Source organism: Furipterus horrens, unplaced genomic scaffold (assembly GCF_987537825.1).
Source record: "Furipterus horrens unplaced genomic scaffold, mFurHor1.1.pri manual_scaffold_9, whole genome shotgun sequence".
Taxonomy (NCBI): Eukaryota; Metazoa; Chordata; class Mammalia; order Chiroptera; family Furipteridae; genus Furipterus; species Furipterus horrens.
The window spans coordinates 84,920,598-84,981,545 of record NW_028327179.1 but is presented as its reverse complement, the minus strand read 5'-3'; the positions used below and the strand labels follow the sequence as shown (position 1 = coordinate 84,981,545).

The window sequence follows — 60,948 nt, the reverse complement described above, 5'->3', positions numbered from 1 at the left end:
CCCAAGCAAGGCTAGGGGAGGTTGGGGGGAGGTGCTCAAGGAGGTGCTGGTCCATGGGGCACCCTGGGAATAGTGTGGATTGAGAGGGTGCACCACCATCCCCTTCTCCCTCCATTCATGCAATGAGTCAATAGTTTTGAGCTCTCACGATATGTCACCCCTGCCTGCCCCAGACAAGGCTGTGAGGGCTTGGGCGGGAACAGCCCACCCATTTGCCTTCAGTTGGCAGAGTCTGGCCCCTCAGGGAAGGACACACCCTTGCCCAGGGTGCCCGGACGAAGCAGCCTCTCCTCACCTCTGCTTCTCAATGCCAGCCTTTCTGTTCTCTTAGCGCCTCCCAAGCTCCTGCCTGCCCCAAATCTCCCTCCGGTGGTCCCCACCCTCCAATCTCTTCCTGTCCTTGAACTTGCAGACATGACTTCACCCTCCTATCAGCAGTGGCCCAGCCCTGAGAGAAGGGTTGGGACCTTCTTCACAGCTCTTCCTGAGACAGGACCGCAACACAGGCCTCCCGAGTAAGGCTGATTCAGACTCATTATTATCAGAATTAGAGTTAGAGTTCAATGAATGACTTATTTCACCTTGTAAAATAAGGAGTGTGTGTGTGTGTGTGTGTGTTTAACATATTTTTTTATTGTTAGCCTTTATTATTATTATTTTTAGACCTTATTTATTAATTTTCAGAGCAAGGGGAAGGGAGGGAGAAAGAGAGGGAAACATCAATGTGTGGTTGCCTCTCACACGCCCCCCAACTGGGGACCTGGCCTGCAACTCAGGCATGTGCCCTGACTGGGAATTGAACCAGTGACCAGAGTCTCAGGCCGACGCTCAATTCACTGAGACACAGCAGCCAGGGCCAAGAAGTGTGTTTTAAGCAATCTGCTCCAATAGCCAGAGGCAATGGCATGTCCTTCTTCCTGGAAAGGTTTTACAAAGGGGCTCCTCTAGCCCCCCTCCTACAGGCACCCTGATCTGGGGCTACACCCGTAGTGAGAGTAGGAAACACGTAGAACACAAGCTTCTTGTAGCCACAACCTGCTCTCCAGATATCAAACTTCCCACTCACTGCCCAGGAGAGAGGGCAGGAGAGGGGGTGGGATGAGGGAGAGAGAAAGGGCACCCAGAAGGGCACCTCTCTTCTCACCAGCAGCCCCAGGCACAGAACATGTCCCCTCCCTCACTTGCTGCCCAGCCCAGGCCCTGTGGTAGGCAAGGTCCTTCAGTATCCTCAGCATCAACTTTGCCATTTAGTAATTCTGCCATTTACCTAACGGAGGCCTCAGGTGTCAGGAAGGAGGGAGGGCTGAGATGAGGACCAGAGATTGCTGCGAGATTTCTCCCAGCCCGAGGCTGCGGCCACAGGGGGGAGGGAGGCCTGCACAGGTGAGCTGGGGGAGCCCCACCTGTGTTGGAGCTGCTGGCTTCTCCCCTGGCAGTAAGGGGAGAGGGGGTACCTGCTACCACCTACTGCCTGAACGGGTCACATGCCTGATGCCTGATGCCTGAGGCAGTGGTAGCTCCGTTGTCATCCTTCCCCAGCCTCACAGGCCCTTCAGCTGCTCTTTTCTGTCCTCTGAGCACCTAAAGGATGAGGACATTACCAGGGAGGGGGAGGGCCACAGACCAAAGCATCTCAGGGCAGTAGGTCTCCATTCCCCTGCTGTGGAAACAGCTGAGCTCCTTAGGCACTTGTGGGAAGGCTTCAGGCTGTCAAAAAGCAAAACCCAGCTGGGGTTTGCTTCTACTGAGTTTATGTGGGAGGAGGGGCTTGGAGCAGAGCCCCCCCCCCCCAACCTCTGCCCCCAGCACAGCCACTGACCTATCACTCACCCAACCCCCAATCCATTGCCTGGGTGGTCCAAAGGTCTGCAGCAGGGTAGGAGGAGCAGATTAGGGGACCTCTGCTCTAAGCAGGGACTGTGCTTTTTCACAGTGATGTGAGAACCAGGACACTTTTCCCTGGGGCCTACCGTGCCCTATAAAACTTCAACAGATCAACTTTGCAGATGGCATCACAGCTCCTAGCAGCCATAACCTCGTTCCCTTTACCCGCTGGCTAGAGTGCACCTCGTAGGCCATTCCTGGTAGGAATCCTTCTCTCCTAGCCACTTTCATGTCTTCCTTTTCCCCATCAGCCTCCTGCCGCCCCCCCCCCCCCGCCCCGTCCCCCACCAATCTCTTCTGTTACTGTCTCCAAACTTCTCCACCTCCTCTGTTACCCTCAGTGGCTTTATTTGTCACTCCTGGAACCATGACACCAGAGTAATGTAATAGCAAATACATCCATAGTATTTTTATGTGCCATTTATATGTGTTCAAAGCACTTCATATACACTAGTTCATTTAGTGTTCCTGATAACTGCGAAGGAAGGACTGTTATCCCCCTTTTGCAAATGAGGAATCTGACAAACTGGAAAATGATAAGGTTGAGTTAAGTCTAAGGGTTACAGAAACAAGGAGACAGAGACCCACAAAATAGACATTTGGAACAGCTGTCCTTGTCAAAAGAGTAAAGCTGTGTTTTGTATTGTTTTTTTAAATTACAAAGTGTGCAGCAGACCTCCATGACCCTTGCCCTATCCACCCCTAATCCCCCAGAGCTAAAGACATGAAGAGATGAACCGCAGGGACTCACTGGAGGGACCCTCTGCCAGCCCGCCCCATCCCCCACTCCCCATCTACCACCAAGGAGCCAGTCACAAGGAGCAGCCAGGGTGGGGACCAGAGCAGAGTATGGCCCTGGGTTCCCAACTCTTTTCCTCAAGCCTCCTCCCTCTCACCACTCTGATTCTCATTCACCCTCATTTTTCTTCTTCTCTCTTGGAGAGAGTAGGCAGTCACTGGCAGGCACTGGCCTTCTGGGTACTGGGAAGGTGTCCTGACCTCCTGGGAGGGGGTAGCCCCACAGAGCTGGGCTGAGGAGCCCACACCTCAGACCTAGCTCTTTTCTGCTAAGTCCTTCACCCTGTCATCCCCCTCCCACTGCCTCTCAGGACCAAATCAGACTCCACATTCAAGTGGCTAATGCCTGAGTCCCATGCTGTTCCTAGTCCACTGTCCGCTCCCAGGAGAATCCCTGGAATGTGCACCCTCGGTCCTGGGAGAAGGGACAGAAAGTTTCTTAGCATGGGTGAGAGGGAGTGAGAGAGAGGGCATCTGAGCTCAGGAAGGCGAGACAGGGGAGTGGCTGCAGAGAAGATGTTAACCAGGCCACTGGGAGGAGGTGGGGGGGATCCTAGCATGGATCCAGGAAGAGCACAGGGCTCTTGGTTGGTGGAGGTGTTCAAGGGGTTGAGACATCCACCTGGATGATGTATGTTGTATTGGTTAAAAGGCAATCTATGGACAAATCACAGACTGGGAGAAAATAGTTGTAATAGACGTATCTAATAAAGAACTGTTATTCAAAATACACGAGGAGGACCTCCCCCAAAAGAAATTTACTTATAAAAAATTGTGTGTTTGTTCTTACATGTTTAAACTTCAGTCACCTTCAAAGTACTCTTCATTTGGTGCAATACACCTATCAGACTTTTTTTTCCACTGCTCAAAACAGTTTTTGATCTCATTGATTTTGATGCCTTTTAGTGCTTCTGCTGTTTTTTGTTTCACCTCTTCCACATTGACAAAACGTTTCACTTTGAGGACTTTTGTCATCCAGGGAAACAAAATAAAGTTGCTTAGAGGGAGATCAGGTGTATAGGGAGGGTAGGGCATGGGGGTCATACTGTTTTTGGATCAAAAACTGCTGATCACTCAATGCAGTGTGGGCAGGTGGGCTCATAAATCACCTGTCATGAAATGGGCAAATGCGTTGGAAGAGTCTTCAAAAAAATTCACTGAAGCCTAACACAGCCTCTCACAACAACACCTGTTGGTACACTGATACAGATGGGTTTCTAGAACACTCACCTAACAGGGGAAGCTTGTCTTACAAAGGGCCCACCCTTCAGAAGATCCATTTTTGAGGGTACCCCCTTGTACAAAAAACTCCTACAACTCGACAATAAGAAAATGAATAACTCAGTTTAAAAATGGACAAAAGATTTTAATGACAGCTCACCAAAGAAGATATACAAATAGTAAATTAGCAGATGAAATGGCTCTCAACATCATATGCGACTAGGGAATTGAAAATTAAAACAATGAGACCTAACTGTGCATTTATTAATACAGCTAAGATCCAAAACCCTGACACCACCAAATGCTAGTGAGGAGATGGAGCAAGAGGAACTCTCTGTGGCATTGCAAAATTGTGCAGTCACTTTTGCAGACATTTGGGCAGTTTCTTACAAAGCTAAACATACTCTTACCATACAATACAGCAGTCATGCTCCTTGGTATTTACCCAAAGCAGTTGAAAACTTATGTCCACACAAAAACCTCCACGTGGGTGTTTATAGCAGCTTTATCTATCATTGCCCAAACTTAAGAGGCAACCAAGACATTCTTTAGTAGGCGAATGGATGAACTGTGGTTCATCCAGACAATGGAATATTATTTAGCACTAAAAAGAAATTAGCTGCCATACTCTGAAAAGACACGAAGGAACTTTAGACCTTAAGTGAAAGAAACCAATTTGAAAAGGCTACAGACTGTATAATTTCAACCAAGTGACATTCTAGAAAAGGTAAAAATGATGGAGACAGTAAAAGGATTAGCAGTTGCCAGGGGTTGGGGAGAGGAAGCTGTAACCTAGATGAGATGGTGATGGTGATGGAGAGAGGTGAGGGGCATTGAGGTGAAAAAGTTTTGGGGGAGAAAGCTGCTGGATTTGCTGATGAGTTAGATGTAAGGGTGAGAGCAAGCGAGGAAATGAGACACAACACCTATATTTTTGCTTAGTTAACTGAGTACAGAAAGGTAGTACATACTATCAAATAAAATATGAAAGAATAGGGAGACTGAAGGAAAATTTCTTTGGGTGACTTTTTGTGGAGGAGGGGAATGGTTGGGAAAAGAACTCTATCTCGGACAAAAAGTTTGGAGCATCTCTTAGTAGAGGCGTCCGGTAGGTGGTTGAACAATACGAGTCTGGAGCTTAGATGTCAGAGTTGGTATTTAAAGCCATATTACCAGAGGAGATTATCCAGGCAAGACTGTGTACATGGAGGAGGCAGAGGGGCAAAGGAGGAGAACCAGGCAGGTGCAATGTGAACCAGTAGGAGTGAGTGTGCGAGGAAGAGAAGTGACCGATGGGTCTACTGTTTCAGGAAGGTCAAGGAAGAAGGTTCTGGTCCTTTGGCCTTGGCAATCTAAAGGCCATGGTGACTTGATAAGAGTTGTTTCCATAGAGCAGTGGATGGAGGCCGGACAGGTGTAGGAGGCGAGAAAGTAGAGATGATGGTGCTGACAGTTCCGGAGAATTTCTGCTGTGAAGAGCTAAGAGATGGGCAGCAGTTTGGTGAGTGCTTCTTTCCAATGCTTTGACCTTCCCGTCGATTCCTGTGCCAGAATCACGGTTTTGGAAAAAGCCAGTATAGGTATGTCACATAGTTTAATATTTACGTAGATGAATACATGCTACCCAAACGGAGCAAGTTTTTGCCATACGTGCTGTTTGCCACTCTTTTTCCAAAGGTTCTTAAGAATTTTTGCCTATTAGTCTTACAGATGAACTTTAGAATATTTATTTCAACTTTTACAAATCTCATTGATATTTTACTTCACTTGGAATAGTGCCCAACATATACATCAAGAACTTAGTGACCTTATAAAATATCAAGGGGCTGATCCAGAAACAAGACTTGTTTCTCCATTTATCAAGGCCTTTTTATTTTTTTCAGCGTTATTGAGGTATACTTGACAAAGTTGTAATATATTTAAACTGTATAATGTGAAGATTTGATATACATACACATTGTGAAAAGATTTATTGAGGCATCTTTTATATCCCTCTGTAAAGTTTTGTAGTTTTCTTCACATGGAGTCTTTTCATTTTGTAGAAAGCTTTTTCTTTCTTTGATGTATTTTGCCTGTGTAAAATGTGACTTTTCTTCCAATCCTTATATAGAAAAGCTGTTAGCCTTAATCTAATTACATTTTTTTCTAATGTTTTCTGAATGTTTCACAATATAATGATATTTTGGCTTCTCCTTTTTATTCTTTTCCAATATTTTACATTTATTATTACTTCTTCTCCTCATTTCTCTATTCTTCTTCATTTTCCTCCTCTTTCTTCTCATCTTTTTGCTTTGGCAACAGTTCACATATCGAAGCTAAATGTCAGCATTAATAGCAGAACCTCCATTTTTAATTTTAAGGGATTTAAAAAAAATTTCACTGCTAAGTATAGGATTAGATATTCTTTTGAAAAAGAATTTTTGTCAATTTAGTAAGTATGCTTTCACTATTAATTTTTGAATATACCTTTTAAACTTATTAAGATGATTATAGTTTTCTTAGTTGGCCTATTGATATAATATATGATTTAATGCATTTAAATTGATATTGAAAAAATATCATCATTCAGAAGAGTACATGCAAGCCTATGTAAAAAAGTATATATTCTTTTCTTTTTTTATTTATTGATTTGAGAGGAAGACAGACTGACAGACATGCATTCATTGGTTGATTCTTGTAGGTGCCCTGACCAGGGACTGAACCCACAACCTTGATGTATCAGGACAACCCTCTAACCAGCTGAGTTACCCAGCCAGGGAAAACATACATATATTCTTTTAAAAAATAATAAAATGAACACCCCTGTATCCATCACATAGGGTGAGAAATACAACCGAATATAACCACTATCTTAGAAACCACTCTCCTGCTATAACCATTTCTTTGTTGCCTCCCCCACCTCAGGGAAGGAATCTCTTCACTTCTAGGTTAATCCTCCCTTGCTTTTGTTTATGGTTTCAGCACTTATGTGTATATTTCCAAACAATGCTGAGAAGCAAGCATAATCCTAAATTTGAAAGGAAAGGACAATCTTGTTCTAGATGAAGACTTAGGGGAGAAGAGATGCCACAGAGCCTCTTCTTGGTGTGGCTTTGGCTTTTCGGAGAGTTTACAAGGACCTTTCCTGGGACTGTCAGTGGGCATGGTCCTGAGGGAATCCTGGGAGACAGAGAGCTCACTGAAGTGAGGGCTGCGGTGTCAACCAGTTGTTGGATGTCTGGATGGAATATTGTCGGGGCAGTGGACTGCTCTGTGCTCTCTGCTTCTGCGTTCACTCGCTCCCATGTCCTTCCCTAAAGAGCAGATCAAACTGGAGCCTTTCCTGAGCAGGCAGTGGGGCACTCTGCACTTGGTCAAGACAAGGCAAGTACAAATAAGGATTGGAGCAGGCTGACCTGAGGTTCCAAAGACAGTACACTGCCATCAAGGATCTTAGTAATGGCAGTCATTAGTGTCTCCTGAGTTAGTCACACTGCACCAATCTGAACCAGTGTACTTGTGTGTATAGCTGACATCCAGGTGCCCCACTCCACTAGCTTCAGAGGAGCTCCTGCCTCTGCCTGCAGCAATCTCCCAGGACCTGCACCCCATGTTTTCTGCTTTCTTGGTTTGCTTTCTGGTTTCAATGGAGTGCTTTCTCTGGTAGTTTTTCCAGAAACTGTGCATGGGAAGAAAACTTTTTGAAATCTTATGTGAGTGAAAAATGTACATATTCTATCATTTTAATTGATTGATGGCTTGGATGGATATACACTCTAGGTTGAAAGTAAGTTTCCTTCAGTATTTTGGAAGCATTGCTTTTAACTTCTAATGTTGTTGAGCAATCTAAAGACTTTCTGATATCTAATCCTTTGTACATTACTTCTTTTTTCTTTTTTTTTCTGGGAGTTTCTAGTCTCTTTAATTCTCATTGGTGTGAATTTATTTTCACCTACAGTTCTGGGTCTTAATGGATCCACCCTTATGATCTGGCCACTCATGTCCTTATGTTCTGGAAGATTCCCTCAAATTATTTCATTGGTTATTTCCTCCCTCCCATTTTTTTTTTCTTTCTTTTTTTCTTTTTGGAACTTTTATTTGTTTTGATGTTGAACTCCTAGAATTGTCCTCTAATGTTTGTATCTTTTCCCTCCTATGTGTTCTACCTCTTTGCATGCTTGCTTTACTTTCTAAGGAGATTTAATCAATTTTATCTTTCTATCTTTCTATTGATGTTTTTTATTTCTGTTGTTTTGATTTTATGTTCAAGACATAATTATTCTGTTGATGTTACTGTATCTGAATATTCCTTTGTACAGCATCTTGTTCTTGTTTCATGGATGCTGTATCTTGTCTCACTTGTCTAATGCTATTAACAATGGTCTTTTTGACAATTTCTTTTCTCTGTATAACTTGTTTATTCCAAGTTACTTTTTCTGGTTGTTTGTTTTGTCTCCCTCTTCTGCATTAGAAAAGTTCCTGAACATCTGGTCATCTTTGGCCATGATTAAGGTTGCAGGGGTGGGAAGAAGGCTAGTCAAAGACTGAGCTCACAGGTTGGGTTTGCCATTAGGGAGAAAGGTCTATGTCATCATCTTTAGGGCTTTCCTCCTGGGCTAGTGACATATCCCAGAGTAGAGTTTTCGAGTTTTGCAAAGGTCCTGCCCCCAGTGCTTTGGGAATCTTGTGGTGGGAGAAGGCTCAGGATCTCTGCACTCAGCATTTTATCTGACGTGGTCATGTAATCTTGCTTTCACAATTTTCATAACTGTACTTGAAGCTTCTCCAACCCAGACACCCTCCCTCTTACCTTCTTCAGAGGTAAATCCTCCAGACTCTGGCTGGGATAAGGGAAGGGCTGTTCCCCAGTGACTTGGAGTTGAGGAAGAGATCTAGAAATCTTAACTCCTTCTCTTCCTGGTTCCTTTTGTTGTTTTCTTTGTTGTTGACACTATCACAGATGTCCTCCATTCCACACCCACCCCTGCCTTTGCCCCTCATCTGGCCTTCAGCACATTGTTGTCCATGTCTATGGGCTTTGCATATATGCATATATGTTCTTTGGCTAATCTCTTCCAGTCCCCCTTACCTGTGTTCCCCCTCCTCCTAGTTCTTATAGTAGCAACCTTTCCCACAGTTCCAGAGGTACCTTGGATTGCCAGTTTCTGTGCCTTCTGAGAACCTCGCAATGTAAATCCGGCTGGCTCTCAATTTCTCCCCCTGCTAGCTGACATGACTTTTTCTTCAGGGCTGATGAGTCAGTAATTACATGGGTGTTTGCCATCCTGCTTCAAAAATGTTGTGGCTGTTGTCTCTTTCTCTGTTCTCTCTATCCTTGTTAGTTTATCTCTTGATTTAAAAACCTTTTTATTAACATTTTAATGGAGTTTTGGGAGGGAGTGAAATCAGAAGTATGCATTCAATCACCATCTTAACCCAGAGCCCTAACTTCCCTTTTCAATATATTTAAAAAATATATAATTCTTGGGAATAACCCTACTTGGTTATGGAGGGTTGCTATTTTAAGGTACTGGGGTTTGTTTATTTCTGTCGTCCCACTTAGAAGTCTTTAAAAGAACATAACTAGCAGGAAATGAGCCTTTCTATAAAGAGTATTTAAGGAAAATGTCTCTAGTGGGATAAATTTTATTCAGTATATGAGAGAAAACCAGAGGCTGGATCCCAGTATGCAGCCTCCAGGCAACCCCTAAGGGACCAGACCCTACAGTGAACCCTGAGGGGATGTCCTTTGCATATTTTGTCAAGGGACCCAGAGTAAAACTAAGGCTTCACCATTGAAATTCCCTGGAGAGGGGTTCAGTTGGTGGTCCGATTTTATCTTTTATCAGTTGGGGAATTCTGTGGAAAAAAAACTGAGTTCTGGATTTTTTTTTTTGTAAATTAAAAAATTCTATTAAATTTATTGGGTGACATTGGTTAATAAAATTATATAGTTTTCAGGTGTACAACTATATAATACATCATCTGTATTTTTCACCTAAAGTCAATCTGAAAGCCTTTCTGAAATGTGCAACTCATTGCCCATTTGGGCACCAGAATCATTCATTCATTTGTTATTCACTTATTTAATATTCACTGAAGAGGTACTATGGGCAAAGTGCTATACTAGCTCTCTATAATTGAGAAGGAACCTACCCATTAAGTCTTTCAAGTGCCCAGTTACTCTTCAAGCACCCAGTAACTCTTTAAGCACTGGGTGACTCTTCAAGCGTCCAAAAACTCCTTAAGCACCTGGTAATTCTTTAAGCACCTGCTTGAAGAACCTTGAAGAACAGCTAAGGAGGGGGTAGATGGAAAGGGGAGGGGGTGTCAGTGTTACATCCAAAGCTGTAACATGGTGATAATAATTTTTTTCTTTCTGTGGTGAGGAATAAGTGAGGAGACTCCTAAAGCATCCAGCATGATGCTTGGCACACCATAGAACGTCTGGATTTGGGGGGACAGCTTTACATGGTGCAGGGAGTCTCCTCTGTTTTATGCCCCCACATTAGCATTTCTGGAGGAAAGCTTTAAGGGCTTTAGAGACTCAGGACAACATAAACGAGTCAGTCCTACTTAAATCAGTCACGGTGACAGCCTAACAATGGCCACGAAGTATTCACAGTGACCACCCGGCTCTTTGCTCGTCTTCAGCGCGGTGGCAGCTTTGGCCTGGGCTCCCGTGTTCCTGAGGCTGCACACTCTTTCTTTGACTTCACTGTTCTCCTGCCCCTGATTGGAAACAAGTTGTAAGCCTCCTCTCACAAGGCAGCTTAGCTCACCATTCTCTCTGGCAGACATTTCTGAAATTCTGAGTATTTCCGAGAAATCAATTTTAGCAAAAAAGAAATGTACACACATGAATTGACCATTGCCAGTCCACTTGTGCCTGTGGGAAGCATTCCCTGTATCAGGGCAACTGTTGAAAGCCTCCAGCTGGTGGAGAGGGCAGCAGAGAGACTAGGTTCAAGACTCCGTAAGCTGCGTAATCCTGGGCAAATTTGTTATTTTTCTGAGCCTTAATTCTGTGAAATGGGGACACTCACAGTGTTGTGGTGAGGACTTACGAGATAAAAGGTGTAGAGTTGCCTATTACACTTCTACTCACGGCTTTATAAAGGTAGTGGGCCTTTTTGCTTGGGGTGTCATTCTGGGGCCAGCTGCTGTGTGTGTGTGTGTGTGTACACGAGTGTGCGCGCGCGCGATGCTCTGGCTCGCGGGTGTGTTTCCTGGGGAAGGCGTGCGTGTGGATAGATGTGTGCGATGGGCCGCCCTGGGAGTGTGTGGCTGCCAACACCAGGCTGAGAACGAGGCGCCCGGGCTCGCCGCGGCTCATCGGCAGCTGCGGGTGAATGAGCGCGCGTGGGGGAGACAGGCACAGACGTGCGCGCCCGCCTGCAGGCCGGGGTGGGGGGCGGACGGCGGACTGCGGACCGCAGACCTTGGTGGGGTGGGAGGGGGAGGGAAGAGGGAGGGAAGGGCGGGAGCAAGGGAAAGAGAGCGGGAGGGCGGTCCGAGCGCGGCTGCTGCGGAACCCTGGCGCGGACTGCTCAGCCAGGGAGCAAGGCTCACAGCCAGGAGGCGGCGCCGCGGGGAGGGAGCGCGGAGCAGAGCCGGGCCGGAGCGCCCGCCTGGGGACAGCGCTGCGGACCGTGGGTCGGGCCTGGCCAGACCCCGGGCAGCGCGTTGGGGAAGCAGAGGTTGCCTGGACTAGTAGAGGGGCGTCGGGCGCGACGGAGAGAACGGGCAAGACTCTGCGGAGCGTTGCCCAGCTGGGTGCCAGGGCCCCGCGACCGTCCCTTCTCTGGGGACTTGGCAGAGGCCCGCCTCCGGGAGGGAGCGAGAGGAGCAGGTTGGCCAGTCGGTGCATGGGGAGTGTGTGTGTGTGTGTGTGTGTGTGAGCGCGCGCGCTCGCGCCCGTGCCTGCAGGGTGTGTGTAGGGGTGTGTGATGTGTCTCTGTAAGGGGTGTGTGAATGTGTGTAGGGGGTGTGTGCTTCTCACTGTGACCGTACGTATTGTGTGTGTCTGTGAGATAGGTGTGTGTGTAGATGTATGTGAGACGGGCGGCTGGGAAGCTCACAGAGCTTGGTCTGCACATATATAGGAGGGAGGGGTGCTCAGCAGGACTGAATGGGTGCGCGCACTTGTGTGCAGGGCTGTATGAAGGGTGAGTGGATGAGTGTGTCATGGGTGCTAGGTGTGGCTGTGTGTATGATGTAACGATGCCAGGTGCACATATGTCCTTGGCTCACCCTCTCCTACCCCCGACCAGATGTGTGTGCAGGGAGGGGTTCTGGAGAGGGGGCAGGAATCTCCTGCAGCAGCCCCTTGCCCAGCTTTCCTGCCTTGCCATCTTTCCCAGGAAGCCAGAGATGGCCAAGCTGCCTCTCCCCCAAATACTCCTAAGGGTTAAGGGGAAGGGAGCAGGCCAAGCCCCAGGAAAGAGGGGAAAGGCTGAAGGGACAGAGCTTCTGCCAGACCAGAAAGCTGGACTGCCTTCTCCAACTCTGCCAGATCACTCAGCCCCTCCCAGGGCCCTGTGCTCCAAGGTCTGAGTGAACAAAGGGCCAACATCGTAAGCTGGGGCCCAGGGTGGGGGTGGGAATAGGTTGAGACTCATCCCTGAGGGTTAGCTTGTCCACAGTTGTATTACCAGAAGGGTGCTGGGCCCATAGCAGCCTCAATACATATTTGAGGGTGGAAAGAGAGGATAGGAGAGAGGGAGGGAAGGGATCTGAGCCTGGGAGTCAAGTCCATCCCATCTACTATCAGTCAAGGATGAGAGCAGCTGGTTGCTGTCATATCCCAGTCCCCACTGAGCAGGTGGGGGAGGGAGCGGTTTAGGGAGAGGGAACCTTAGGGAAACTGTAGCAAAGAGATTTGTGCTGGGGCCTGAATGGAGGAAGGAGCTAGCAACTCTTCCTGGGCAGAACCCTTTGCATCCTGCCCCCACCACCTGCTTCTCTAGAATCAGAAGCCTCCCTCTGGGGCACCCCATCCCAGGCAGCCAGGGCTCATGGTGCCTCTCCTCTCTCCAGGACCTTCGTGCTCAAAAGGTGCTGAAGAGTCCCCTGCCCACCAAGGCCACCCGAGACCAAGTAGGGCCATGGCAGGGCATGGCTGTCTGGGGCTGGGACTATTCTTCGGGTTCCTGCTTGCTGCTCCTGTAGGCCCCCAGCCTGCTTCCTCCATCCCAGGTGCCTCTTTCACCACTTTGACCCCACCACCTCAGAGTGAGGCCTCTATGCTGTCTCTCAACCTGGGACTTAACTTCAAATTTCACCTTCGGGGACCTGCTGCTGCCTGGGGGAGTCCGGTCATGGAGACCCAGCCACTCTCTCCTGGGCTGAGCCAAGAGCTGGAGGAAGAGATGGCCAGAGGACTGAGGACTGACCCCCTTTGGGAATTGCTGGTGGGCTCCCTTGGGAACTCTCCCCCAGAGTGGGGCTCTGCTGAAGGCAGCCCTGCTCCCTGGGCCTCCTCCCTGCCTTTAGAATCCATATCCCCCCTCTCTGGGCCCGCTGACCCGCCTACTGCTCCCTATCAGCCCAGGATGGGCACTGCGACCTGGGATACTGCTCTGACAGCTACAGCACCATCATCCAGTGCCCCCAGGCCCCACCAGACTGAACTGGAACTGAAGTTTGACATGGCACTGAGAGCAGGCGCTGCCCCCACGCTCGGGCATCGAACGTTGCCCCTGCTGCCCAGCCTGCGGGCCAGTCTGGCAGAGATTGCTGGGCGCCTGGGACCCTTCGGTGAGTACCCACTCCATCCTGAGGCGGACCCTGGCTGGGCTGCCTGGCAGGTAAGAGGAAGCTTCAGCCAGGGCTCCTTTTGCAGGGTTCTTTGGCACTACTCTATCCCCACTCCGGAACTTCTCAGGTGTGAGCACCCCCGGCCCAACTACATCCTCAAGCTCTGCCTCCGGAGTCTCAGATTCTCCAGGTGAGTATTCATTTCAATCCAACAAGCATTTACAGAATATCTCTACATGTTGGGCACTGTACTAGGGGCCTAACCAGCACTTCCTTTTGTCCCTGACTCAAGGGGAGATCTGCATTGCTTCCTTCAGGCCCTGGGACATGGGCCACTGATTCCAGGAGGAAATTCCCCCTTCTCCATGCTGAGTCTGGTTTGGTCCTTGGAGCTTAGCTCCTGGTGGACATGTGGCTGTAATTTCTGGGACAGTGGCTCTCTTATGGCAAGTTCTGGGGAAGGACAGGCTTTTCACCAAAATCCCAGAGACCAAGGCTGGCTGATAAGATGGCGCTCAAACCCCATGTGCTCCCTTTGCAGGGTTCTTTGGTACCACTCTGTCCCTGCCCTCATCCTTCCTGGAGAGAAAGCTCTTGAGCCCAGGCCCACTAGACCCAACTGCTTCTCTAAGCTCTGCCTCTATTGCAACAGCATCACTAGGTAAGTGTCCCATTCATTTGAACTTGACAGTTATTTATTTAGCACTTACTACATCCTGGCCACTAATTGACCCTTTTGTTTCATTGTCATCATAATTATAATCACCATTCTCTTCATCATCACCATGGAGATACATACATGTTAATGGTATGAGAACAAGCGTTGCTGGGGATAGTCCCACACAGAATTAAGTAATGGTCCTCTGGGAGTTTTGCAATTACAGGCAGAGCAGGATGTAGACAGATGTATCAGGGGCAAACAGACACAGAACCTACTTCATAATTTCCACAGCCTCAACCCCAGCCCCACCCTCCACGACAGTCTGCTTGGCCTGACTCCCCACCCCCACCCCAACCTTAGGGCTCTCTCTGTTGCTGTCTGATCTGACATGACGTGCTGTAGATATGGGCAGGGCTGGGCTCCTCTTTGGGAAGACATTGAAGATCTTGTGCAGACAGATGCCATCCTTGTTCAAGAAAGCACATAGATGAGCTAGCGGTACAGAGGGAAGACCATGGGCTCCAGAATCTTGAGACTTGGCTTTAAATCCCAATTCACTTACTAACCAGCTTGGTGACCTTGGAGCAGGTTATTTAGTGTCTGAGTCTTAATTTTCTCCTATATCTAGGGCTTAATAATAGTACCTGTTTTGTTATTGTGAAGCTTCCAGATAATGTAAGCTCCTGGCATGAGGATGGGCACAAAGTAGAAGCTCACTAGTTAGTAGCTGTTAACGTTGCTTCTTCTCCCAATGCATCTCAAATACACTTCCAGACTCTGCCTCTCAGACACCACACCCCAAGATGGGATGGGATAGCACATAACCCACAGGACAGAAGGTACATTGCTTGGGGAGAGATTCTGGTAGGTGAGGCCAAGGGAGACACGTAGAGGGACCTCCAGGCCCAGCTTTGCCCTGCAAGGGGTTTACTGTGCCTATGAATCCTCTCAGCCAGCCCACACTAGGAACCAGCTCAGCAGTGGAGACCACTGGTCTCCCAGCTTCTTGCAGCTCCAGACTTGACACAACACTGGCCTCTGGCTCGCTCCTACATGGTCACTGCACTCCTGGGCATGTGGTTCAGGAGGCTGCCACCTCCTCTCCGTGCAGCCTGGTGTGTAGCAGTGGCAGGACCTGCTGTCGGGTGGCGGGCAGGCTCAGTGGCCTCAGGAGAAGGATGCTGGCTGGCAGTCTGTCAGCCTTGGTGACAGTGCTGGCCAGGCAGGTTTAATGAGCCTGGACAGTATCAGAGGCAGCCCAGCTCACCAGCCCCACCTCCTTTCCGCTCCTCACTGATGGCTGCAGGAAAACAGCTTCTCCCTGATTGTTCCTCTTGGATAAACCAAAGAGAGCTTTGGTTCTCTTGGAGAGAAGGCCAAGGGGCCTTGCTCAAGCCAGCAGCATGTGTGGGGAGAAGTGTCAATCAGTTAGGGGGAAAAAGGAGTCTCTCTGTATCTCCTCTAGGATCTTTCTAACCTAGCAGTGGGTAACCTTTGACCCCAGGGCTTCTGTTCTCTTTCATTAGGCCCACTTCACCCAGTTCACACAGAAACAGTTGTATAGATTGTTAACACATTGAAAGACTTTTATACCATTTAATAAGTACCCATTGCCTTTAGGCCCCCCAGCACTCCCCTCCACGCCCTGACCACCCTGGCTGGCACCTGTGCCATTTCCAGTTGTTAAATATTTCAAATATCATCCTCACAAAAAGTATCAGTCCTCCATAATCCTGGAGGTGGGGGTGGGGTGAGGGACGGGGCCAGGACACTGAACAGGCTGCCGCTTCCAGCATCCAGAGTGGATCCTGTGATTCCCCCAGCCCTTTGATCTGGGCAGCTGGTGGGTAATCAGGCCTGACTTTTTCATAAATCCAGCCCCTCTCTCCAGCTCCTCCTCTGCCAGCTCCGACCTCTCCAATTACTCACATTGATATACCATCTCCCCCCTTGTCCCTGAGGTCAAGAGGGGCCACAGTCCAGAGTGCGACCACCTTGTAAGTGAGGCCTGCTCAGGAGAGGGATCCTAGAAAGTCATTATCCTCTGGGCTTTTCAGGGGGGAACTGAGGATTCCTTCTGGGGAAGCCTTGAAAGAAGAGTCTGGGGCTGAGGTCAAGTGGACCCCTTTAAAGGCAGAAGTTGGGTCTTCTTCACCTGTCCCCACCCATATATGGCCCAGTTCCGGGCACACTGGGCATGCCTTGCCACTTGGAAGCAGTGTGCCTAGTTAGAAGTCCCTCCTCTGACACCTGAGCTGTGCCTCTACTTTGCTCATTTTCTGGTTTTTATTCCTTTTCTGGCTTCTTAGGAATATTGAAACTTGCTCTAGTTGCCATAGTGCTTTGGGATAGAGGTGAGAGATGGGGCTTCCTGTGGCCTTTGGGTGAGAAGTAGAGAAGATATCTGAGAGATGAACCTGTCCATACAGTGAGCAAGAAGGCGTAACGGGTGGCAGGCTGGCTCCGACTGTGGGGCTCCTGGGTACGGTCTTCCTCCCTCTCTGCAGAGCCCGCCAAGGCCAAGGGAAGACCAGGCAAATTCACCTACTTTGCAGAAGTGGGTTGGGCAAGGGCATCTGAGGGGACCAAAGAATGAGGATGAGGGAGGGAGCACGTATATTAGATCCTGCTAATGTCAGACTGACGCCTGCCCCACATCTGCAAGCTGTTCCTTTCCAGCTGTGTCTTTAACTCATTGGTGTGTCTTCATTAGGTGTTCAGAGATGGTCAGTCCTCAGAGATGGTCAGTCCATCTCAATAGTGTCCTTCAAATAGGGTTTACAAAGTGAGACTGTGTTGCTGTTCACTCATTTGACTTAATTGTTGATTTTCTAAGTAAGTTTAGGATGTGCTAAGGGACAACAGTCTTTTGTTAGTTAAACCAAGAACTAGTTTGAGGCCAGAAATGGTCACATCTCACAAACACAAGCTGATGACTGGTGATAGACATTAGCCCATAATGATGACACCAATGACAGTCATATTTTGAATGCTTAGTATGCACCAGGCACAAACAGCTTTGCACACATCGTCCATTTACCCTCATAAGAGCCTGTGCAGTAGGCTCTCTTCCCCGTTTCAGACTTGAATGAGATGGAATGGGGTCCAGGGCACAGGCTGCCATCAGCAGTAGGCAGTGAGCTGTGGATATTTACATTTTTGGCTGCTCCCTCTCCACGTTCTGCAGTTATTTAATTCTGTCTTCTCCTCCTCTCTCTCCAGAGCTGTTTCTGCCCTCCTCATGCCTTTTCCTTGTTCTCAGGACTGCTCTGTTTGGTGTGTCCCAGCATGAGCAGGCACTGCCTGGGGTGAGGGTGCTCCTGGGGTCTTCCTGCATCGTCTAGCTGAGGCATGGACAGGCAGGAGACCTGCCCCCTGCCGCCCCCCATTCTATGTCTGCCTCCTGTGCACTTCCCTGTTCCCACCAGGCTGTCCCCATCCTTCACCACTATCTTTCTACCTTCATCCTTGCCTGCAGCTACAGTTCTGCTGAGACTGCTAGGTGGAGTAGGGAGAAGTTCAGTCCCCAGTATCCTCCCTTGCTTCCTGGCCATGGGGAGAATCCTTGGATCTAACTCCTTCGAAATCTTCTCCTGCTCCAGGAGAGTAGAATTAGGGATCTACTCCTCACCCTCTCTTACTTGACTTATCTTTCCTTCGGGGTGTGGGGAAGGTGTTGGAGCACAGGATGAGTTAGCAAACCCCAAAACAACCCCTGCTGCGCTCACTAAGTCAGCCTTATCCCACTATGATCTCTCCAGTTGATCCTTCCTAAGAGTCCAAGGGTAGCCTCGAGACCCTGGGGAGTTCATCTCAATGCCACCTTATGTAAAATGGGGCTAGAACCAAAGGGACATTCATATTAAGAGCCTTAGACCAATGGCTTTGTGATTGAGTCAGAATGGGGATCACAGCCAAGGGCAGGATGAGGGTGGGGGGTGAGGTAAGCAGGAAGGTCAGTGAATAGGAATGGTGTTTTCCTCAGGGTGCTGGGTGGGGACATGAGAGTCTCACTTCTCCTGTTGCATGTGTATGTTCACATGCACAAGACTGTGCCCATGCCCATAAGTGTGTGTGTGTGTGGGGGGGGCTTTTCTTGAAGAGACAGGGAGAAAGTGGAAGCAGTTGAAAAGGGCAGGGGGAGCTTCTCTTAGCTTCTCCAAGGTGGGAGCTGGGAGTTAGAACTGCAGAACAAGAGGGAAGCAAACTAGTATTAGTAAGATGCTCTGGGAATCATGGAAAGGGGCTCAGACTGGGGCTCAGACATGGATTCTAGTGCCAGCTCTGCCATTTGTGACCTTGGATAAGTCATTTTGCCTCTCAGCAGACCCTTAATATCTTCATCTGGCAAATAAGAGGATTCATTTACTCACCTGCTCAGTGCCAGCTTTGTGCCAGGCACCATTTTAGGCACAGGGATTCGGATACGAGCAAAGCAAACAAAAATTCTTGTTCTTATGACACTTCCTTTCTGGTGAAAGATCTGAATTAGAAGGGGCTTCCACAGTCCCTACCATTTGTCAAATTCTGGTACTTCTGCAGGAAAACCCTTTGCAGTAGAATCACAGAGTGAGGAAGGGAAATGAACAAAGTAGGGAGCTGGGGGTGGGGTGGGGTGGGGGAACGCCATGAGAGCTGAAACTACGGCGTGAGGAGTTCACTGGGGGAGAGGAAGATGGGTGGCCAAGAGGTGGGAGGTCGGGAGAGTCTCATATTTAAGACAAGTGTGTCCTGGATGCTATGAGAACTCTGACTGGCATACAGGATACTGGCCGTGGGGAGAATAGAAGTGGCAGGGGGAGGGCTGTACAATATCTCAGACAAATGTTCTTTGACCACAGATGCCACCATCCCCACTTCTGCTCCAGATGACCCCTCTCCTACCAGCTTTGGGAGCCCTTCTGTGCAGCCAGAATGTGGGCCAGGGTCCTGCAGCGCCGGAGAATTGCCTGAACACGAGGGGCAGCCTCCTGCGGCCCCCCTACCCCTCTTTTTCCTCACCCTGGAGGCCGACTGGGCAGAGGCCAGGGCTCGCTGGGGGTTGGCCTGGGAAGCCCATGTGTACGGGGTAGGCGCCCTCTTCGGCCTGGTGGCCCTGCTGGCGCTGCTGGCTCTGGCCCTCTTGCCCTGGCGCTGCCCGCCTGGCGCCCCCTGCCTGGCGCTGCTGGACGTGCTCCTGGTCTCAGCCGGGACCACGCGGGCTTTCCCGCTTTTCTACGACGCCTATGGGCACCGCGACCGGCTGCCCGCGCTCGCCTGGCTGCTACTGCAGGACCTTCCGCTGCCCTGCCTGGCCGCCGGCCTGGGCCTGGCCTGCCTGCTGCTGGCCCGGCCGCGCCCACCGCGCTGTCCCGCAGGCCTGGCGGCACTGCTGCTCCTGGGTCTGGCGCTGGCGGCCGCCGCAGCCCTCGGGAGCGCCGCACACCGCCGGCTGAGGCCCCTGCGGCTCGCGTCCCGCGGGCTGCACGCCTTCCTCGCCGCGCTCCTGTCCGGGCTCCTGCTGGCGCTCTCCTGCTGGAGGGGTCGGCGGCGACGAGCCGGAGCGCCCCTGGGAGGGTCCGGCTTCAAGGGCGCCACCCCTGTCCCGCAGGCGCGCAGCCCCTTCGCCCCGCGGGATTCCTGGCGGCGTGCCGCGCGCACGGCCCCGGTGGCGGGAACCTTTGGGCTCCTCAGCGGAGCCCTGCAGGGCTACGAGGTGCTGCACGCCCTGGGTTACGGCGGCCAGCCTGGCCTGGAAGGGCCCTGGCCCTGGTGGGCCTTCCAGCTAGGCCTGCGACTGGGCGAGGTGGGCGTCGCACTGCCGTTGGCGCTGCTGGGCCTCTACCCCGCGCTCTGCAGCCCCCGCGTGCCGCCGCGCTGCTGGGCCAAACTCTTCCGCTTGTCTCCGGGCCACGCGGCTCCGCTGCTGCCTGGACGCTGGGCCCCCGGGCCCCCGGAGAAGGAGCCTCTGCGTAGCGCCATCGCGCGTGGCGACGCGGAGCTGCTGCAGCTGTGCGCCTTGGCAGGGCCGGGCCCTGACCTCCTACTCCAGGGAGGCGCCTGCCGAGGCTTCGAGGGGGCAGCGGGCAACCCAGCCCCTTCCCCGGCCTCCTCCCCCTGCAGTGATTACACGGTGGACTTCCGCCCGCCCTCCCCTATCAACCTGCGGCGCAGCATCGAGGAGGCGCTGTGCAGCGAGGCCCTGCTCACGCCCGGCCTGTTTCAGGGCCCTGCCTTCGAGGAAGCGCTGCCTGGCCTCGGCCTCTACAGCACCGCCTCGCTGGGGGAAAAGACCAAGGCTGGGGTCAGTGGGAGGTCTGAGGAGGCCCCAGGCACCCCTGCGCCCCTGGAGCTTCCGTCTCCCGGGGCCTGGCCCGCGGGCAGCAGCGCATCATCAGGCTCCCTCTGCGGACTCTCCCGGGACAGCTCGTCCATGCTGCTATGCTCCAGCCCAGACAGGCCCCCGCGCTGTCCGCTGGTCTGCGTCCTCAGCCCCCCGCGGCCCTCAGGAATTAGCCCTAGCCTCCCAGCCTCAGGATCCTACCAGGCCCTGTCCCCACCCTCCCGCGACTCCCCAGAGCCTGCTTCTGAGCTGCAGGGTGAAGAGGCCTTGCTGCAGGAGCAATTCCTGGATGCCTGCCGACAGATCGACGAGCTGAGCATGGGCAGCGACACAATAGACCTGTGAAGAGGAAGCCCCCTGGGCGCGTGGCCGTAGGTCCCCTTCAGGCACCTGCTCTGACAAGACCTGCACACTGTAACCCTTCCCCAGTCTTGCCTGGCTCAGATACCTCTCCCTGTCTCCTTCCTCATCCAGGGGCTCCTGGGTAGGTGTTTTAGCAGCCAGGCTCTGTTGATTGGGAATTAGTGCCACCTTCTCTGGAGCCCTGTGTGCTGATGCCCTCAGCTACAATTCTAGGCTGGCAGGGGTCCCTCTTTCCTTGGCATTCACCAGCAATAAAGCTCCAAGGTGCTCCACTCCCCACTCTGGTGCTGAGTGAGAGGAGTTATCCTCAGAACACCTCCAGGTGGCCCTCAGTCCTCATACCCACCACTGCCATGCCCAGGAAACCCATCCCTGCGTGAGTGGGGCTTCCTGTTCTCCGCATGACCCTTCCCTATAGAAGGGTCCATGGCCTATCCAGGAGACTCTACAGCTGTTGGGTGGGAGGTGAGTGCTATTAGAGTTAATTTATCAATAAAATATTTTCAGAGGAGAAAGTCTGACCTTCTTGGAAAAGCCTAGGTGAGGCAACGGCAGCATGAGTTCTGCCAGACTGGAAGAGAAGTGGCATTTGTGTGGGGTGGGTCCATTTCAGACCTCAGGGACCTTCTCTCTCAACTGCAAGGAGTCTTTTCTGTGGCTGGAATGAGTGAGGGTCCTGGGAGCCACCCCTTGATGACCCTTGACTCCCTAGGAAGTGGCTTTTTCAGAGCTGGAAGGAGGTCCTGGGAGGTAAGGCAGAAACTCTCCAGTCATTGGTGGAAATGTCTGCAGTCCTAAGAGCCGGGCTTCAGGTTCTGGTGGGCAGGGGGCTAGGGATTAGTGAGTGCTAAAGTTCTTCATGGAAGTGTTGATACACATATCAAGGGCTTGATCACCGTCAGCCTGGAGCCCCAGCAATCTCTCCATGACACTCCCAGAGGAATTCACACCTGCTCCACCTACCAAATGGGCCCCTTCAAGGTTAGACTTGCAACCCTTCTCCCCCTGCAAAACGCTTATCTTCCAGAGGTACAGATCCTTGCTGAAGAAAGCCTGTCTTCCCCAAACCCCAGCTGCATTCTACCTACCAAAGTATAACACACAGGGCAGAGACCCGTGAATACATCCAAACCACTAGCACTCTGTAATCCCTCCCTTGTCCAGAGCATTTGGCTCCGAGCTCTGTGGTGTGCATTTATCACTTGGCTAAAATGCAGAAAGTTCAGGGTGGCATGAAAAGAGGGTCATAGATTAGGTTTGAAAACAAAAATCTGACATTGGTTTGGCAGATGTCCTGCACATTACAGAGACCTACAGGGGAACACATACTGTGCTTGAAGAGGAAAAACAGAAACAGGAGTGGTTTTTCTTCCAACTCTGTCCATGAGCTGGTGGGGATTTGAGAAGGGAAGGGAGGGAGCCAAGAGGGAATCAGCAGAGAGATCCGGTCCAGTGCACGAGTGGGAGAATTAAAACACTCCTTGCACATGAAGATCTGTTCCGGTTGAGAGGAGGGTTCAGGGCCTGGAACCTCAGAAGGCAGAGAGGAGCCACTGATGTTTGGGAGGGAGTGAGGGGTCCTATTAGGGGAGAAAATGAGAGGAGGGCGCGGCAGGCATGGCTGAGGGATGGGACTGGAGTGGTTCTGACTGCGTCTTCCCCAGTCACCCAGCTCAGCTTGGCTCAGAAATTCTTGCTGCATTGTTACTCTGGGCTGAGGCCCAGAGAACTGCCAGCCTCCTAATTACAGGCATTTCTCACTGGTGTCCTAGTGGCTGCAGCGCCCCAGCATCAGAGCTGCTTTGTGTCATGGAAGCAGTGCTTGCTGTTTGCCTTTGCCCACACAACTTCTCTCTGCCGTCTCCTCCTAATCCTTGCGGGCTGCTTGCTCACCCTTCCCATCAAGGGTTCTTGGGTTCATGCACACACCTCCCAACAAAGCAGTCCAAGCCTCATACACCCCAATCAGTCTCTCTGTCTGCTTCTCTCTCTCTCTCTCTCTCTCTCTCTCTCCACACACACACACACACACACACACAGCTTTCCTCTCTGGAAGCTCTGAGTGGGGCTGATGAGATGGAGGGTAGGTAGGGGAATACAGCTGGTTGTTCACCAGCTCCAACACTTCTATGAAGAATTATCTTTGACTTCATAAAGAGGCTGAGCCTTTGGTGACATAGCCCTTCCCTTGTCTCATAACTCAGCCCTTCCCTAAAACAGGTTTTCTGGAGGAGTCCAGGTAATCCCAACGCATACATACACCCTCAGTTCCAATTCTTAGTACTGTTGAGAGGTGAGAGACAAACAGCTTCATGCATTCAATTTCTGTAAAACATTTTATTGAATGCATGCAATGTACCAGGTGCTGGGGCCAGAGAGAAGAACAAGGTAATACTAGCCCTGAACTTAAAAAGTGGAGGGTCTTTTGAGGAAAAGGCAGACATTAAAGAGTTACTCCTGTAAATAATTACAATAGAACAAATAACTAATAACAGTTGTGAGAAGTGCTAAGAACAAGAAGTGTGCAATGATATAAGAAGGCTTGGTTTGCAAGGGGGAGTGGATCCAGAGGGATGGGACTTTTGCAGAGGCTGGCTGAGAACAGCCCAGGCCTCTGGCAGCTCCTTTCCTGGCTCCTGCACAGTGATGGATGGGAGAGAGGCCAGTAGTTTATTTCCCCTGGCAGCCGCATTGCTGGTGTGGTGCAGGGTACCACGACTCCTGCTATTTAATAAAGAACCCTGCGTGCGTCCTGGGTAGATGGATGAGCAAATATTCCTGATCGAAGAACCATGTGGTTTTCCTGATATGAATGGACAGGAGGGGGTGGGGCTGAGTCTGAGTCTGGGAGACTGGAACAGGCAGCCAGGTCTGAAATTTGGGAAGTGTAAAAAAGCATCAACTGCATTGTTAACCTCCCCAGGGCACAAAATTCCTCCACACTGTGGGTGGCTGCTGCCCCCTGATGGGCACAGGGACACAATATCATTTTGTCCTTTAAGGAAGGTTTGGGCCCTAGGTACTTAAAACTGAGCATTGTAGGGGGTGCCCCAAAGGAATGTTGGAACAGCCTTCTTTGAGTTCTTTTCCTGGTGCACACTGCAGCCACGACTGGGAAGGCCTCCCCATAGCTGAGGCCCTGAAGCTTGCAATTTAATCTATCAGGATGGAATTTGGGGTGAGGGCAGGAGAGGAAGAAAAAAAAGGAAGGAATGTTGAATCTCAACCCAACCTTATTTGAGTGACCCATCCCATTTCCTTTGTCTATTTCTCTCTCTTTATCCTGAATAGGATTAACCCTATAGCCTTAAAAATCTGTTTGGTGTTTCAGTACTTTCTCTCCTGAGTTATGTGTTTCAAAATATTTGTGGCATTTTCTTTTAAGTAACTATTTACAACTTACTTGGAGCTAGGGCTTCATAAATCTGATGTTGTGTTCTCCCTTTCTCCCCGTTACTGTCAACCAGTCATCCATCCGTTCAGAATTTATTGAAAGTAAATGGGGAAATGGAAACTTACTTTACACTGTACCATTTGTACTTTTTGAATTTTCACTACCATGTGTTCAGGTTATACCATTTAAAAGTAATTATTTAAAAAATATTCTGGGTGCTTTTAAAGCTGGAAGTTCTGCAGGGTTCTGCAATCTTGCACACAGGTCAGTTTCTGAGCCCAATGGGACAGCAAACCTTCTCCGTGTTTCAGGATCCAGGAGCACCCATATCTGACCAGTGGGATCCCCTTAGCCTTGTGTCTATTTGGTAAGCTGACTTGAGAGATCTTCCCCTGTCTCTGGGAGGACCTAGGTTATACGTGTCTGTCTATTCCCTCTGACTGTATTCTCCGTGAGGGCAGAGACCCTGTCTTTTTAATTTTTTTTCTCACCAATTTTATCCCTAGTGTGTGGCACATAGTAGAAACTCAGTAAATAATTATTGAAAGAATGATTGTGTACGATCTGTTTCTATGTGTACTTTAGCTACTGTAATTTGTCTGCGACCTGTTATAGGCACAGTTTATAGTTATCTGTTACAATGTGACAGATATCTCACATTATTTGATGGTTGTGATGTACTTGTGTTTATATGCATTCTGGCTACATTTTGTATATGTAATCTGAGAATCTGTGGTGGCGCTTCAGAACCTAATATTTATTTAAACATCCATTATATATCAGATCCTGGGTTAGGCCGCGAACAAAAACGACTTCTGCCTGCCCTGGTAAATTTGGGGTCAAAGTCCTGGAAGTGAGATTTTAAAGCAGGGTAACAAGTAGCGAAGCCTTGGTGGGAGGCGGAGGCTGGGGGTGTGGGGGGAGCGGTACTTGGACTAGGGCGGAGCCCGCTTCGAAAAGCTCCGCCCCTGAAGTCTTATTTTTTTCTTTCTTCATTCCGGAACGTTTCTCTCCCCCTCCCACTACGTTTGCCTTCGGACTCTTTTGATTCAAGAGCACTTCCGGAACCTCCGGGCTACTTAGCGTGGTCTGCGGGCTGAACCCCGGTGCCTGATTTGCGTGCGTGGGCCTGGTTCATTCACGGCCCTGCGAGCTTGTTTCCCGGCCTCATGGCTGGGCTGACGCTGTTTGTGGCGCGGCTCCCTCCTTCGGCCCGCAGTGAGCAGCTGGAGGAGCTGTTCAGCCAGGTGGGGCCGGTGAAGCAGTGCTTCGTGGTGACTGAGAAAGGTAGGGGGCGGGGCGGTCGCGGATAGGGCTGGGGTTCCTGGGAGCGGGATGGGGGGCGGGGGGACACCCTCCCAAACTTCAGCGTGCCAGAGTTCTTTAACTGCTCCTAAGAGAAGGGTCTGGAAGTTGAGTTTCTTTTACACGTAGACTCCGCCCTAAATGAGTCCATAGGGGTCTTCTGTTTCGGAAAGCCAGAGCGCTTTCCGTTTGTTATGCATGCTCACATGCAACACCTTACTGGTAACTAAAAACAGCAACCTTTCAGTAACACATTGGTAAGGCCTCCTGAGAGTCAGCTGACTGCCAGATATGGTGCCGAGTCCCACACGCGTTATCTCATTTAATTTTCTCAGCATTCTTGTTAGGCGGGGAGTCTTAACCCCATGTTACAGACGAGGAACCTAGGGTTTAGGGAAATTCGGTAACTTTAGTTTTAAAGTTTGTATAGCTAGTAAGTAGGCAGACCCAGAATTTGATCACCAGACCCAGGGCTCTTAATCATTATGTTACTCATTTATTCAGTTATTTGTAAATATTTATTGAATGCCTACTATGTGTCAGGCACTGTAGTAAGGTCCTGGGGATACAGCAGTGCACAAAACCAAACACTTTGCTTTTATTTTTGTTTTAGAGACGGGGAAGACAAGCAGTAAACAAATAAGCAAAATATGTAGTGATAATGGTGGTAAATACTAAGAAAAATAAGTCAGGGAAGAAGGATAGGGAGTGTGTGTGTGTGTGTGTGTGCGCGCTGGGGGTATGTATAAGGTGTGGAGAGGAGTGTCGGTTATAGATAGAGTGGCCAGGGAAGGCCTGGAGGTGAGAGAGTGAACATGTGTCTTTCAGTGCAGAGGAGCAGTCTACGCAGAGGAAACTTCAAGCTCAAGGATACCGAAGAGGACTGTGCCTGGTATTTTGAAGGAATAGCATGGAGACCAGGGTGACCAGAGTTAAGTGAGTGAAAGCAAGAGAATTAGATAAAACCTGGATATCAGATCATTTAGGACCTTATAGACCATTGCAAGGACTTTGGTTTTTACTCTTGAGATGGGAAACTACTGGTTTTGTGCAGGAAGTGGTAAGTGCGACCTGGCTTACATTTTGAAAGATGCTGTCAGGCTGTTGTGTTGAGAATAGGCTGTTGGAAAATAGGACAGAAGCAGGGAGACCTCTTGCAGTAATCCAGGTGAGAGATCATGGTGTTGGACCAGGATAGTAGCAGTGGGCAGTAAAGTGATTGGAATTTGGATATTTTTGATGTTAACGCTGAGAGGATTTGCTGATGGGTCAGATGGGGGGTATGAGAAAAAAGGAGTCAGAGTCAAGTCTGTGTCTAAGGTTTTTGGCTTGTGCCACTGGAGATAGTCACTTAACTTGTGGACTACTGCTGTATGCTTCACATTCTGTTTGATGCTCATCATGTCACTATGAGAGAGGGTTGGCATGTATTAGAATGATGATGAATTGTAAGGGCTTTAATTGTGGGAGCATTTCTTCCTCTTACCTAGACTTCAAGGGATGCCTGAGATAGGGACCTGATGTTATGGAGAACATTCATTTAGTTCCCTGCTATGACGTCAGGCTGTCTCTGTAGGTGGCCTTTGCCTTTCAGCAGAACAGCTGGTGGGCACTGGCATCTTGTGCCCCCCTGCCCCCACCCGTGGTACCTGAGTATGTGAGTAGGCAGGCTAGCAATGTACTAACAGTCCCTCCATCCTTAACGTTTATTTTGTTAGTAACAGAAGTGAAAGTGGGATTGTCCGTATGACTCTGATTGCTATATGAGCTATAGCACCTCCCTGGTTCTTTGTCATTTGAAGTATAGCTACGGCTGAACGAGAGGGTGGGAGTGCTATATAGCACTTTTTCTTAAATTGCAGATCATTACCCATCAGTGAGTCTTGAGTAGAATTATTAAATGAAGTAGGAGGAGTATATCCATATATGGTAAAACATTAGTATTCATACTTTTTTTGTTGTTTTGTTTTATATAAAGAATATATACGCAGACTGGGTTCCACCATGAGTTACGTTCATTACAGTGGGTTATCAAAACAATTTAAGAAACACTGCAGTGCGGGACAGTTGTGTTTCAGGGAAGAACATTCTATTGAGTGGGAATTCTCCTTTGGGTCCTCAGAATATAGGCTACTTATAATCTTTTCTACCTTGTGTATATGGTCTAAATCTTTAAAGAAACTCTTATCCTGGCAACTGTCCTTAGTTTGGCTCAAATATGCTCATAAAAATTAAAAAAAAAAGAAAAGAAAAAGAAACTACTTTTCTGTCCAAGCAGCCTATGCACCTAGTGGGATGGAAGGGAGGGTCTGTATTAGTGCCTTGAGCATGTCACTTAACCTCTTTAAGATGGGAATAATTTCACAGAATTCTTGTGAGGATTCAAGTAAACGTGTGGGTGCTTCGTGCAGACATAAACAATGCGTGGTATGTATTGTGAGTACATGTTTTTGCTTTGGCACTAGACTCCTTTGTGTTTCAGCTGCTTTGTTTCGGTTGTACTGGTCAGAAGTGGCTGTGATTTTTCTTGGTCTTATTTTCTGAAAGGCGAGTGGGCAGGCTTTTGTGAGAAATTGTTTCCAGAGAAAAGAAACTGATTTCCAGATCACAGTATGCTTTCCTACTTCCAAGTGACAACTTGAACCAGTTTAGGTGGATCAGTGTCCTGTGTTTGAGGGCTTGTACCTGAAGCAGGTTCAAATGTAGTTGAAAAAGAAACAGAGCATGTGAGCCGTGTTTCTCCTTTGAGTAGCAGGCAGACTACTTGGTCTGTCTTTTTCCTTTTTGATGCAGTAAATTACTTAAAATTTTACTACCCAAAAATGTTAAATTAAAAACATATAAAAAAAGGCGAAGGTGGGTTACAGTTTTCGTTTCGCAACTATTCATTTGCTTGATCCTAATAGTCTTCTCTGTGGCCGTTATATTGGTGGAATCCCATGGAAAGAGCACGAGGCTGGTAATTAAGAATTCAGGTACTAATACCTTGGGGGACATTAACCAGTTCACTTACTTTCCTCTATCTCAAATTATTCATGTGGAAAGAAGGGATGATACTATTTGCTTTACTTGCTTTAGTGTGTTCTGAAGATAAGGTGAGAGAAGAGATTTACAGCTGCTTTGGAAAGGTTGAGTTTGGTGTTGATCACTAAGTGTTGGTAGTAATGGTATCTACAGTCTCCTGAAGCACTTTATTGTTTAAGGTTCTTTTGTTAGGGCCTCCCTCCAGCATCATTGCTGATCTGTTGTGAGGAAGAACTGCATGATTACCTGTAATTTTCAAAGCTACCAGACTTACCGTTCCTACCCCTTCTGGTGATGTTCCCTAGTATTTGATGTTGCGTTCTTCTTTAGGGGTGTAATTTTCATCATGGCTTTCCATAATCTTGAGATTGTCAGGAAAGGAGGAAGAAGAGGAGCCAACAGTGAAGACACCAAATTAGAAGAGGGAGCCTACCAAGTTCTGAGCAAAGTGGCAGAGGGGCCGCTGATGTCAACCTTGTTTCTGTCTCTCCTGAGGATTTTGGCAAACTGGTGATGGGATGGCCTGGCAGTGTATCTGCTAGTTTAGGGCTTTGAGAATTGACTTGTTTGGGGCTCTGGGCTGATGATTCTCTCCCCCACCCCCTTACTGTTCAGGGAGTAAGGTGTGTCGAGGCTTTGGCTATGTGACTTTTTCTATGCTGGAAGATGTTCCGAGAGCCATCAAGGAGATTACCACCTTTGAAGGCCACAAGATCAACGTGAGTGTTGCCAAGAAAAAACTGAGGAACAAGTCCAAGGAAAAGGGAGGAAATGGTGAGTTTGCAGTAAACGAAGGGAGTTTTCCCCCTGGGTGAGGAGGGGGTGGAAAGGTGTGGGTGGGGGTGGAGGGAGCTTCTAAATTTAAAGCTTCCTGAATTTGCTTTCCATATCCCGAATCATCCAATATATTTTGTTACTCATTTTAGTCTTTTATTTACTTCTAAGTCTGGAAAATCTGGTGATCCTGGGTCTCGCCATACTGAACCCAGTGGTAAATGCCATCTATTGCTAGTAACTTTTTTCCTGTGATGTTCTGGGCTTAGAGGTGTGTGGTTTTCGAGCACAGATTTAGTCCATTCCCTCTTCTTTTTTTAGAAAATTCGGAGTCCCCAAAAAAGGATCAGAAGCCTAAAAAAGCCAAAGTGGCAGATAAGAAAGCCAGATTAATTATTCGGAATCTGAGCTTTAAGGTGAGTGATGGAGAACACTAATGCTGTGTGTTCTCAAAGCTGTTGGTGCTCATGGGTGGAACTCCTCACCAGATTGTTAATTGAATGTAATGTGTTTTGGGAATGAACGTTAGTCTTGTTGAATTCAGAAAATGAGCCTGTCTAAACAAGAACTTATTAAGGCAATAAGAGAGGATGCCTTCTTGAAAAAGGATAGGGAGGAAAAGCTCTCTGATTTGTCCTTTTTGCTTTGTAGATCAAAGCAAGATGTTTGTCATAGTTTCAAAAGTAAAAAAGGAATAAAGATATTCAAGTTCTTATTAACAAACTTAATAATTAGTGTTTCATATTTACTTGCTGGTGTAATTCCTTTTTCTTTCTTTACTTTTGTCTTTAGTGTTCAGAAGATGACTTGAAGACAGTATTTGCTCAATATGGAGCTGTCCTGGAAGTTAACATCCCTAGGAAGCCAGGTACTAGCAGACCTTCATTTGTTGTGGATTAGATTAATATTATTTAACGTAATTTTTTTTCCATATCACCCTTGAACTAAGCACCATTAAGACTAGAAATACAGCTGGGTGGAGGTGGGCAAAGGGAGGGGCTAATGGGGGACATCTGTAATAGTGTCAACAATAAAAAATTTAAAAAAAGAAGAACTAGAAATACAAGGTTCATGTCATACTCTTTATGAGCTCCAGATGATGTGATATATATAAAGTATTAGACACAGTGTTTGACAAGTAATAAAAACTCATGTAATAGTGCTGGTGGTATTTAGTTAGGTATTTTTAGTTAGATCAGAACTAGTTTTACAAGACAGGTTACAGTTTGAGAAAGTGCATTGCTCTCTCTGAGCTCAAGACAAGATATATTCAGCAGGAGGACATAAGCTTTGGCTAAGAGGCTGGCTGGTTGGCAGGATTTGGGCCATCTTGCTGGCCTGGGTGGCTGTAATTTCCTTCTTAGGTCTGTTGGCTCCCCACCTGCTGCTTCTAACATCTTTGTATATTTGCATACAGATGGGAAGATGCGTGGTTTTGCTTTTGTTCAGTTCAAAAACCTCCTAGGAGCAGGAAAGGCTCTCAAAAGTATGAACATGAAAGAGATAAAGGGTAAGTTTCCTATACCCATTCCATTGACCCAGATATTTCTGGTGTTTGGGTAAATTAGCACAGTAACCCACTTTCTACATTTTCAAAAGGTATTTGCATTATTGAGAGTCTCACTGCTAATACAGAAGATATTTTGGTGAAATATTCCTAACACTTGATGTTAGGGTTAAACGCAAAGTAACTCATGTCATTATTCTCTTTTCTTTATTTGGTGATGAGTGTTCTTTTAAATCCTTAATGAAAAAATATTCCAGAAATAATCACTGATAGATGTGGGTTGCTATCTAGGGGATGCGGGATTTGCAGGTTTTCCCCTCTTGGTTATAAGCCTTATTCAACATTCGTGAGCAGTTAAACTGACAGTGGGTACTCTGTGTATAGATTTACCAGGTACTAAGAAAGGGATTGGCTTAGGCTGTTCTAACATCTGAGCATGGTGCAAATTGTTCTAGTATGCCTGTTTTGCCTTTTGCTAGGCTAACTGGAAACTTGTTGGTCTAACTGGAAGCACTATTCTAATTTTTTTAAAAATTCCATTTTATCCCAGGTGTGGTGGCTGTGTGGAAAGGCAAAATTTCTGTTCATTGATAAAAAGGTTAAGGTTTAAAAAGAATAGATTGGACCACCATTCTCTGAATTGGCAGGATATATTTTTTTCCTTTTGTTCTTGACTGTCTCTTTGATGAATAAGAAGTCATTTACAGGAGATAGAAATATTAAAAAGATGTTACTTCTCTGTCTAACAGGACGGACAGTAGCTGTGGATTGGGCTGTGGCAAAGGATAAATATAAAAACACACAGTCTGCCTCGGCCCCAGGTAAGATGTGCTGCTGGGTAGGAGGGTTGTATATTTTGGGGTGAGAGTGGAAACAATCACAATAAAAGTATGAGGGAAACTGCTTGCCTGTGAAAATATTGGGCTGGAGATACCAAAAGCATAAGATTACCCCCCAAAAATGAGACTGAGGATTAAGAAAACTTCGAATTCCTACTGGCTCAGAAACCCTGAGCTCTTTGTCAATTCATATTGTCCTGTCTGGTGTTCTGGTCCCAAAACATAGTCTAAGCCCACTCTTGAGTGTAGATGTGATTGAGGAGTAGGTCTGAGTTCATTGTTCCCTCTACTTGCTGTCCTTTCCTGGCTTTTCATAATAAGGAATGGTGGAACATTAAGAATAGGGAAACTTCACACTTGCATTTTATTTAGAAAACAATGGGCTTTTAGGCTACCAGGAGCTCAGAGAACAGCATTCATCGAGATTAAAGTTCATGGCTGGGCTCCAGAGCGTGCGTTGTACTGACTGTACTGCATGAGGAGAGGCTGTTTGTGGAGGCTCGGTTGCTACTTCTCTCATTCTGTGCCAGGTCACCTTCAGACTTTTGATAAATGAATGGGACAGACTCTAAGGGAATCTCAGTGATGAGGGGCTTTTGTTATTGTTTATTTTTTGTTTTCCTTCTTCATACATTTTTTTACTCTACGCGGTAAGAAAAATACATGAAATTCTATAAAACTAAAGAAACTAGGAACTTGAGGTTATTAGTTACTGTTGTCAGAATAACCTTATTTTAGATACTGAATTAATCCCTAACTTTCTTTACTTCCATGTGTAGGTGAGGAGAAGAGACCTGAACCTAAACATCAGAAGATAGGTAAAGAGAATGGCAGGAAAGAAGAGGGTAGGGAAGAGGAAGAGGTTGATGACCATGATGGTGATATGGAAGAAGAAGAGGATGATGATGAGGATGATGATGATGATAGTGACAGTGATGATGAAGAGGAGGAGAAGAATAAAGAATCAAAGGTGACCAAGCCTCACAAAAGGTAAGCAACTCAGCTTGTTCTGAGACAACAGAGGCAGATTCAGGATTGCCTCGGAGGGGAAAAATGCGTTTTCCTGCCCCCATCACTGCAGAACTGCCATGTGCAATGAAGTGGGATAGCCCCCTTTGTCTGCCCAGGTCCTGAGTTCTGAACTGTGCCATTGCAGAGCAGTCAAGAGAACAGTGCCCACAGAAAGAAATGAAGAGGATCATTCCGATGAGGACGGTGACCGGGAGGGAAGTGATGGAGTTGATAGTGGACAGGAAGTGGCTCAGAGTGATACCGACACTGAAGAGCAAGAGGATGAAGGTTTGCCTGGGATCTTTAAATTACTACTGAGAAATGTGCATTGCTGCAGCGCAGGCCTCTTTAAATAGAACCCTAATGTGTTCTGTCAAATTTATGGTGAAATGCTGAATGAAGATGGAAACTTTGTATCCCAAAGAGTTTTTGTTTTGTTTTTTAAATGAGTTTGGAGTAGTGTTTGAGGGTCAATATTCCTAGGGAATTTCAGACGTAGCTTAATGCTGAGGATTCCCTCTCTCTTGATTATCCAAGTTGGATGACTTACTGGATAAATAGGATATTGCATCTAAGATGAAGGTAGATTTTAAACAATTCTTTTGAGTTGAGATGGGGATAAAGGATCTCTTGGGGCAAACCCTATTTCTGTGTTTATCAAGAATGTTGAGAAAACTCAGTGCATTCATTGAGGGAGAAAGGTCATTGCAGAATGAGGAGTGGCCAGTAACTGGTCCTTTAATTTATCTAGATGGAGGTTTTTATTTACTTACCAGGTGACTCCCTTCTGCTTCCTTTTCTGTAAATCTTCCTTTTCTTCTCAAATGTTGGTTGGCCCATATAAAAAATCTGAAGAAATAAGTTTTTCCACAAGGAGAGAATGGTCGATACCTTAGATTCAAAGAAACTTTTATGTTGAAGGGACTATGACACCTTGCATTCTACAACCAGATTCAGCTGTCTGTTACCATTCTCTCACTTGAAAATTGTAGGACTAGTACATAAGAATGAGAGAACATTAATATAAAGTACATTGCAGAAGAGTATAATATAGAAAGTAAAAGTTCCTCACCAGTCCTCCAAGATCCCCCGAAGTAACCACTGTTGTTTCTTTTGTATCTTTTCAGAAACTTTTCTGTGTATATATAAGCATGTATGTCTATTCTTAAAAACAAATAGTGAGTCTCCCTTATGGCTAGATCTTCAGCCACTTAGGGCCCCTCCCCAGAGATGACCAATGTTATATGTTTCTGGTATATCTAAAGGTAATTAATACCTTTAAGGGTAAACACACACACATATGCAATATAGTATATATTATGTGTGTGAATTATGTTGTTTTTGTTTTTCTTCTCAAATGTTCTACATGTTTTTTTTCAATCCTCACTGAGGACATTTTTCATTGCTTTAGAGAGCGGGGAAGAGGGAGGAAAGGTGGGGGAGAAGGAGGGAGGGAGGGACATTGATGTGAGATAAACAGCTATTGGTTGCCTTTCGTACCTGCCCTGACTGGGGGTCAAACCTGTAACCTCTCAGTCTATGGGATGATGCTCCTACCAACTAAGCCACACTGGCCAGGGCTGTCCTTCATGTTTATATATATATTTGAAAGGTTTATCAGTGTGCAAGAGAAGCATGGATTGGTTGCCTCTTGCGCACCCCCAAACTGGGACCTGACCCACAACTCAGGCATGTGCCTTGACCAGGAATTGAACCCACAGTCTTTTAGCTTGCAGGACAACACCCAGTCACTGAGCCTCACCAATCAGGGCTACATGTTTTATATTCCTAAAAAGTTTACGTTCTCACAACAGTATATGCGATCTCTTTTTTTTCCCGCACCTTTACTACATTGGACTTTATTTATCTTTTCGGTTTTTGCCAATCTGTGGTGAAAGGTAGCATCTCATTACTGGTGTCTTTCTTTAATTATGAGTGAGTTAGAGTATCTTTTCATGTATTTATTTGCATATCCTTTGTTCATTTTTAATTGGATTTTTTAATGATTATGCAAGTTATGCAAAATCTGTATATATTTAAGAAGTTAGCCCTTTGTTACAGCTTACACTAGTATTTTTTTAGTTTGTTGTTTTTCTTTTTACTTTAGATGTACAAGTCTCAAAGAAAAAGAAGAGGAAATTACCCTCTGATGTGAATGAAGGGAAAACTGTTTTTATAAGGTATGCCTTTTTACTCCAGGAACTGGTCTATATGTGTTGCCATCATAGGTTTCTCTTTCTTTCCCACCCTCCCTTCATTTGTCCTTCTTGGTTTTTTGTTGTTGTTGTTATTTTAGTTTTAAAAGCTAGGCCAGAAAGTTAGATGCCTCTGAGACCATTAGCACATCTGGGGCTCTAGGAACATACCAAACAATGAGAAATGTAGGAGTATCAGAACTATAGGCAGAAGATCAATAGCAGGGGTCATCACATCTTGTCCTCATTTAGAGTTCATGCTTTGTATTTGGGGTGGCATCATTTGCAACAAATCAGTTCTTCAGCTCTGAGAAACGTTTTGCTTGCTGGCCTTTGTTTTAAGGGGCGTGCTCTGAGGGTGACACCACTTGTCCCAAACGATTTCTTTCTTCACGCCTAACTTACCTTCTAAAGTAGTGCCCAGAATAAAGGAAGGTATCCCATCTGTTTCTGGGGAAACCGAGGGAGAGAGTTGGGTGGAGCTGGGTTTTATTCCGTGGTGCCATTGCTGTTTTAGTCCTACTGACTGCAGCAGATTGGCATTCAGAAGGTTGGGATGTCTTCCGCATGCCTCAGATGTGCCTTTTTGTTCTTTGCTAAGTACTGGGTGTGCAGGGCCATTTGAATCTTATTTTAGTGATGTGTATTTTATCCTCTTGTACAATCTTTTAAGATTGTTTTTATTATACAAGTAATTTATGTTTAGTGTAGGATATTTAGGAGATAAATGTGCAAAAAACACACAAAAAATTAATTTTAGTCACTACTCAGAGAACACCCCCACACATGCCCACGTCATCATAAATATTTACAAAGATGAGTTTAGCCTATGCATGCTGTGCTGTAACCCATTTTCTTCCTTTACAGCATGTCTCTCCATAATTTCTTTTTACTGTGTTATATGGAATTGCCATATAAATAATTTTGTACTCATAGAGGATTCTAACAGGAAGGAAGAAACATCACACTTAGAAGCCTGTGACCTCAATACCAAGAATACGGTTCTGTATACATCTTTTAAATGAACAAAGAACTTAGGAAGGTAAAGGGATGGAAGAAAGAAAACTATGTACATGATGAGGCAAATTAGAGAAAGTAATGTAGCTAGGATGTGTCTTATTGCAGAACATTAAAAATATATATACTTATTTATTTTTAGAGAGAGGGGAAGGGAGGGACAAAGAGACGCAGAGGAACATCAGTGTGTGATTGCCTCTCACACGCCCCCAACTGGGGACCTGGCCTGCGACCCAGGCATGTGCCCTGACTGGGAATTGAAACGCTAACCCTTTGGTTCACAGGCCATCACTTAATCCACTGAGCCACACCAGCCAGGGCAGAATGTTTTTTGTTTTTTTTTAAATCTCAGTTACTCCATTAGATAGAACCGTTTATGGGAATGTTAACTGGGTTTAAGAGAAGTAAAATTGTAGATATTTATTTGGGATTTTTTCTTACCCCTGGATGGCTGTGCATAGCTGGGGAAATGAGGACTCTACACTGTGTTGAAATTTAGTGGAACAGAATCTTCTTCCAACATTTTTTAAATCCCATGGAGAGAAATATGTAGTTTTCTTTTTTCGCACTTAGCCATTAAACTTCACCATGTTTGTTTTTTGAGTTATTTTGAAGAATTTTCTTTATTAAAAACAATTTTTATTTCTTTAACAAATTTTTATTCAATTATCGTTGACATTCAGTATTATATTATTTTCAGGTGTACAGCATAATGGTTAGACAGTTATAATTTATGAAGTGATCTGCCTGATAAGTCTAGTATCCCTGGCACACACATAGTTATTACAATATTATTGACTCTATTCCCTGTGCTGTATTTTACATCCCCATGACTGTTTCGTAACTGCCAGTTAGTACTTTCTAATCTCTTCACTTGAGGGATTTTCTAACTTGTGTAAAATTTTAACTGAAACCTGGATTTAATGGCAACACAGAGGAGAAAATGGCTAATCAAATGCAAGAGAGACACATTTGAGTTTTCTCAGTACTCCACTGTGAGTTTTTTGTTTGTAATAAGGGAAACTAATTTTGGCCAATTTAAGTGAAAAAGCAGGTTTGTCGGGTAAATGTTAGGTTGGCTCACAGAGTCAAAGTGGTCAAAGAGCAAATCTTAAGAAGGGGGTGAAACACTGGACGTTTCTGGAACCTCCACTGCAGGAGGCTGTGGGTCTTTCTCCGAGGACACCCCACCATTTTTTTTAACTTCTTAAGGTATTACAAATTTTATAAAGTGCATTAATTTAAGTGTACAAGTCAGCAAAACTTTCCCTATTTCTACATGTAAGTGTATACATATGTTTACATATACATGTTTATATATGGATGTATTCACATATCCATGTGATCACCACCCAGATCAAGACATAGAACATTTTCCGTTCCCTGGAAGTTTCCCTTGGGTGGAGCGTTGCTGTTTGAAATGAATCTGCATCTACACCTCCTAGTCTTTGTATATGTGTGTTCAAGTTTTTAATTCCTGGGCGAGAGAATCTGAAATAGGAAGGGCAAGGGACAGAGCTGTATATTAGAGGCTTGGCCACCGGAGGTCATACCTTTTGGTGCTATTCCTGAGCAAGGGAGTGTGGTCATCAGCAAGGGAACCACTCCAGTTGGTGTCTGACTAACTCATTCTGTAACCAGAACACAGGCTCTCACTTTTGTAATTGACTTTTCTTGTTACCTGTCTTCCATAGAAACCTGTCCTTTAACTCAGAGGAAGAAGAACTTGGGGAGCTCCTCCAGCAATTTGGAGATCTTAAATATGTCCGCATTGTCTTGCATCCAGACACAGAGCATTCTAAAGGTATTTGCTGTCAGTTGGTCAGGCCCTAAAAGAGTTGAGACCACTGCCATGGAACTGACGAGGTTACATGAGAGCCTAATGTGTGTCCTTCCGAGGGGTCCATGTTCAGCCAGGTGTCTGTGGTCCATAGAAGCACCAAGGATGTTCTCAGTTGTCATGCATGAGGTCAAATCCAGCATCTTTCATGGGTCTGCCAGCCACAATTTTGTCTAGCTTGGTGGGCTCTTGCTTGCTTACTTCAGGGTAATGAATTCCATTTGTTGTTCTTTGAATTTCAAATGTTATAGCATCTCATGGGTATTAATCATTCCACATTGCTTGACATTACTGGGATCTTTTTTGGTTGTGTTTGTTAGAGATGGAAGCTGATAGAAACTTCCTTGCAGTGGTAATAGAAAACTATGTAACGGGAGTGCCACCTTAGTTTTCTCCCCTAAAGCTATTTTGAGCTTCTAGGGTTGACCACTCCTCAGTTCAGTATATTGTTGTTAGGTAGGCATCTTTTCAACCCATTCATAATCTTTGATTTCATCAATTGCAGTCATTCTCCTAAAGCAGTGAATTCTTAATTCATTCTGATTCTTGATCCTGTTGCAATCTCCTAAAAGCTGTGAACTCCCCCCTCAGAAAAATGCCACTTCTGAAGGTTTGTGGGCTCTGTGGAGCTTATTCATGGATTAATAACCTACATCCTAAATCTTCTTATTTTCCAAACGGATGAGACCTGAGAATTTTTGAGCTTTACTTAGCTAAGAAATCATGTACTTAAGGCCATATGATGGAAAGAAAATGTAACTGCGTCCTAGAGATTAGGGATCTAATCCCAGCTAAGCCATAGACCAGCTGGGTGATTTTTGGAAATCATTTCACCACCATAGGCTTCAGTTTTTTATCTGTAAAATTAGTGGGTTTAACTAGAGTAATCACTAAAGGTGCCTTTGGCTCTGATATTCAATGATTCTTCTTGGACCTTCTCCATTTCCAGTATGTTTTTCTAAAAAGGAGCAGCTAGAATTGCATAGAATGTTCCAGGTATGATAGTATATTGCTGTACTGTGATGTCTTTTGTCCCTCTTTGAGTGCATGGTGTATTAGTTGCTTCCATCTCTATTTTGGTCTATTAATGTTAGCTGAGAGTTAATGACCTTAATAAGCATAGTTTTCATATTTCTTAATCATTTCATTCCCTAGCTTATACTAACTTTTTCTGGCACTTTTTCTGCTTATTCACTACACAGCCTTGGCCTCCTCCTCCAGTTTATCCCTGCCAGCATGCCATTTCACTACCTGGAAGAGCTAAATATTATCTTCAGACTTTTAGGAAGTGTTAAGACTGAACCCAGTACTGACCCTGGAAATTCCAAGGATACAATTATTATTTTTTTAAATATATTTTATTAATTATGCTGTTAACAGTGGTCCTGATTTTTTTCCCCTTTGACCACTCTCTGCCTGGTTGGCTATCTCCTCATCCCTTAGTTCCCCCATTGGAACCTTGATCTGTTCCCTCTTTTGGGCCATACTTCTCTGTCTCCTCATCTTTACAGGCTCCTGTCTTTGCCTCTGTGCCTTAGGTAGAACTCTCACACCTGTTATGTTGTAAGGGGCGGAGCCTTAGGTATTTGTCAGTACAGGGTGACCCTTTTCACCATGTTGTGGTGCTGTATGTGGGGGAGGGGTCTGAGAGGGAACAATGCCACTTGCTCAGCACTCACCCTTTTTCCAGGCACTTCTTCCCCTTCCTGTGTGGGACTGGCGCCCTCTAGCTGTTGCCCTAGTTGTGGTTCTCAGAGTGGATAGGTCTGTGGATGGGTCTGCGGACGTTCCAGGACAGTGGGGGCCCTCTAAACAAATGGACTCTGCTGAGAGATTGGCAGTTTCTTCCTCTGCCCCAAACTGCACTGGTTTGCACAGTCAGAAGCAAAGAGGCTTTATTTTCCCCGGCGCTGGAACTGTGAGCTGCGTGGTCTCGTCTGGTGCAGGGAGCTCTCCCCAGGTGCCTCTCCCTACTTTTTTTAATGTGTGACTGCTTTTTGCCAGCTGACCAGAGCTGCTGTTGCTACCGCCACCACTGCCACACTGTGTCCTCTCTGTCCCAGCTCCACCCCTCCTACCTGTCTGGATGAGTATTTCTTCTTTGTAGCTTTGTTTGTTGGACTTCCATGCAGCTCGGTTTTCTGGAACTTCTGGTTATTTCCAATTTTGAGGTAGTTGTATTCCTTCTTAGTTGTGGAGGGAGATGTAGCGTGTCTACCTATACCTCCATCTTGGCTGTCACCAAGTTCAGCTTCTTTAAATCCTTGGCTGTCAGACTTCCATATAGCTCAATTTTTGATGGTTTTGTTTATTATTTGTTTTTGAGATCTGGTTGTAATTCTTTCTATGGTTGCATGAGGAGGCAAAACATGTCTGCCTATGCCTCCATCTTGACTGGAAGTTCCAATGATAAAATTCTTACCTAGAGAGAAGTACCCCTTTTTTTCATATTGAACAAATAGGCTAATCTGCTTGTTAGAAATATATTCCCCCATATTTCTTTATTATTTGTTTCTTCATATTGAGTATTTTTTAATGCTAGGCATTATGGTTGGTGCTAGGGATATAGAAACAGCTAAGAATCATGGCCCTTATTTCTGAGTCATCCAGTCTTTTGGGGAACATGCCACCTGACCAGTGCTATCATAGGGATGTAAGGAAGGACTGTCAGGGTCAGACACTTGGTCTACCTGGAGGCGGCAGGAAAGACCTCACTAGATGGTGACCCGTGGGTTGGCCTGCCCATGCATTCTCTCAGTTTTCTACTGCCATTTCTTCTTTTTTTTTAACCCTCACCCAGGGACATTTGTTAAATTGCTTTTAGAAAGAGAAGAAGGGGAAGAGGGTTTAGAGAGAAGGGAAAGGAGGGAGAAAGCAAGGGAGAGAAACATTGAGTGGTTGCCCTTTGTATGTGCCCCGAAAGGAGACTGAACCCTTAGCCTAGGCACGTGCCCTGACTGGGAATCCAATGCGCAGCTTTTCGGTTTGTGGGACAGGGCCCAGCCACCTGAGCCACACTGCCCAGGGCTACCATTCATTCAAATAGGGGACAAAAGATCAGTGCCCCAGTAGCTCTAGGAAATGTAATGTTTTCATATATGAGGGAATACTAACAATATTATGAAACCTATATTTCTTTTTGGGGGAAGCTTACCAAAAGATGAACTTTTTTTTTCTTTGCTTATAAAAGCTGCTTTTTATCAACAGCAGGCTGACACTGGATCTAACTAGTGAAAGATGTATCTGTGGGAGTTCTGGAGCAAGAGTTAAGAACTGAGTTCATGGTTTCTGGTTCACTGCTGTATTCATTTGATAGAGGCATGGGCTTTTACTCTTCAAGAGGCAGGTGTCCCCTCGTCTAATGCTTCCCACGTAACAATGATGACAGTGAGATCTGTAATTAATTTCAGGGTTAAGTGATTGCTGCCTCATTTTCTAAATCCTCTAATAGGCTTGCAGTAAGTGATGCTGAATAAAATGTCAGGCTGGCATTTCTCCAGCATTTCTTGTGGGTATTTGTTACTAAGGAGACAGATGATAAGAATAAAGTTCTAGGAGCATTGGAAAAGATGAAAGAAGTAATAAAATTTCATTGTGAGCAGGTGTGCTATTTTATCTTTGACACTTCAGTGCCTGTCTCATGATATTTAACAAAAGGAAGCTACTGCCCCTTCCGCTTGCGTTAGCCTGCCACCATTGTGTGTTGTCTTTGGCTTCTTGGCGGGCCATGGGAGTTTAGCATCTCACTTGGTTTTGTCTCTCTGTGCAGGTTGTGCATTTGCTCAGTTCATGACTCAAGAAGCAGCTCAGAAATGCCTTGCAGCTGCTTCTCCAGAGACGGAGGTAAAGAAGACATTCCTTTACCCTGTAACTAGGCAATAGTGGTTCCTAGGAGCAATATCTGATGTTTATGTAATAAATAGTAAAGTAATAATACTAAAGTTAACATGTTTTGAACATTTAGTATGTCATAGGTGCTCTCATTAGATAGGTACAGGCATTGCCTTATTTAATTCTTACATCAGCCCTATAGGGTTATATAAGGTTAGTATAATTATTATCCCTGTTTTATAGGTGAGAATAGGTAGAAAGATGTCCCTGATACTTATTGATCACTATTTGTATGTCGGCCTCTATCCTAGGCTGATGACTTGAAAGACTAGAACAAGAAGGATTAGGCCATCTATGAAGTGTAGTTAAGTGTTTGAGAGAGAAAGTGTGCGGATTTTTTCTGTATATTCCATAACCAAGTGTAAATTGTTTTGAGATAATTATTTTGTGTTACCGTTGTCTCTTATTTTTCCTTGAGTAGAGTTAACACTACCATTTCATTAGCTTTCTTTTTTAAAAAAAAATATTTTATTATTTTTAGAGAAGGAAAGGAAGGGATAAAGAGAGGGAGATAAACAGCAATGTGTGAGAGTTACATCGATCAGTTACCTCTTACACGCACCCAGCTGGGGACCTGACCTGGCCGGCAGCCCAGGCACGTGCCCTGGATGGGAATTGAACCAGTGACCCTTTGGTATGCAGGCCACTCAATCCACTGAGCCACACCATCCAGGGCAGCTTTTTTTAGATTACTAATAATTTTCTTGTTTTCAGATCATTTTCCTCAGTTTGGGCTTACTTTTCCCATAAAATAAACTATTTACTGCTGACTCACCTAACTACACACGTGGCCTTTTGCACAACTGTAGGACATAATATTAGCTGGGCCAAAACATCTTGGTGTTGGGTTCCATAGCTTAATTGGGGTCTGCTGTTTCCCTCTCCTAGGTGTTCCTTGTCAAATGTTTCGTTTTTACTTACTCTGTGTTTTAAGAGAGAGGGCTGCAATCTGTTAACAGGGTGGTGGGCTGAAACTAGATGGCCGGCAGCTCAGGGTTGACTTGGCAGTGACCCGTGATGAGGCTGCAAAGCTCCGGACAAAGAAGGTGAAGAAGCCAACTGGAACCCGGAACCTCTACCTGGCCCGAGAAGGCTGTGAGTAGTGGAAGGGAGATAAAAACTAGGCTTCTGAGTAGCTGGCCTTGTGCTGTGACAGTGACCCAGCAATACTATGTTTGGGGGTATGTTTCACATTAAAACCCCAAATGTCCTTTTTTGCGGTGTTAGGTTATTATTCCACTTTAGCAGACATCACCTTCTTTTAGGAAACCTTTCCCTGATTTGTAAATGAACCATCTTCATTGTCTTTTCTGCATTCTTGCCTTTAGACCTTTTCATCAAGAGGATTGGCAGGGCAAAGAGGGAGGAAAACCTCAAATTACCTTTGCTTCTTGTCATCATTTCTCATAAGAGGTTTTCTAAAGGAGTGAAAATTATGACTAAAATTACTCTTTTGGATATTCATGGATTTAAATGTACACTGAGTGCCTTTCCCTTAATGCCAGAAATATAGTCAAAAATTAGCCTTAATTAAAAAAAAGAATAGAGAACCCCTCCCTTCAGGCCATACAGTATTTGTCTGCCCACTTGCTACACAGATAGATGCACAGCCTGGACTAGTAATGTTAGGTCATTATTAGCCTTTGATACGAGGCCTCCTTATGGTGATGTGGCTCTTTTCTGGGCTGGCTTATTTCATCACTTAGTAATGACTCCCAAGTACATGAGAAGCAGCAAAATTCCAAGGGCAGGTTATAGGTGGAGCATTTTTGTAATGCAAATGCCTAAAATATACTTATTTTCAGAACTTTCTGTAGACTTTTCCATCTGATGTTGGGCATGTAGAAGAAGCTTCTTTGAGGGGAGGGAAGGAGAAGAGGAACAAAATTACAAAATGTTCAGAGTGTTAGTTCTTGAGAGCAGCTCTGAGCTGAGAACTTAGCCCTGTAGCCTATTTCTGACCCTACCCAAATGCCTCTATGTCCTGGCCAGCATAGTCCTCTGGGCCCTGTGCAAAGAGCTTGCATCACTCAAATCACATTCCTCTTGTTGCTCAGTGAAAATTCCCTTGCTGATGTCTTGGCCTTTTTCCCTCTTTCCGCAGTGATTCGTGCTGGGACGAAGGCTGCAGAGGGCGTGAGTGCTGCTGATATGGCCAAAAGAGAACGGGTGAGTAGGTTAGGCATCAGCCTTCAGGTTTTGCATGACTTATAATAAATCAATAAGTAATAATTATTGAATGTCAGAAGTGCTCATCAAAGAACTGAGTGTCGGTGACAGGCTATACTTACACTGTTGTCAGAGAGAAAAGAAGCACACAGGTGAAACAGCAAGTAACCCAACATTATGCAAGTATATAACATTCCATCAGCATTATATGCCATCATATGAGCTGGATCTTATTCTTTATTTCTCTAATGCTCAGCAGTAAATGTTTGCTGAATAGTATGCTTGGAGATCATGCAGTAGACAGAGGCTAAGGCTCTGTATTCAATATAATTAGATGTGAGTATAAATGCAGGATAACATAAATTGGAAGTTCAGAGTAGGCTAGAATAAGTAGGGAAGAAGGTAGATGTGAGTGTTGGGATAGTTTATATGTCCATTTTGGGGAGGAGGAGGGTGTCTCCAGATTATAAGATCATTTTTGGAAAGCTCCATATTATGGGAGTTTTCACTGCTAACTGAGGCCATTAAATTCCTCTGTTGCTTGGTAATGTTAGTTTCCAGTAACTTTTACTTTTGCCCATATAGCTTACTTTCAAAAAGCTAAGCTGACCTAGAATGGTAAAGATGCATAACCATGAACAGAATTGGCTGTGAAACCTGGAAGTGTGGAGGATGATGGATAGAGATGAGAATGTAATGACAGTAGGAGGCAATTTGTCTCTTCTGTGTTCAGTTTCCTGTCTAGTGTTCTCAGCCGCCTTTGGTAGTGAGCATCTGGAAATGATAGCATTTGGGGGGCATTGTATGCCCTTTTTGATTGTAATGCAATAGTGACGCATTTAATTTTCTCTTAGAACAACTTTTTCTAGCAAAAAGCTCACTAGGTTATATGTATTGTAATTCACAGCAGACACAGCTTTTCCTGGAAGGAATATCAGACTGTTGAACTTAGGCTTCTTCAAATATCCCTTTACTACTCATTTCCAGAGTCTGTTTAGTTTGTGATTTGTTAGTACCTTTGCCAAACAAGGAGTAGCAGGAATGAGAAGGCTTGATGATTAATTTAAAACTCTTTCCTACTAATCTAATTTAAAAAACAAATCAGGAGAAGAATGATTGAATGTCATTCTTTTTATTTTAGAGACAGTCTGCCCTGGGATCAGTGTTTTGTACCGCACAGTAGAAGCTGATGCTCTAGACCAGTGGTTCTCAACCTTCCTAATGCCACGACCCTTTAATACAGTTCCTCATGTTGTGGTGACCCCCCAACCAAAACTAAAGCATAGTGATTAATCACAAAAACAATATGTAATTATATATGTGTTTTCTGATGGTGTTAGGCGACCCCTGTGAAAGGGTTGTTCGACCCCCAAAGGGGTCGCGACCCACAAGTTGAGAACCGCTGCTCTAGAGGCTGAATTCATTTCTGTGGTCATAGACGTTCCTTTGCCTCAAGGTGGCAGAGTAGAGACAGACGAGACGACGTTTTCTAAAGTATTCTTGAAATAAATTCCATTTCCTTTTGGAAGGACTAGGGAGTTTGACTTGGTGGGTAGATCAGGACTGGACATAAATTAACTACAGTATTATTTATTATTTACTCTGGACCAAGTTTCGAGGTCAGGATTTTACGTGTAGTTCCACAGTTTGGCCTTGCATCACTGCTGAGAAGTTGTTATATCTTGGTCTACAGTTCCACTTAGTAGGTGAAAAAAACTGCGGCTTAAAAAATGTCATGTGACTTCCCCAGTTAGGGCTGGATTTCTAATTCAGTCTGACTCCACCCAGGACTTTTATCACCTATCCTCCATCTTGCCTCCTGAACCTTGCTTTCCTTATAGTGGGCATTATAAGGCTGCAGGGAGGGCGTTTCCCTCCTTTTTTAATGTGTGTAGTTATTGGATGGGTCATGGTTCTTTTCTTTTGGACAGCTATGAGCCTGCATTTTTAAAGGGTGGGTTGGATTGTTAATAATTTGTTGTTCTTTCAGTTTGAACTACTGAAGCATCAGAAACTGAAGGACCAGAATATCTTCGTCTCCCGCACCAGGCTCTGCCTGCACAATCTCCCCAAGGCCGTGGATGACAGACAGCTCAGAACGCTGCTGCTGAATGCCACTAGAGAGAAGAAGGGGGTGCGCATCAAGGAGGTGAGAGTTGGCCCTGCCGCTTAGAACTTTGGTGCTAGTCCTGGGTCAGACTGAACATTGATTCTGAGGCTGTGGTGCCAGCAGATTGACAGATTTTCTTCTGAACACATTGCCAGCAGACAGGGCTGAGTTTGGCAGTTTTCGTGCCTTTTTTTTCCCTCTTCTAAGAACTGCTTTTCACATCTTACCAAATTGCAGTAGAATGTGAGGAAGTCTCTGCCCTAGTGAAGTATTTTAGCAAGCATTTATTGAATGCCTGCTGTGTGCTCAGCATTATACCAGGTGCTGTAATGTTAATTTTCTTGCAAAGAAAATGATCTGTGTGCTTTGCTCTAGAAGAGCATTTTGTTACCATTTAGGCTCTTAGCCTGTGGTAAGCGTTCTCAGTACCCTGTGGTGAGCACGGGGAGCCACACAGGTCTTCAACAGCTGTGTTAGACAAACACTGAATGCACACCAAGACTTGGTTAGACGCTGAGAACAGATGCGGCGCCTTTTGCATCCCTAGGGCTCAGCGCTTACTATTACACTGTCCTGTGTTGGCCTGTAGCCATTTCTCTGACCAGACTGAGCTCTTTGAGTCCAGTGTCATCTCATTGTTCCCAGTCCTTGGCATAGTACCTGGCATGTAGTAATTTGTCAGTCAGTAGTTACTGAAAAAGTAACATAGCCAGGATTATAAATCTGCTTTGCTCTGTTTCATCACCATAAACTTTTCCTAATCCCTGAAAGCCTCACCAAAATGTATGGTATGGTATTTGGAGAATCACATGAGAGAATGTGAACATGTAAGCACATATCTGACACCACTCTTGATAAAACTGTTCAAAGTGTCACTGTATAGGGGTCAGTTGTGTTATTCCTCATATCAAAATCCACAACACTAAATGTGTTTACACATTTGAAACCTGTCATCATTTAGAGAAATTAAGTGTTTTACAATATTTGCATTATATTGAATTTTCTCTGTAATTCTTTCATAGGTATAAGTACAGTGTCTCAGCAAGATAGTAAACTTCTTGAGGACAGGAACCTCATTTTACGCTTTTCTTGATTTCTCTATGGTAGGTGGCACAGTTCTAGTCACAGAGTAGGTACTGGACGTGTACCAGATGCAGCATCCATGTGTTCCTAATACCTGGACCTCGCCATTGAATGACAGCTGCAGCTTCTAGGAGGAATAGCCTGTGAATGATCAGTTTTCCCAGAATTCCTTACTGTACCGCAGTGCCCCAGGATGCCTGTTTCACTCAGCTGAAGGACTTAGGGAAAGGTCACGTCAGAGAGGATCTGGTTGCCAAGCAAAGATGCTGAAGCTTCTTCCTGTATTTCTGAGACTGCCTGTTGGGCAGGCTGTGCCCCGTGCCAGAAGTGTCTGTCTTGTCTAAAGTCTTCAGGCCTCCTTCCTTCCTGTCTTCAGCAGTTTCCTTTCTGAGTCATTTCTACAATGATGAGATCTGGGGATTACACTTCATCCTCAGTGATAACTTAATATACACCTTCAGGTACCATGGCCTCTCAACTTGTACCTATTATCAGTAGTTAGCTATTATAGGTTTTCCTCGGCAAGTTTGTTTTATATGCATGCTTATTTGTAGGATGGTGTTAAACTCCTAGAAGGCATGAAAATACCCATTTAATTTGTGCTCTCAGTACAGCTCTTGCGCTGGCAACCTAGATGAAGAATCTGTCCCTATAGCCCGATTTCTTACTGAATCAGTTAAGGCTCTTCCTGAAATTACTTATTCTTTTCCTTGTTCGACTCATAGTGTAAGGTGATGCGAGACCTCCGAGGAGTTCACGGGAACACGAAGGGGCAGTCCCTGGGCTATGCCTTTGCAGAGTTCCAGGAGCACGAGCATGCCCTGGCAGCCCTGCGCCACATCAACAACAACCCAGAGATCTTCGGGCCTCAGAAGGTGAGCCTCATCCTGAGGGGAGAGCCGCTCCCCGGGGGGCCATTTGCAGAAAGTCATTCCTCTCCTTCATGTCCAGTGCCTCCTCTGACATTTGAGTGATGGGAAAGAGTACCAAATCGATGGAGGCAATGAGCAGTGCTTCGGGTAATAAAATGATTGGCAGGAACTCTAAATTGGATAGGCTGCTCGCACGACTGGCCCCTTACCTTTACGTAGAGTAAGTGAGCAACCACCTCTGCCTTGCAGAAATGAGGGCGATGGCGGGGTACAGCTCAGCCCATTGCACTCAAAGATTAAGAAATCTAATGAATGACATTCTGTCTCCTGACGCAGAGACCAATAGTGGAGTTCTCTTTGGAAGATCGAAGGAAGCTTAGAATAAAGGAACTGAGGATCCAACGCAGCCAGGTACAGAACTGAAATGTTTTTTCTGTTTTCGTTTTTTTTAAATTGTGGTTCATAACGCATAACATAAAACTTAACTTTAGAAAAAATAACAATTTATTTATTTGTTTATTTTATTTTTAGAGAGAGGGACCGACCGACGCTCAATCCACTGAGCCACAGCAGCCAGGAAAACCTAACTTTTTTAAGCATACAGTTCAGTTAGAACGTATTTTTTTAAAATTAATTTGTTTATTTGTTTCTTTATTTATTTTTAGAGAGAGGGGAAAGGAGAAAGAGAGGGAGAGAAACATCAACTGGGGACCTGACTGGGAATTGAACCAGTGACACTTGGTTCGCAGGCCGACGCTCAGTCAACTGAGCCACAGCAGCCAGGGCTAGAACGATTTTTAAAGACCATATTTAAACTTCTGTTTTGTTCAGTTTGTGGTTTTGCCCCCTTGAAGTAGGTCTCTACCTCAATAGGTTCTTTGTTACCCTTTACTTTTCGTTCTCTAGAGCTCTCCAGGCCACATTCTCTCCTGCTGGCCTGTCTTGGGAATGCCCCACAGAAGCAGCTCCTCTGCTGCTTTCTGAGTTCCTCGGCAAGTTACTGCCTTTCTCAGCTTCATTTTCTGGTTTGTAAAATATAACTAATAGTGTCTGTCTCACATGTTGATAAGGATTAAATGAGTTAGTAAGTGTAAGCTGCCTGCATGTGCAGAGTCAGCACACAGTCAGTACTCTTTCTCTTACCCGTTTTTCCCCAGTGCTACAGGACCAGACTATGCCTGGTACCAAAGCTCTTAGCTGATGTTGCCATTACACCTTAGCTTGCACGTACACCAAACATTTGCAGTCTCTGTGGTGGATATTATGAGCATGACCAATAGAGGAGCAGGTTCAGTGGTTCGTACAGTGTCCGGGGTTGGAAAACCTGGGATCTGATTCTTGTTGAAGGCAACTTTGTATCCTAGGTTTATTTACTGACTTAAGTCACTGCTTCCGGAGGTGATTCAGAAGCTGCTGACTTAAAAAACCAAACCAAACAATTCAGATGGCTTTATTTGTTGCCAGCACTTACATACATATCGCTCTTTTTATTTTCCCTTTTTTTCATAATTTTTAAAATTGTTTTTCTACTACATTTGTCCCACTCTTCCCCCCATTGCTCCCCCCTACCCCGCCTACCCCATCTCCCACAGTCAGTCCCCACCCTGTTGTCTATGTCCATGGGTCATTTATACCTGTTCCTTGACTAGACCCTCATATTCCTTTCTGTCTAAAAATGCCCCTGTCCCCAACTCAGATTCCATATTCATATCAAATGTGCTTCCTCAAGTAGTATTTTTCCTCCCCTCTCAAAAGAGAGATCTCATTATTTGTACCTTCATGAACTCCCTTTAACTCTCCTTGAGGTTTTTACTTTGCTTTATTTGTGTACATGTCTCTTATCTCCATTAGTCTGTGAGTCCTAAAAGGCAGACACTATTCTTTCCACCTGTACCCTTACACTTGGAAGCAGACTGTGACGTATAATGGGCATATAATAGGTCTTTGTGTATCAACATGCCTATCTCAATTTTTATTTGAAAAGGACAGAATGACAGGACATTAATTTCATGTGAGTCTTCTTTTTCTTTTTCCACTTAAATGCAACATAAATATGTACCATCCTTTATGCATTTATTCCTTCTCTAATGCTTTCTTTGTGTAGATTTGCATTTCTAACCTAGGTCATTTTTCTTCGCTGAGGAAATTCATTTAATGTTTTTTGCAAAGCTTGTCTATTGGTGACAGATTTCTTCAAATTTTGTTTGAGAAAATATTTTTCTTTCACTTTCAAGGGATAATTATACTGGATATGGAATTCCAGGTTGGTGATTTTTCCCTTGCAAACTTTAAATATTTCACTCTATTCTTTCCTTGTGTATATGCTTTCTGAAGAGAAATCCAATGTAATATTATCTTTGTTTCTCTCTAGGTAAGGGATTTCTTCCACTCTGGTCTCTTTCAAGAGTTTATCTTTGATTTCCTGCAGTTTGATATAATATGCCTAGATGTAGATTTTTTTGGTATTTATCTTGTTTGTTATTTGTTGAGCTCCCTGTATCTGTGGTTTAGTGTCTGTCATTAATTTTGGAAAATTCTCAGCCTTAGGACTTCAAATACTTCTTCTGTTCCTTTCTTTCTTCTCCTGGTATTCCCATTATACCTTTGTCACTCCTTTAGTAATTGTTCCATGCTACTAGCCTTGTTTCTTTTTCCTGCTGGCTTTTACATCTTGTGGATGCGTGTACTTTCCCCCTATTTCTGCATATGGAAAGAGGAATGGTTATCTAATGCCCCAAGCCAGGAATCATTTGTTACTATAGTAGGCCCTGTAAACTACTTGTATTCACTTTCCTAGTCTGCTTTTGGGGTAAGGTTTTTCACCAAGCTCACATAAAGCTTCTCTTGAGCTGAGTGTTTCTAGCATATAAATCTCATCCAGAAACCACATGGTAGTCTCTTGTTTCATGCAGCAAAAAGTGAAATCCAAGTCCACAACTGGTGAGCCCCAGCAGGAGCCACGAAAGCTTGGAAAAGACCAGCGACAGAAAGCAGCCCCAAACCACACACAGGAGCAAAGCAAGGCCTCTGCAGAGTGGAAGGGGAAGGTGGGCTCTGTATCATGGGCAGGATTCCAGACCAAGGCTGAAGTGGAGCATGTGGAACTACCTGATGGGAAGAAGAGAAGAAAGGTCCTGGCGCTACCCTCACACCGAGGCCCCAAAATTAGGTGAGATGCAGGCTGGCAGCATAGAATAGTGGGTGGCTTCTGAGAGGGTTTGTGTTTACTCAGCTCTTCCTCTTTGTGGCTTTTGTTTGGGTGACCACGATGCTTAGTGCTGTGCCCATCCCACATTTTAAGGGTTAAAACACAAGCAGAGGTGTCATTCTTGGACCACATGGAGGCCAGAGCGGGACTGGCAGAGGGGCCTCAGCAGAGCCTTCCAGGGCGGCTTTCATGCCATTTTCCTCTCTTCTGAAGAGTCTGCTCCTGTCCAGTTGGCCATCTGTCCTCTGAGGCTCACCTGCTTGAGGTTCCCCTGCTGTTCCGGTTTGGGGCAGCAGTTTATTGCTATGCACAAAAGTCAATCTTAAAAAAAAAAAAAATTGTTAAATTAAATGAAGGTCTTTTGAGATTCTCTTGAGGTTTTAAACAAAAACCAAAACCAAATATACAAATGTTGGGCCTTACGGCATTCTGCTGTAGTATCCCTTTTTAGAATGACTTATCATGGGCTTAGAAAAGGCATTTTATCTTCCTGGCCGAGAGAACCTCAGGAGTACCAATTAGAGGAGGAACTCAGGATGACACTTGACCATATTGTTTCAGGTTGCGGGACAAAGGCAAAGTGAAGTCTCTCCCTCCCCAAAAGCCAAAGCCCCAGATAAACCAATGGAAGCAAGAGAAGCAGAAATTACCTTCCAAGCAGGTGAGTCTGCAGGGCACGAGGCTTTGGTATGACAGGTTCTGCTGGGGCTGGCACTTGCTTTTGTGCCTTGATGAGTTGTGGAAAAAAGAAAGGGCTTCTAGACTGCAGCTACATGCAGGACTGCAGCTTTTTAGAGGATATTGAGATACACAGTCCTCAAAGTGAGAATAGGAAAGTAAACCCCCCGTAGCTCAGTTACTGTGCTTCAGCAGTTATCTTGTTTTACCTATCCCCCATACACGCTCCCTGCCCCAAGTATATTAAACTCTACTTCACTTGTAAAATGTGCCCCATGTGGAAATGCATATTGCTCAGAAAAATACCTCAGAATGCATCTCCAGCTGATCAGGCCTTAAACACACAAACACCCCCACACAGCCATTTTACATCTAATGAAATTAATAAGAAGCCTTAATGTCATCTAATACACAGTCTGTGTTAAAATATCCCCAATTGCCTCAAAAATATGTTATATACTCGGTTATATGAATCAGGATTCAAACAAAGTCCACATATTAATTTGGTTTTTATATCTCCTAAATTTTTCCCACTATAAGATCCAGTCTTCCTCATCAGTCCCTTTTTCCCCATGCTGTTAATTTGCCGGCCAAACCAGGCCATTTGCCTTTAGAATGTGTTACACTTTGAGCCGAGCTGCTTTGCTTCCCTGTGGTGTCATTTAACTTTTTTCTGTAACACCACATATTGTCTATACACTGGTAACTAGATCTAGAGGCTTCATTAGATTCAAGTTCAGTTTTCTTGGCAAAAGTAATTCATAGGTAACGCTGTGTGCTTTCTGTTACATCATATCATAAGGCATCTAATGTCCAATTGCCCCGCCTGTGGTGATGCGCAAATTCATCAGTAGGTTTAGGGATTGTCTACCTTATCCCTCCATTGGGATTGCTGTCTAGATCCATTATTTCAGTATGGGTTACAGAATGGTGATTTTCAGATTTTATCAGTCCTTTTGCATTTTTTAGTAGAATTCTAGAAAAAAATCTTTTCAACTTTTTGGTTATCATGAAATACCATTTTGTATAGGAAAGGCAGGATAAATATTTGTTTTTTCTTTTCCTCTTTATCAGTTTCCAGAATAATGAGTTGGTATCCTGTCAACCTCCTATGGTGACCAGTGAGATTTTATAGTATTGTGAATTCCTGAGTTTTTATATACCTGACATGTTTCCATCAAATGCAATCATTATACCATGTTAGGTCAGCAGAAAACACTGTCAGGCTGACTCCTAAGTCCTTGTGAGATGACCCTGTCTTAGTGTCCTTGCTTTCTAGTACAACCAGATGTTCCAGCTCGTCTTACATATTTCTTCCCTGGTCCTGGCATTGGCCATTTTTCCAAGGAGCCCTAGTTCTTTTTAGGAGGAAATAGTAGTCCTAAGTTTGGAATATTTAAGGTCAAACTTGCTTGCTTCTTCCTTAGTCCCTTTCGTTTAAGGACACAAGCATTCGTTTCCCATCATTCTCAAAAAATCTGTGTATCTGCGAAGTCTCGGACCTATATATACTGTCTTATAAAACTGTCTCTGAAATCCCGTAAGCAGTGCTCTTGGTGACGGAAAGGGCAAGTGAAAACATCCCGTCTCTAGGCTCACTTGTGAGGAATTTCAAGTGAACACTTGGGAGTGGCCTCTGAAAGACCTAAACATTGTTTTAGGGGGCCCTTCTCTTATGTACCCCTGGTCTGATTTCTTAACAATGGGTGATTCTTTGATGGTTTTTCTCTACAAGGGTCACTCTGGAAGTTCCCTCCTGTGGTGGACAAGACCTCTGTATCTGCTTGTTTTTTCTCTTGGGTGGCCTTACAGTAAGGTGATCTTTACTGCTTGAAATTGACTGTCTTTTGTTTCCTTACCTTTCATTTGTAGGTGCCTAAGAAAAAAGCTAAGGGAAATAAGACAGAAATTCGCTTCAACCAGTTGGTCGAACAGTATAAGCAGAAATTATTGGGACCTTCTAAAGGAGTGCCTCTTGCAAAAAGGAGCAAATGGTTTGACAGTTGATGATGCCAGCGGACTGGATAAGAAGCTTAATTGTGTGCTTCTTGGTAAAGCTCCCTGCCTCCCCGCCCACCCCCAATGTCTGTACTGAGGGAAGGAAACCTCCCGAGTGCACCGCTGGTTTGTTGGGGTGGGGCTTCCTGGGCTGTGCACATCTGGACTTTGTGTGGTTAATTAACCATAAAGAGAAATATCAGAAAAACTTCGTGATACTTCTTGCACATTATCCAGATTATGTGAAGTTGTGTCTATAATTATTACCCATTTTAATTATCTGTTTCTCAAGTGGAAACAGTTGTAAAATGCATTCTTTCGTGCTGATTTGTAAGATGTATATTTTAAGTGTCTTCTCTAAATAAGATATTTTGTGGCTTTTTGACTAACAGACTCTCATTTCTAATATATGTGAATCCTTTATTATTTATGAACATTTTTGACATCCCTAATTCAGTTACAGAGTCCTACATGCTGCAGGAATTGATTAAGAAAGAGCAGAGAAAAATGATTTCCAACCTAGTCTCTGAGGGTGGGAGAAACTTGGAAAGTAATTGAGGGCAGTGGGGCCTGGCAGAGAGCAATATGTAGTAATTATTTGCCAAATGAGTGGGTTATTATTGGTAGACAAGAAATCAGTTTGCAGTGGTTCACAGACACTAGCCTGGCTGGTGATGACCTGCATTTTCTATCATTGAGCGCCTCCCCTGAGGACTTGGAGAGGGAGGTGGTGGCTGGCAGAGCAGTGAGCTCAGGGCCTAGGCTCTGGCCTAACCCACGTTTACCTAATGGATGGCCTTGAACCAGACACAGACTCTCTGGGTCTTAGTTTACTCATCTATGGAATGAGGAAATTCGCTTAAGGTTTTGTGTGATTCTTCCTGGCCCTAAACTGTTTTTCTTATGCATGTTCATATTTTTTCTCCTCCTAACCTCAGAGAAGGATGAGATGATTTTCATTACTTTTCAGAATTCTCGGTGAGACAAAAGCTGGGAACGATGGTGAATATTAAGAGAGTCAAGGTCCAAAGGATCATGAGAGCCTCGAGGGATGGTCTAAATTTGATAAGATGAAAAACATGAATTCCCTGTGGTGGGAGAATTTGAGGCCGTTGGTTTTGCATTATGAAGAGACAGTAGGGCTACCACAATGTAATAGGCGGTATTAGTGGACAGGGGGTGCCTTGAGTAAGCTGTTAGTTCTCTGAGCTGGCCAGACCACACCTGCAAGACAAATGAAATGATGAAGTTGATCAAGGAAATCGAACTGTCAGATGGAAACTAAATTGATCATGGGTTGGTTGTTGTACGTCATGGGTAAAGAAAGATTTGTTATACTATTCTCTCCGCTTTTGTGAACATTTGAAGTTTTCCATAATAAAAAGTTAGCAGTCAGGTGAGTAACTGCTACTAACCTGCTTGGGAAGAGAATTCTTGTGGTGTAATAGCTGTTGGTAGAGCCCAGAAGTGTTAAGGGGCAGATGATTAAAAGGCAGAAGGAATCAGATTTGGACTCCGTATAAGGAAGAACTTGAATACAGGTGGGGCATGGATCCCATCTCTGGAACAACCTAAGCGTATATGTAGTAAGTCTGTGGTGTTGTCCAGGGGATTGATTCCAGTACCAGGGGACTGGGTTAAAAGAGGTGCTTAAGATCAGTCAGCTCATTCTGGTTTGGTCCTAAGATGACCCGATGTGTCTCATGTCTTATCCCAGCCCCTGAAGCCCCTTTCAATAGAAAACCTGATCATTCTCTGTGTAGTATCCTTCATGTACTTGGTCCTCACTAAGTCTGTGCCGTGGTTGCGATGGCTTAGCTCTTGCTTAAAACCTTCCAGTGGTTTCTCATCTCATTTTTTTAAAAAATTAAGGTATAATTGGCATATAACATTAAATGGGTTTTAGGCATACAACGTACCGATTCAGTATTTATATGTATTACAAAATGGTCATCACAATACATCTAGTTAACATTTGTCACCATACGTAGTTACAGAATATTTTTTCCCTTGTGATGAGAACTTTTAGGATCTATTCTCTTAGCAACTTTCAGATTTTCAATACATTATTATCAACTACAGTCACCATGCTGTACATTATATCCCTATGATTTGTTTTATAACTGCAAGTTTGTACCTTTTGACACATTTCATGCTCCCTGCCCACCCTTCTCCCCTGCCCCCACTACCATCATCAGCCTGTTCTCTATATCTGAGCTTCGGTTTTGTTTTTTCTTTAACGCTTTGAGTGCCAATGTTGCTGTGAGCGATGCTGACAAATTTTCCCGAAAGTGCCAGCATCACTCCCAGCAACTCTTCTTTCGATGGCTATAAATGTAAATAATAATGGAATAATTTGTATTTTATATTTTGTTCCCTTTTTTTGTACCTCAGGTTATATACATGTTGATCCAAATTTTGAATTACACATGGCACTCAGAGGGTTAAGATTACACATATAAGTGAAATAATACTGTGTTTATCTTTCTCTGAACTTTTTGACTTAGCATAATGCCCTCAGGGTCCATCTATGTTGTCACAAATAGTAAGACTTCCTTGTTTTTTATGGGTGAATATTATTTACACACACACACACACACACACACACACATTTTCTTTATTCATTTGTTTTCATCTCACTGTGGTTGAAATTTCCATTTTTCCTCAATGCATGCAATGCCCTGGGTTCTCTAGCCCCTGTCACCTCTCCTGCCTTTTGGCCACACAGGCATTCCTTCAGTTCATTTGACTTTTTACCACCTCGAGCCTTTGTATTTTTTTTCTAGGCCTGGAGAGTTTTTGCTTATTGCTCAGATACCCACTGAGCTGTCACTGTCTCCGGGAGCTCTTCCTGACTAAAGTAGGACTTCTCTTCCCTTCTCCTATGTCCTTCTGGCACTGAATTCTATTACTTTGTTTATTTATTTATTTTCTAGCACTCATCTCTGCCTGAAGATACTTGTTTCCCCTGGTCTGAATGTATTGTAAGAGGAACTTACTCGGGCCTGTAGACATGGTACCTAGAATCGAGCTTGGCATATACTAGGTATTGAGTAAATATTTTTTGAATGAGAAAAATAAAGGGGCAAAGGAAGAAACAGTACTCAGTAGGCCAGAGAAAGAGTTAAATACAGCCCAAAGTTCTTGGTTCCCTAGTCCAGCCTAGTGCTGTAATAAATGATGCTTTCTTCAGAACTATTGCTGACCCAAGGATATGGCTATTTCATTGCAGTATCGTGGGAAACCAGTGAATGCTCAAAAAAATGCCCTTAATTGGTTTAAAGATGGATATCAGAGACCATGAAAATATTTAAACCTTTTGGAGAGAACTGAAGGACAGGGGCTTTATCTCCAGTTGCCTTGAGACAGCGTGACATGGGGAGTTTAAAATGTTCTTGCAGTAGCTTGGCAATACAACATCTTTCCCAAGTCTGTCCACTGTGGAGGGAGTAAGACACTTTGTTAAGGATATACACAGAATATTCACAACCTGCCTGTCAGCTCGTCTGTTTCCCCGTAGCCACCTCTGACTACTCACCAGATACTTTTTTCCCTAGTATACAAATATCTATAAGTTAACATTCAAAAATATATCTTAATATTTAGGATAGATGAAAATCAGTGTTCATTGAGATAGCTTTGCCAGATTTTCTTAGATCTAGATATTTCTTCTGTCAGCTTTAGCAACCCAGGATGTTTGAAACATTCAACTGCTTGGAATGTTCTTTTAAAGAAGTAATGGGACAAAACATCCACTTTCTGCACAGCCTGGTCCCTTGTGTGGCGTCCTCTGGCACACCTTACTTTGGGTTATCTGGGCAGCTCCACTTACCCTTGCCCGGGGAGCATAATTCAGTGAGTTGTGCTTGCTGCTTCAAGTTAGAGCCTGATGTTTCATAGGTTAAACATGAACGTAGAGGTACAGATTGCTTGGTTAAAAACAACCTTTTTGTCAACATCTAAGACTGAAGGCCATCAATAAAAACTACCAAGTTTCAGTAGTATTTTCCTGCTTGGTTACACGGTAGTCTGGCTCAGACATATTTCCTTTAAATAAAGAATCTTAAGTTTATGTGTTTGCTATTCCTTTGTGGGGAATGTTACCGAACAAAGTGGGATTTGGCTGCCTGCTGCCCTACACAAGCTTAACACAATATTGGTGAGAAAGGAAAAAGGTCTTTATTAAAATGTTGCCCAATCTGGGGGAGCTGGAGGCTCCCTGGCTCCAGGCGATTCCTTTCTGCAAAACACAGAATCCAGCCACCCCCAGGACCAGAATCTGCATCCAGACACCCCACTACATTCTTATCTGCCCTACAGGGGCCCAAGGCTGCTAGAGAGCCCTCTCTGTCTCTCCGGCTCCAGGTCCTCTCCCTCTGGGGTGCGCACGTTGTGGGGCCCATGTCCCATTGCCTCACCACGGCCTCCTCCCTCTCCGGGAGCTGAGGTGCACTGCCAGATCACGGCAGTCAGTTGTGCAAGGGGCTCTACTATAGAGCCTCAGTGGTCAAGGCTGCTTGCGCCCCCGGGGCCAGTGAATGTTCCCGGCCCACACATCTGTGTGCTGCTCTCAGAGCTAGAGAATGGGAGCAGTCCAGGACCCCTGCCATGCGGGACAGGGCTGCAGCATCCTGCAGGCCACTGCTGGCGAGGCATGCAACCTGGGCGTCCTGGGCCTGGGCGCAGGACTCAGCCTCCACGAGCTGGCTCCCCACCGTGCAAGCAAGGGGAACACTAAGAAGAGGATGAGTTTCTGCACACCCTCCATTTTAAATCTTCTGCTTCCACATCCCACGTGAGGTGGAAGTGTCCAAATTCCCAGCCTCTCTAGGCCGGTGTCCACCATATGTTCAGCCTGCGCAGCATCTCTGCCCCTCCTGCCATCATTGATTCGGAAGCCAGTAGAAGGGTTTCTAGCCTCACCCAGGAGCACAGTGTTTCTGCCCGGGGTGGGGCGCCACCGTATTCACCTCCATGATACACAAATGTGATGTTTTCAGCTCACACATACTCTGCAAACTTCCTTCTGTTGTCTCAAGAGGCACGTTAGTTGTTCACCCTCCCCAGGGTATGGAAGCCTGTCATGTGGTTTCGGTTGCAATTTCAATCCTCCGCCTTTGGCACTTCCCGATCCCTCTTGGGCCTCCCTCCCCTCTGCCCAGCAATCTGGCCAGACCTCTGTCACAAGGGTTTTATTTTTGTTTTTTGGCTACTTGGTGGTTTTGAAGAACTGCTCCCTGCTCTGTTCCAGGATGTACAGTCCCTTCCTCTAGACCTAGCCTGCAGCAAGGTGTATTCTTCAACTGTCTTCAAACGAATGAGATTTGCAGCTTCCTCTGTTCTAGAGTTAAGGCATATGAATTCATTCTTCAAAATGCTCCCAAACATGTTTTGGTATGTTTTTGCTTTGAAAAGATTTTCCAACTAAAAATTCAGAGCCCAGAACCTCAAGGCTCCAGCAATCAATCCCCTTCTCACCATGTATTTGGCCTTCATTCCTCTGAGGAAGTAGAGGGTCAAATATGCTACAATGAGTGCTGACCACCTGGAATCTCATGCTCTCTGGCTGCCTCAAATAGCCAGTTCTGTGCTTAGTACCCCTGCAACTCCCTTTTTGTCAAGTGACTAACACGCATCTGCCAATTGTCATGTAAGTAACAACTCCACTTATGCAACATGGAAAGCTCTTAACATCTGTGTAGACTGCTCACAGCAGTAGCCACATCATTAGACTTTGAGGATGCCCAAGGTAAGTGTATTTCAGTTCATCTTGTGAGAAACGCTCACAATAAAACACCGGGACACAGGCCTTAAACAGTAGATGAGGTATTGTTTATTCGCAGGTCTGCAGAGCTGGGCACACAGCCATATCAGGGACATACATGCGTGTGTGTCCGGAAGCTGACAAGCAAATTGGTTTTACAGTAACGAGTAGCCCCCTCTCTCCCCCTTGCCTTTCTCCTTCATTTTTCCATGCTGGGTACTCCGGAGTTAAAATCTAGCCCGATTAACTAAATTAACAGGGTAGCAATTAACTAAGGGTAATCTGGTAATAGGTCTGTCTCCAGTTCTCCCTTGAAGTTTCCCTAATTTGTTTGCTGGGCTGTCTAAATACATTTTCCCATATCCCTGTGTTTGGTGATGATTATCTTCCCCCTTTGATCTCAGAGGCATTTGTGCTGAGCTGCGGAATATCTCTTCCTGACATGTAAGTGTGCTAAAACTGTTGACTCTGACTCAGAGACCCCTGATTCAAGATTTAATTACATTTGTCCTTTGCTGCTAATTATTTTTTTACTGGTTTGAGAGTCACCAGTTTTTTTGTCCCTTACAGTCTCAGGTGATGATAACTCCTGCTTTCTCCCACTCAGCCCGAACTGGTGGTTTAACGGCCAGGATTAGGTTGCTTTGTTTCTCTCAGGCGAAGTAAAGAACTGCCTTTTGCCCAAGGTTGACCAATTGAAAGTTAACCACATACGTTGCCTTATTTTGCTTCTTTCACTCCTGTTCTCTTCCTTTCTAGAATTAATTGCAGAGTTGTATTCAGTGGCCCAGCCACAGGTGAGTTATAGATACATCTGCAATTACTTTGGCTTCTGGTTCTGAACTGGTGTTTGGCTACAGACAAGCCTCTGTGCTTGTGGAGGGAAATGGAAGAAAGGGAAAGATGAGACTGACTGAGCCTGGTGACCAATTCTAAGAAGAAAACTGCAGAGTCACTGATACCTTCTGGACCACCTCCAAGTGGAGCATCTTCATAGAGGGTAAATCCAGTTTTCTTTGGACTAGTCTACGCTGTCCAGAGTTTCCTGCTTTTTATCAGACAGGATTTCACTGCTGTAGAGTCCCCTGGAAACTCCTTCAATGGCCATTTGACAGAAGCCAAATCCTCTCTGTCCTTGAGGGCAGGGACTATAAACTTTTAGGCATATCTTGCAATACTTAACAGTGATTTACACATAGTGGGACATCATTTAATTCCATTGAACTCACTGAAGGCCATCTGTCCCAGGACTGAGCTGGGCTTGTGAAGGACAACAGAGTCA

General features: G+C 45.4%; 2 protein-coding genes across 2 annotated transcripts; both read left to right on the top strand.

The window, feature by feature from the left end:
* The first annotated feature begins 11,675 nt into the window (after positions 1-11,675).
* Positions 11,676-21,487, top strand: PRRT4 (proline rich transmembrane protein 4). The gene is made up of 5 exons (XM_090286789.1): positions 11,676-11,734; positions 12,922-13,641; positions 13,727-13,831; positions 14,183-14,302; positions 19,144-21,487. The coding sequence occupies exons 2-5, from the start codon at positions 12,990-12,992 to the stop codon at positions 20,967-20,969; spliced, it is 2,703 nt and encodes a 900-aa protein (XP_090142915.1). The 5' UTR covers positions 11,676-11,734; positions 12,922-12,989; the 3' UTR covers positions 20,970-21,487.
* A 3,940-nt stretch (positions 21,488-25,427) lies between these two features.
* RBM28 (RNA binding motif protein 28) lies at positions 25,428-55,656 on the top strand. The gene is made up of 19 exons (XM_090287467.1): positions 25,428-25,668; positions 29,326-29,484; positions 29,806-29,900; positions 30,277-30,352; positions 30,902-30,994; positions 31,741-31,812; positions 32,610-32,820; positions 32,987-33,129; positions 34,949-35,021; positions 37,748-37,857; positions 41,663-41,736; positions 42,744-42,879; positions 43,889-43,953; positions 45,944-46,102; positions 47,872-48,021; positions 48,355-48,429; positions 50,931-51,187; positions 51,788-51,887; positions 53,777-55,656. The coding sequence occupies exons 1-19, from the start codon at positions 25,551-25,553 to the stop codon at positions 53,909-53,911; spliced, it is 2,301 nt and encodes a 766-aa protein (XP_090143593.1). The 5' UTR covers positions 25,428-25,550; the 3' UTR covers positions 53,912-55,656.
* The last annotated feature ends 5,292 nt before the right edge of the window (positions 55,657-60,948 follow it).

Bases quoted from the DNA above. Each gene is read 5' to 3' on its own strand.
- PRRT4 (XM_090286789.1), top strand. From the start codon at position 12,990: ATGGCAGGGCATGGCTGTCTGGGGCTGGGACTATTCTTCGGGTTCCTG. The intron at 13,832-14,182 runs GTGAGTATTCAT...CTCCCTTTGCAG, and splicing joins CGGAGTCTCAGATTCTCCAG to GGTTCTTTGGTACCACTCTG. The intron at 14,303-19,143 runs GTAAGTGTCCCA...CTTTGACCACAG, and splicing joins TATTGCAACAGCATCACTAG to ATGCCACCATCCCCACTTCT.
- RBM28 (XM_090287467.1), top strand. From the start codon at position 25,551: ATGGCTGGGCTGACGCTGTTTGTGGCGCGGCTCCCTCCTTCGGCCCGC. The intron at 41,737-42,743 runs GTAAAGAAGACA...ATCTGTTAACAG, and splicing joins CTGCTTCTCCAGAGACGGAG to GGTGGTGGGCTGAAACTAGA. The intron at 46,103-47,871 runs GTGAGAGTTGGC...TTCGACTCATAG, and splicing joins AGGGGGTGCGCATCAAGGAG to TGTAAGGTGATGCGAGACCT.